This window comes from Pseudochaenichthys georgianus, chromosome 13 (genome assembly GCF_902827115.2).
Source record: "Pseudochaenichthys georgianus chromosome 13, fPseGeo1.2, whole genome shotgun sequence".
In the NCBI taxonomy this organism is placed as follows: domain Eukaryota; kingdom Metazoa; phylum Chordata; class Actinopteri; order Perciformes; family Channichthyidae; genus Pseudochaenichthys; species Pseudochaenichthys georgianus.
In genome coordinates, this window is record NC_047515.1 from 30484042 (window position 1) to 30555158 (window position 71117).

General features: G+C 39.9%; 5 protein-coding genes across 10 annotated transcripts in view; 3 read left to right on the forward strand and 2 right to left on the reverse strand.

Moving 5' to 3' along the window:
• Positions 1-1439: 1439 nt before the first annotated feature.
• fam168a (family with sequence similarity 168 member A) lies at positions 1440-30291 on the reverse strand. 5 transcript variants are annotated; one of them, XM_034097636.2, is made up of 8 exons: positions 30105-30291; positions 15146-15253; positions 14423-14583; positions 10483-10563; positions 6848-6990; positions 5969-6182; positions 5329-5455; positions 1440-5125 (listed from the first exon to the last, which is right to left on the reverse strand). In XM_034097636.2, the coding sequence occupies exons 2-7, from the start codon at positions 15205-15207 to the stop codon at positions 5343-5345; spliced, it is 774 nt and encodes a 257-aa protein (XP_033953527.1). In that variant the 5' UTR covers positions 15208-15253; positions 30105-30291; the 3' UTR covers positions 1440-5125; positions 5329-5342. The 5 variants fall into 5 exon arrangements, with proteins under 5 accessions (XP_033953527.1, XP_033953529.1, XP_033953528.1 ...); XM_034097638.2 differs by having other exon boundaries at positions 14423-14514; positions 30105-30290; XM_034097637.2 differs by having other exon boundaries at positions 5996-6182; positions 30105-30290.
• A 1466-nt stretch (positions 30292-31757) lies between these two features.
• Positions 31758-36780, forward strand: kbtbd3 (kelch repeat and BTB (POZ) domain containing 3). Of its 2 annotated transcripts, none has more exons than XM_034096834.2 (10): positions 31758-31966; positions 32289-32580; positions 32791-32956; positions 33346-33528; positions 33659-33832; positions 33928-34218; positions 34491-34733; positions 34850-35140; positions 35276-35425; positions 36066-36780. In XM_034096834.2, the coding sequence occupies exons 2-10, from the start codon at positions 32300-32302 to the stop codon at positions 36198-36200; spliced, it is 1914 nt and encodes a 637-aa protein (XP_033952725.1). In that variant the 5' UTR covers positions 31758-31966; positions 32289-32299; the 3' UTR covers positions 36201-36780. The 2 variants fall into 2 exon arrangements, with proteins under 2 accessions (XP_033952725.1, XP_033952726.1); XM_034096835.2 differs by having other exon boundaries at positions 32347-32580.
• An 86-nt stretch (positions 36781-36866) lies between these two features.
• LOC117456962 (sarcolipin) lies at positions 36867-38239 on the reverse strand. The gene is made up of 2 exons (XM_034096837.2): positions 37994-38239; positions 36867-37638 (listed from the first exon to the last, which is right to left on the reverse strand). The coding sequence occupies exon 2, from the start codon at positions 37539-37541 to the stop codon at positions 37446-37448; it is 96 nt and encodes a 31-aa protein (XP_033952728.1). The 5' UTR covers positions 37542-37638; positions 37994-38239; the 3' UTR covers positions 36867-37445.
• Positions 38240-43271: 5032 nt separating this feature from the next.
• alkbh8 (alkB homolog 8, tRNA methyltransferase) lies at positions 43272-56119 on the forward strand. Its single transcript, XM_034098197.1, has 12 exons — positions 43272-43471; positions 44045-44178; positions 44280-44380; positions 44908-45039; positions 45277-45372; positions 45805-45909; positions 49355-49425; positions 51745-51851; positions 52143-52303; positions 52468-52742; positions 54704-54853; positions 55269-56119. The coding sequence occupies exons 1-12, from the start codon at positions 43334-43336 to the stop codon at positions 56013-56015; spliced, it is 2217 nt and encodes a 738-aa protein (XP_033954088.1). The 5' UTR covers positions 43272-43333; the 3' UTR covers positions 56016-56119.
• Positions 56120-62301: 6182 nt separating this feature from the next.
• cwf19l2 (CWF19 like cell cycle control factor 2) overlaps positions 62302-71117 on the forward strand; it is a 29166-nt gene continuing 20350 nt past the window's right edge. Inside the window, exons 1-8 of the mRNA XM_034098186.2 lie at positions 62302-62399; positions 64271-64381; positions 65086-65208; positions 66388-66504; positions 66747-66866; positions 67214-67301; positions 68736-68854; positions 70075-70783. Of these exons, the coding sequence (XP_033954077.1) occupies positions 62307-62399; positions 64271-64381; positions 65086-65208; positions 66388-66504; positions 66747-66866; positions 67214-67301; positions 68736-68854; positions 70075-70783 (1480 nt within the window). The 5' untranslated portion in view covers positions 62302-62306. The remainder of the gene's footprint in view (positions 62400-64270; positions 64382-65085; positions 65209-66387; positions 66505-66746; positions 66867-67213; positions 67302-68735; positions 68855-70074; positions 70784-71117) is intronic.

Consider the following 71117-nt stretch of genomic DNA (forward strand, 5'->3'; position numbering starts at 1 on the left):
TTGGTTTGTGACTCATGCAGATTTTCATTATGCCAGACTAGCAACAAGTCACGCCCGTTAACCAAGTTTGTATTTATTTTTTATAAAAGGGGAGATTGATTTAACCATTTTCATTTAAGGAAATGTGTTGCTTATGGGAAAAAAGTGTACAATCACTGTCATAAGGAAAGGTCGCCTTTAGAAAATGGAGACATTTGTTTCTGATTCGCTCAGTTTAATGTCATGTGATGAATCCACAACTGTTTTATTATGCAAGATTCAACCTGCAATCCGTCGTGAATAAAGAAGGACACAAAACAATCTTCCTTTTATAGGAAATTTTAATAGTTATTCAATGTTCTACATTTTACAGTAAATATACAATTACAAACTTGGCTTAGTTATAGTACTCGATCACTAACTGATCTTAAAAAAAACCCCTCAACAACAAAAGAAAAATAAACATAAAAAAACAAAAATTAAAAACAGATTTACACTTCATATCACAAGCCTGACGCTGGTCCTTCACTCTGGACCAAATAGCTAACATACAGTTCACTTCTCTCAACGCTGAACACACGTTGGGCTTCAGTTTCAAACACAACCTTACGGTAACAGATATACCATAGCATGTGCAAACTGGGTACCAAACTTAAACTTCCAAAGATGGGATTGTTCCAAATACTCGATCCAGGGAGAGGGGGATACAAGTATGCTTTTTTTTGGAAGACAAGGAATTTCCACTTTTTGCATCACATTTAGTGTGAAATTAAACGGAGATATCTCGGACAAATTAAAATTAAAAAAGCTGCAGCAGAACATCGAAGACATTTAAGAGCCTACTACTTACTTTGATAGTAGTGTTTTAATTTAAAAACTAAGACTTAGCAACGGCAAGGCAAACAAAGGAAGAGAGAGAGGGGGGAGGGAAGGAGACGAGAAGTGGTGTGAATGGTTCTGGGTGCATTTTCACTGTCAAAGTGAACAAGCATTTTTGAAATGTACTGGAGAAAAAAAAAAAAGTGTAATCCTCAGTAAAATGAACGACTTTCAACATTTGGAAATGTCAGAGGATAGAATGATACAGGAAAAAAGAAAAGATGATGGAAGAGCCATCATTATGACAACTTTGCCTTTCTCCCACTTAACACATTAAAGTGTTTAACTGTCCATTTTCACTTAAGTGCAAATTGAAATGAATGAAGAGGCGGGGAATGGAGTGAATGAGGAGCAGTTTCTACATCCTGAAAACCAGACCTGCTCCGTTGTGTCTGCCTAACCCTAACCCCCACATAAAAAAGGTTTTTAAGAGGATTGGTCCGCAGCCCAGAAAGAAAAGCACTCTCTTAATAACGCTCAACTTAAAAAGATCAACCCCTCCTATAAAAACATGTCTAAAATGGCATTTGAGAAAAAATATCTGGGGGGGGAAAAAAGGACGTTACATTTGGAGAAGACCGCCCCCCCCAAAAATGTGTCAGTGTTAAAAAATATGACATCCAATTTTGATTGAAAAATGTAAAGGACACCGATAAATCATTATTTCGGCTCAAAGCCTAGACCCATGGTGATTCGAGACTCCATCACTGGCGACATCTAGTGTTAAAAAAGGCTCAGTGGAGGTTTAACAAAGACCAAAAATTACAAAGGGTATCACCAATTGAATGACTATCATATAGTTCAATATGACTGCTACTCAGACGGGGCGGTGGAGATTGCAAAGGTTGGAGAGAAGGAACAAAAACATGTCGCTGAGAGCAGACGGTTTAAGAAGAAAGGTAGACGTGGACATGAGAGGGAGCAGAACTAGTGATCAGGCATCATTGTGCATCCCTGAAATGTGAATAACTGAGTGTTTGAATGGTTGGTGGGATGCAAAATGGCCTCTGGAGTGAAAGTAGGACAAACATGGAGGATACTGTAAGAAAGGTGAAAGTGAGACAGGCAATATGCATCAACAAAGTGAAGATTCAGCATTAAGGAAACACGGATTCACAAGAAGCTAGACAGAACAAGAAGTTCACCAGATATGAAAGTAATCTTTACCGTTTGAAATATGGCACAGAACAAAAAGGGCATTGAGGCTGAGGGTTTCCATTCATCATTAAATACATCTTTGCACCCACAAGACAGCAAAGATGGTCTCCTAAAGCATCATGGTAGCCTTTCCACAGTCAAACAAATGTTGGATTTGGTGTCAAGAATCTCTACAATTTGTTGACAGACATTATCTAAACGTCTCCCCCTCCTCGGTGACAGATATGTAGAGGACAGAGATGTGGAAAAGGTAAAACAAATAAAATATTAAAAGCACAAACAGTAGCTGCCACACTGATGCAACCATGCTTAGCTAGAAATACATTACTGTACCACTTGCTGTATAAATATACTGCATTTTTTTTTACCTAAAGATCCAATGCTATAGTGAGTTACACCTGAATATTATGCATACCCATATGCTCAATTTACCAGAGGGAAAGAAAAAACTATTTAATTGAGAAATACTGATAGTAGTGGTTGGTTAAATAAATCCTAATGACGAGTAACATTAATGCTGTCGCAAGAAACCCTACTTCCTGTATTCTTTTCAGGTTGAATAAAAACACAGATGTTGGACACTTTAAGACCCGATAACATCCACTTTATATCTTCAGAAATACAAGCGTTTTTTCACCCGACAGCGGCATAATGCAATATCTTCTTGAGAATTAACCTACAAGTGTACAAACATCTGGACTAACAATAGCTCAAACACTCAATCTTATCGTTTTATTTTTTAAATTACAATATAAATTGCTCCTCCCTCCTTCACTACAAAGCCTAGGTACCTGTTACTTAGCATTAAATGATGGTCATCAAGTTTGTTTTTTTCTCATGTTGTGCAACATTTCCTCACAAAGTTATTCAAAACCCAAATGTTTGATATGTTCTACCTCTCTTCTTAGCATTAAATGTACTTAGTATTGAATAGAGACTGCATACAGAGCCTGTTATCCACATTAGAGATTACAAGAAGCATTTAAAAAAAAAAAATCAATTCCAAACGCTGATAAAATATTAACTGTATGTGAACAGTTGGAGGCATTCCCTCTTATTTTATTGCAATATCAAACCACTTCATCTACATACCAGCGCAGTAAATGCTTTTGTTGAACAAATCTGTACGCTCCAGATTATGAAGCGGTGATTTCGGTCCCTTTTTCTGTGGGAATCCTGAAAAATGCCACACGCCTCACCTAAATATTGAACCCTACCGTCACTACTGTAGGTTTGTAGTGTTATTAAGATGGGTCACCATACTGCTTTTGCCCATACACGCTTTCACATGAATAAGCATAAAAAAGGCAACAGAAAAAGGCTGTATATGGTCCTTTTTTCATTGGCTCAAATGTTATCCTCATCTGAACACTAATTAAGATTATGCTGGATTACAAATGGTGGATTATGTTTAAATGCCAGTAAAAGCAGATAAAGTGTACATTCCAAAACGTTTGCAATAAGGATATTATAGACTACTAAAAAGTCTGAAATCGACCTGGAATAAACCGGTTTAAAACTAAGAGGCTGAGACACTTCGTCACCCAGGCTCTGCACCTTGTGTTCATGTCTCAGACTGCTGTAACCACCAACACTGAAACCAGCGCTCCTGAATCACATGGCACTAGTCTCAAAATTCAAATCTGGACTCGGAGAATAACAAATTGTCCCTATGGCATGGACTCGGTGTCTACACATTACAGCCTTCTGATTGGACATTTTCAGCACTGGACTATGAATTGAATCGTATCCATCTATCAGCACATATTTATTAGACTGGGCCATTAATTTATGAATATGTAAGATTCAAGGTTTTCTACTTTGAGTGTTTGGTTACAAAATCGTCACCTAGAAGAAAAAAGGGAGGAGGAGACGAAGTAATCACAGTGAGGAGTCAATGTACAAAACATGTAGTGCAAAAATAGCATATTGTGTGGTCTCTTGCAAGTAAGAAACACAAACTCAAATGTCTTGTACCTTGAAATAAACACACCTGACTGAGTATGTCATCTCCTCCTCCCTCCTTTTGGTCTCCTCTCCACATCTTGTCTCCTGTCTTTGCGCCAATACAATCCCTTTAAGCTCCTCCTCTGCTGTCTGACATGCACACTCAGAAATCCATGTCATGTGTGTCTGCTTTTGTGTGTTGATCAGTAACAGCAGAACTGAACATATTGTACAGTAAGTGCAACTAAATGATCATGTGGTGTCCAACACATCACAGGAGCCCCTGTGTGTGTGTATGCGTGTGTGTGAGAAACTGTGCACGACCACCCACGACGGTGACGCGGTTAATCAAATATTCGTACAATTTGAAATACATTGACTTACACTTAAGGTTACGATTTTGAAAGTGTCCCGTCATACTAGCCTGCAGAGTATGTAGCATGAAGTAGGTGATGTTTACTTGGTGTGTATCATGCTAAAGTGGACGAAGTGGGACACACAGCTGGATGGGTCAGTAAGCGCTCTGCTCGTAGCACTCGTACGGAGATAAACGACGGGGGGATGGACTGACTACTGCCAGACAGACAGCTATGCGCTGGAAGACGAAAAAAGAGGAAGAAAGTAACAAAGGCAAGAAAGAATATCAAGAAGTCAAATAACCTGAAACCTAAAATGCTTAGTTTGTTAAAACCCTGTGCTGACATCTAGTTCTTAGAAGTTTGGCAGCATAAGTCAATAAGTGTTTGTAGTGACTGACGGAGAAGATAATGAGGAATAAGTGCCTGATATTTTCCAGCCAACTGAGCAGCAGGAAGGACCACACACACCAGCACAACACAAAACAGGAGCAACTGACACCCGTGATTGGTCAAGAGTCCTTCTGGAGTTCCAATGACAAACACATCAAAAAAAATAAAGAGGACATCAAATAAAAAAGCCATTCAAAATAAGGTAATGACTGGTTGGCAAATGAACAGAGAGAAAAAAATAAAAGCAGCTTTTGTAAAAACGTTAGAGAATGTCGCGTACTAACAATAACAATAATAGTAAAGTGGCTGTTGCACTTTAGTTTTGTTCTTGCAGACAGGTGCCGAGTTCCCATGGTTACCAGTGGGAGCCCGGGTAAGATTTGAGCAGTTGCATACGATGGTGGACTCCAGATCTGGTGGGAGAGAAGAGAAAAGGAACACCTTAGTGATTTATTACAAAATGACACTCACCTCTACGGAACAGAGAGGAGAACAAATGAAAGGCAGCGCAGTTTGTTCAAGTCAGGGAGACAACAACAAAATAAAAAGGATGGGAGGAGGGAGTGTAATAAATGGAGGAGAGAACAAAGTAAACAGCAGGGGGGCAGACACTCACATGATGGGTGGGCTCTACCAGTGGGGCGGGACGTAGCTGTACCCAGGTGTCCCTTGGGGCCTGTAGGTTGGCACAGTTACCGGGTGTCCTCCAATCTGGGCGTGCTGAGGCGTGGTCAGCAGGGTCCCTACAGGAAGTTAACAACACCATTAATGAGATCAGTTATTTATGTATCACTCTGCAGAACAGCTATGAAGGTTTCAGTTATTGCAGTACAGTATGAATTGCCCTTTTATATTTGTTTTTAAGAGGAAATCAAGCATTTGGGTTTATTTGCCCCAATTCTAAGCTTGTGTTTTCGCTAAACACATGCTGATGTAAGTTAAGGTCTCGAGGTTAGCCCCGAAATAAGTGGCTAAAATTGAATTGATGATCAAAATAGTTGCCATTACATTTTCTACATCGACTAATAACTGAATTGCTTAACTTTTAGATGTGTTGGTACAGTCAGGTCTGCACACTGCTGTTTTAGGATATGCAGACCTGACTGTACCAACACATCTAATCCATCAAGAATTTCAGCAAAATCACAAGAGAAGTCTTAAAAACAACACATTTAGTGAGCAACAGTCAAGAGAACAGAGGTAAACAAAGACGTCAATGCAAGCAAGTTATCTCGGAAAGTAGAAATAAACTTAACATGTTGGAGCCAGGAGTCTGGCCGTACCTGCACTCATGGCCATGGTTGTCCCAGCGACCATCCCCATGGCAGCCATGCCTTGGTTGCGAGGAGCCTGTACGGGGACGGGGGCGGGGTAGAGGGCCGCGGAGGGGATGCTGTTGGGCTGCACCACGGTGGTGTGATGGATCACATGAGGCTGAGCCGCATACACCGGCTGGGTGTAGTACGCTCCCTGAGAGGGTGGAGGAGGAAAGTGAGGCGTTAGTGTAAGGTTTATAACGCTTAATGTTTTACCACTGCATACAAAAAGTATACAGAAAACTCATTGGCATTTTTTATTCTTATCTTTCCTCCTGCCTCTGTATTTTTAAACATCCATTCAACCATTAAAACAACCAAGTTACAAAAGAACAAAATGAGACCCATGTTGTTGGCTTGTCGTGTAATTGCATCTCAAACACTGTGTTTCAGGCTTGTTTCAGTATCATTTGCTCACCAGGTGTTTCCTGTGAAATTGCAAACTAAATGGACTTTGTGTTTGGGAGGTTTGGTTCTTGGAGCTCACTGTGAAAGTTAACCAAATGGGTTCTTTGTTCAAAATAAATTGTTAACATGCCCATAAACAAAACAACCACCCATAGCTCAAATTCAAAAGACTTTGTTAATGGCATTTGTAATCTATTTATTTATTTGTTTAACACTGCATTTCATAGCTGTGATGTCAAATTGCTTAACCTTATTGTTCCAATTCACTATAAAATGTGTGCACTAAAGAGAAGGAGTGAAATGGCCCTGGCAGCTGAGCAGGCGCAACACGACAGATCTGATCAACATTCTTCAGAGTAGAGTGTGTCTCTAAGGAAATGCTGTCAGGTGTTATTCACTAAGGTTCCTTACCTGTGCGTATAGGTTCTGCTGAGGGTAGGCACTGCGGATGGGGTACATGGCTGTTTGGTACGGGGTGGGGCTCGGGGTGTAGGGGGGGGGTGCTCCATTTGACTGAGTGGGGGGCACTTTGTATTGGGTGCCTGCTGAATATCCTATAATAGTCAAAAGAAATAAAGAGGGGGGAAAGAAAGGAGGATTTAGAAATATAGAATCCAGGGATAGTGGATTTCAAAGTATTTTTTCCAAATGTATTCGATTCATATGTACAATATCATATATACATTTTCAAATTGGAGAACTTGCTCCTATCCATGTCTATTTCTTTGTCGGATGTGTATATATAGAGTATAAATATCCCTTTTGCATTTCCTACAAACGCCATCAGATGGGGGACTGGTACCATCTTTTAATGGGGATTGAGGATCAAACACCACAGCAAAGTGCTTTCTGCCGTGTTGCTTACTGCTAAAGACAGTAGTTCTATAGTTAGTGTATGTGGAGTATAACCACCTTCTGATTGTCAAAAAACCTCCTAACCTTATTTGTGCAAACATGATTTAAATGTAGGCACTATATTTAACCGACACTACGATTTAAAAAGGTCTGAAAGGCTTGAGGTCTACTGTAGGGCGGTAAAGGCATCTGGTTCAGACCGCAGCATTAGTGTGTGCTGTAATGTGTGCTCTGCTTTGTGGGGTGCAGTACCCCTGATCCGCCACCGGGAGGAGCCTGAAGGTCAAACATGCTACTAGCTAGTCGCTGCTGCAGAGCTTATGAAAGCGCTTCCCTCACACAAGGACGAGGGAACAAAGAGATGCTGGGGCTGCTACTCGTGTCTAAAAGTGTGTGTCTGTGCAAATTCACACACATGCACGCAGGGCATTAAAGGACAATGGTGTGTGACAATTACACAAAAGCCTGATAGAAAAGTGTTTGTCTATGCGATGGTCTTGAGAAATAATGACATTGACCAAGATGTGTTCCTAATGAGCTGGCGGTCTGGAGGTTGTCTGTGGCACACAAGACGTACATTTGCCCATACAGAATGCATAGGAAAAAGATGTGCAGTCAAACATTACCACTGCCGATTTTAACGACAGCTACAATAATGAGTCTCCTTTGTTTGAACAAGCTGTTTGTGCCTTGCTTAAGCACACCCGATTTTTTTTTGTTAGACTTCCTTAAGATAAAACCAAACTGGGGGAGGGGACGGGATGAGAGGGGCTTCAAAGCACCACAGATGAAATCTACAAAACCACCCTGTCTTGGTACGATACTTGAAATTCAGGAGAATTGGAACGAATTAAGCAGCCGTTTCCTTTCCTAATTGTGTTCGTCTTTTATCGATTGATAGTAATTCTACTTTAATACAAATATGTTTTTGTTTAAGTGATTTTTTTCATTCTTTAAATGAAGAATTGTTATCTTAATCGAACAGATTATATTAGTTCTTTTAATTACTCTTTTTGTTACCCATCGCTCTGTCTGGTACCATCCAAGTAATAACTTTATGTTTAAAGTCGCCAACTTCACCCGATCCACAAGATCTATCATTTATCTTTGAACAATACGCTTGCTTGTTCTCCCTATTTTCAGTTCATTGATTGGGTATTTCAAATTGTCTATCTGAAATTGGTGATAAAGGTGTTGTGATTTTGAGTTTAACATTGTCACTCTTTGCAAATAAATATTTTTTGATGAATTCACGTGATGAAGTTTGCTAATAAAACTCACCTCACTGGGACTGGAAATGTGAGACTATTAGAAATGATCAACCTTCTAGACATGAATTTGTTGTTTTGGAGCTTTCAAATCTTAGATGACGTTACTTGCTTCAGGCAAATTCATATCAAACAAGGAAAAGAAGCCTCAAATACTTTTAGGAGATGGGTGGCTTCTTAGTATTACACGCAGTTGAACAAGTTTTAACATGTGACACCTTATGTAATATTCATCAGGGTATATGCAGGAATCCTGAAGTCAAATTTAAGACCTTTTTTAAGACCTCATCGCCACTTCGAGTTCTAACCGGTTACATTGGCGACACTTTTACCTCACTTGTCCTTCCTCCTTATCTTCCAATCATTTGGACGCAAACTTGCATTTCCCCATAACGATGTTGTTTAGCAACCGGCGTAAACGGACCTTCACGCGCTATCAAGCAGTGAGCGTGCGATGTCCGGTTCAGATGACGTCAAATCCAACAGGATGCCATAAATAAAGTACACAGAATCACACTACACACCTACGCAATGATTACATTCAGGCAGACTGTAGAATACAACCTCTTTGGACAATTTATATACTTATTGAAAACAAGCTACAAAATGTAATACCTTGGAAAATGCCATTTAATAGCCTTAATTTTCTCTAAATTGATTCATCAACTTTTAATACTTTTTAAGACCCCCGCGGGGAACAGGGTGTCCGCACACCCTGTTCATACTGAGATAGCGTTACAACCACCAATTATTGATTGCTCAATAAAATCACGACTATAAGCCATTTTAGACACATTCTATTCTAAAAACAAGCTTGACATTTGAAAGCTCCAGTGAGATGGTATTGACCCGGTCTGGGTTTCCAGGCTGAAAGGTTCCGGATCCCGACATATTCAACTTTCTGTCTCTGCAGACACACCATATCTGGGTTGCACAGCGACAACTGTTATTCCCATCTGCTGTGGGGCCAGACAGGGAGCCCCAGCAGAGTGTGCTGCTGAGGGCCACCGGCAGCTGCTACCGGCCGGCCTCCCACTCCTCCACCATCAACGCTCTTTAGGCTGACATCACCACTTAACCCATACTGCCTTCACTTTACTGTGGAGCTCTCAACTACCACGGTTGCTTTAAATATAATGCTTTGAAACACAATTCAAAGCAGAGGTTATTGTGATATTACATACATATTAAGTATTTAATTACCCCAAATAACTCATATTTGCTTTTGGTCGAGTATGCATAATCAACATATATATTCAATGAAGCCCTCTCGAACGGCATCAGGGTAGATCATGTGACTTCAAATTCAAATCCAGCAGAGTCTAGTTTATTTTTGCTTTCACAGCATAACCTAAGAATGCACTTTCATTTATTCCCCCCCCCCCCCACACGTCACTAAACTGTCCATCAAAATGTGAATGAAATTATTACAATAATGACTTGGCAGCAACATTAACACATTTCTGAAGGTTATTATAGATGAATTGGTGGCTTATTAGTTTAGTTGTTCACGGCCGTTTAGTTTATAAGTAGTATAGCTTCGAAGTCTTGGAATCTAAACATCCATCTTTTTTTATTTTGTTTACATTTTCCCAGGGTTAATACTAAACTGAGGAGAAATCCCTCATTGCTAACATGTTTTCAGATATGATGTCTACGTTGTTGTCGTTTATGCATTGTATTTGACCATATTACATGTCATGTTTAATTCTCAGTGACACGATAACGCTCTTGACTTTCTTCTTCAAAAAGAGAAACATCCCACTAATTAACTTCAGAGGAATTGGGTTCAACTGAAAGATATTTCACCCCAGATATTACCCATTGTGTAATATAAACAAAGTCATCAAATGGTGTGTGTGTGTGTGTGTGTGTGTGTGTGTGTGTGTGTGTGTGTGTGTGTGTGTGTGTTTCAGGGCTCACCTGGTGGATACCCGGGACTCCCTGTTTGATAAAGGTTGGGTGTATAGGTGGGAGCCGTGGCGGGATACCCTCCTGGATAGCCTGTTAGACATCACAGACAAAAGAGAATAAATCAGAAACCATGGCTTAACAGCAAGAGGGCCACTGATGCACACACACAGGTAGGCAGTATTTGGTTTGGAGCAGGGTGTGCACAGATGGCGCTCATAAAAAAAAGAATTCGGCACCAATAACACAGTCGGTTGGATGCGTCTTACATACAGACCTGCCAATATAGTGTGGGAGGAGAAAGAAAAAACACACACACACACACACGTGTTAATTTCTTTGACGAAATATTATCAAAGATAACGTTACATTTCTGATAGTCAGTTTTTCTCCTTGCAGTTCCACTTCCGGTGCTGCGTCAGGGCAGCAGCTGTGTGTCTGTGGGGCGCGCGGCGGTAGATTTGAATTACACCAGGCAGCGGCACAATATGAACTGTCAGGAAGACTCGGGTCTAACTCATGGTCTAACTCAGTGGTTCCCAAACGGTGTGCCGTGAGGCAAGTCCGGGTGTGCCGTGAGATTTTGTGACAACCATACGTTATTATTGCAATATACAACTACACACATATAATTATTTTTTAATTTACTATATCAGTACTTTGTAGGTTTATATGTACGTAATCTGCGCGACTTGCGCGTCCACATCTCCACATGCAGTGCTGCATAAACATGGCTGAGTCAGCAATAACTCTCGAGGGGTGGAGGTATGCCCATTATTTTGAGTTCATCCGAAGAATAGACAGGAATGTGACGGTGAGGTGCAAACTGTGTCCAGGCCAGAAGCTGTTATCCACTGCTGTAAACACCACGTCAAACCTCAACAAGCACCTGCAAAGAACACATGCTAAGGTGGAGCTACCGCACACGCTATTTGTTGTTTGTTTACATCACAGTCTGTTCTTCTTCTCTGTTTTCCGGTTGTTGCCTGTTTTGAATGACGAATACACACTACCGCCGCCTGCTGGTAAGGAGAGTTATTGCCACTCACGCATGCGCAGTTCGTACGTGCTCGGCTGAAGTCTTTGCTGAAGTCTTTGCGGTGTCTGGTTCCAGTGCAACACATGGCCAACACGCAGGAGAACACGCCGACGCAACAGAGTGAGCAGAGATAGACTGCGCAAAATATACAGATACCAGGAGACAGAGAACAGCCATGGTCAGATAGGAAAACATTCAGGATCTGGATCAGTCTTATGCGACAATGGAAACTGAACTAAAGAGAACATTTGAAACGTTAGCAGTCTGCGTGATCTGCTTGCAGGGAGGGGCGGGCCGGCCCTGCGAGTAAAGTAACGAGTAAAGTAACGAGTTACTTTATGTAGAGTAACGAAGTAGTGTAATATATATATATATTTTTTTTTTAAAAAGTAATATGTAATATATTACTTTTTTTTTAGTAACGACCCCATCTCTGCTGAAATGTTACATTTATAATTTGTAGTTCAGGACCATGGACAATGCAGCTTCCTTGCATTGACAGTTCTCTGTGCTGAATTTCCTTTGTCTCATTTTTAATGTTGTGACCTGTCTGCTTTAAATGAGTGTGTTGCTGCTTTGATGAAGCCTAATTTGATAACGTTTCAAATTAATTTCTGAAATATTTCGTTAATAAATATTTCATGAGTAATATAGTTGTCTTTAGTAAATAATTATGCACATTTACAGATATTTTACATGATATGAGTGATAACACGTGTTATAAGGGCTATTTTGCACAATAGGTGTGCCTTGAGATTTTTACTTGTCCTTTGGTGTGCCTTGGGCACAAAAAGTTTGGGAACCACTGGTCTAACTAACCTTATTTAACAGAAAATAAAATGGCAACAACAGGGCTTAGGAGCAGTGGTCGCACTCGCGTTAACCGAATACCCCCCCGTCAGCGCGAGTGAGTGATAAACTGTGCACTCGACGGATAATAATGGATTATGACGGAAATGTTACGATCCTGTCCGTCAAAATGACTGACAACGAAAAAGTCTAAAGCCACCACTGCTTGGGAGAAAGAAACGATGTGATATTTGGGCCCATTTTCGCTACAATGAGTCGGAGAAAAAAAGCGAATGCATTGTTTTATCAGAAGGGAAGCAATGTGGCCATAACACAGCTGGTAAAAACACCACAAACCTGACCAGATACTCTCTGCAAAGCTTCTTAATCATTCAACCTGTGTTTTTCATCAAATAAGGACAAGATATAATCTTATTTATATATACTAAAATGACAAATTATTGGTTTTGGCTAGACTAGTTTGACTGAAATGTTCTATATAATCTGATGACTAAAAAAGACTCAACAGTTTTCATTGACAAAAAGTAGACTAAAATAATTAGTTTTCTTTGACTAAAATAAGACTAAAATGCTCAGACTTTTAGTCGACTAAAACTTGACTAAATAAAAACAGGATGAAGGTGACTAAATATGACTAAAACGAAAATGTAACACAGGACTAAGACTAAAACTAAATTAAAAAATAGCTGATGAAATTAACACTAACACACACGATTTTGACCCGAGAAAAAAAGCTTTTGTAGATAAAAAGGTGCAACTTAGACAGACTGAGACAACAACGTGAAGGAGGAGACAAGCAGGAGAGGTAAGAGATGCTTTGTTCGTGAACAATGTTATTTTTGTTTACTTCAAACTTTAAATGACCAGTCCATTACTCAGTTCCCTTAACATTACCATTACTGTGTTCATTTGGATTAGCTAAAGATGTATATACGTATGGTAATAGGTGTAAACATCTGTATAATTTCACATAGAAAGTGTTATCCATATTTTGCATTAAAGTTATTGATTAAAATCAAAATGTACACGATTAGGCTAGACTATTTATGACCTAGCATAAAACATGGTATTTTGTGATAAATATGGTTAACAAGAGATGACATGAATGAACTAGCCCCATGAGCTAGAGCAGTGCTGCTCATTACTTATTATTGGCGGAATATATTCCGTGGCCTTGAGCCTTTGCTTTATCTAGCTTTGGCTGCTGTATGATAAGAAACTGTCAGATTTAACAGGTTAGGGGTAAGTGTAGCATTTAACTACACTTTTAACAACTAAAATAGTCAGGTCATGGGAGCCTATTTTATATACCATCCCCCGTGTAATGTACATTTGTATATGCCACTGGCTCATTGCAATTCTAGAAACATTTCAGATTCCTCTCTTCAAACATACCCCATTACCTTTACATTCTGATAAAATTACTAAACCAATTGTATTATATTGGTCCCATAATAGTATTCAGTCTACAGCTCATATCCAAATGCTTCAAGGTTCTCCAATTAAAACTGTTGAATGACTAACACTCACTTTAAAAGACCCAACTGAACCACTTCTAAAGCAAAAAAGGTTTTAAAATGTTACTTTTATATAGAAACTAATTGTGGTTTCCTGCTGCACAAAGGACTCTGGAATGAAGTCTCTGCGAGGAAATGATCCCTGAAAACATTGCTTTCCCTCAGACCATGTCCACTGGGTCTTCTATGTTAACACACACCTTTGAGTAGTGAAAGCACTATAAGTTACACTGGTATCCTTATTTGACTTGATCGTCTTAGTTTTTTTATTTGTGGAACTTGGTAAAAACACAATCTAAAACATGGGTTATTCCTGCAGGCATCTTGACCTGCAGTTTAAACTTTCACCGTGTTTTGGAAAATAAAAAAGGGTGGCAAATGATCCCAGCGTCACGCTTCTGCACCAGGTTCCAACGTTGTCACAAGAGAGTAAACAAATCACGTAGCAATTCCCAGGACTATCTTTTAGGACACTCATTCACTGACTCAAATCTCAGTGGCAGTGTTTGTTGTCACTTGAAGCCACCCTTTAAAACATGCTTATTATAGTATGGAGGAGGATGATGAATGCGTGACGTAGTTTTACCTGCAAAGGCCATGTTCTTAGGGTTTCCGTATGGAGTGCCAGGCTGAACGGGGCTGTAGACGGGATTCATAGCTGAAGCTAACCTGTTCTTACTGAGAAAGGGAGAAAAAGACAGAGCGGTAGAGGGGGCAGGGGGAATATGGAAGGGAGAGAGATGTAAGCTGTGTAAATTGGAAAGAAGAACGGTTATGATTATCAAGCACAGGCACGCACTCATCACGCACATAAATCCCAAACTCAGATTCTTCAGGCGACATCCAGCTGAGGGATTTTGCCAGCATGCAACAAAAACCAGATCACCCTCGAGCAGGCTCAACGCAAATATGGATTAAAAAAACAACGGACTTTTGGAATAAATGAGGCACAAGCACTGACAAAAAGTACGCATGGAACTAATTGTTTGGTTTTCTGTGAGGCAGTAAATAAATCAAATGTAGCTGCCTTTTTACTACTGCACCAAACAAGGCAGGGCCATATCGAACAGCCTGGTTACGAGTACAGGACTGAACGGAGGAATGGCCGCTAAACATTAAAGGTTCTGGAAATGTTTTGGTTGAGATGACCTATAACAAGAGCCATTTATATAACCATAAGGCTGCTCTCTCCACCAGTCTCACTATGTAGAGGAAATGACCTCCAGTCCTCCCAACTTACCTCGTCATATGGGCATGGGAAATTGTGTTTACATGTGTGTGTGAGTGTGTGTGCATGCGTGCCCCGTACCTCTTGTGCGTGTCTGGTTGATACATGAAACTGAATTTGTCTGTGGGATGCCCGCTCGCCATTCTTGCTGTATGCAAATGAGGAAGGAGTGGAAGTGGATATGCAAATCTGAAATTAAAACAGCGAGAGTTCATGATTACAACGAACACAGGAAAAGAGACCAAAAGAAAAAAGAAAAGAGCAAAAGAAGCAAGCACCGGTGCAACAGCAAATGGTTAGTGACCGCAGCAGGGAGACAGTGATTTAGACAGTGTGAGTGAGCGTGTGTGGTAACTGCCGTGTCCTTGAATGCATCATGGTGTGAAATAGAGAGGAATTCCTGGAAATAGTGAGATGGAATGTTTTTGCATTTATTTTTAAAGCTGTGCGTATAAAACAATCAGTTTCTACTGGCTGACAAAACAGCCTAAAGGTTAGGTTTCTCTTTCCTGTTTATATGGAGGCCTAAGTGCATGTGAGTGAAAGTAAGATATGAGCATGACTGTATTTATGTGATGTGCTGTACACGACATCCAATACAAGCAGCAAAGAAAACGTTCAGAAGCACGACACACCCAGTGAGGGGGAAAGTGACAGAGAACAAAATAAAGTACAAATCAGCTGGGTCCTGCACAGCGTCATGAATAAGCATGATCAAGTGAGCATGAGCCAGAACCACAAAAGCACAAGGCATCGCACAAACACAGAGCGGAACAGCCGAGGAATAAATAAAGAGGAGGAAAGGTGTGTGTGTGTGTGTGTGTGCTCATGTGGATTGTGTGTTGATTTGTTCTTCCTTTTCTGAAAGAGATGGGAGTCTGTATATGACGATCAGGCCGGTTCTGTCTGGTTTTAACTGCGGCTCTGTCGTGTGTTGTATAAGACTGCGTGAAATGTGTTGTGGCAAGCTCTTTGCACACTGCACATCACCCATTCACCATGTTTAGACTATGAAAATGCATGTGTCTAATTCAGCTTCCTGTAGATTTGTGAAATGCACTGTCTCAAAAGACAGACTTAAATCTGACCGATCCATCCTGGGCTTGTGCTTCATGGCCGGTGAACAAATCCTTCAGGTGATTATAGTTCTACTGTCACCATTTCTGGGCACGCACGTTACCGCTGCCTGTAATGCCAAACGGCACCAAGTGACAGTTCAAATTAAGCAAGAAAGCATTTCAGCGCACCATCCAGCAACACTGACGTCAAAACGCCCAGAGACAGCCGCCAGCTGAATGCGAGTACAAACACTCTTTTCAGTCTTTTTGTGCTTATTCCGTAAAAACACACACGCATTCCTCAGAAAGCAACCTGTGTATGTGTATCAACAATTATTACATTCCTCCAACTTAATCTGTCTCTCCTGCGAAGATTTCATTGTACCATGATATAAGCAAAATATATATATATATATATATATATATATATATATATTCCAACCTCCAGAAGAAAAAAAAACACAGCTGAGCTTAAAAAATACAACCCTTCATATTCCTTAAATCTCTTAAAAGTTCACTTTACCAGTTTTAAAATTAAAAAAATGTATTCCATGTTGATCCGCAATGATCTGTGTAATAAAATAAAAAATATTCACAGTCACGCTTGCAAATCTGTCAGGCACGAAACACCAAGTATATCTGAAGCCATTTGGACCAAATGGGTGGGCTGACAGGCCAGTTGCCATCCCTAAAGCCAATGCGGTGATCATACTGTAGCTTTTTGATTTGATTTGAAATGTAGGTGAAGACAACATATGCAAACAAAAAAGCTGAATTTTCTGTTGCTTTAAAAACTCAACATTTGTCGATTTTCATTATCTTAACAGAACATTATTGTACAAAATCATCAAATAAAAATAGAGCAAACCTTGTGTTGCGAGAGCGTTAATCTAAAATATTATCCTAATCTGTAGGATGTTCACTTGAGCTAAATTGTGATGCCTATGTGAATGTGTTGAAGGGGAGAACAATACCCACTAACACAGGGACAGGTGGCTAAGCTAGACCCTCCAGAAAAACGCGAATTTACCGCATAATCAGCAAAATGGCGCAGATTTTTTAAAAGGCCGCATATTTATCAAAAGGCCGCATAATCCCCGCATTTTTCCACACAAAGTTGAGAGAAAAAAAGTTAAATCGTCTTGACGTGAAGTGATGATGACGACGCGACGTCATCATCTCGCGCATCACAGAAGGTAAACAACACCGTAGAGTGAACGTGTGGAGCTCACACGAGAGAAAAAACACCAACATGAAAAAATCGAATCCATCTAATTTACTGCCGAACATTTCTGCTAAAGACCGGGCAAAGCAGTACCCCGTTGTATTGCACGAAAGTGGGGGGGAAACTATTCTGCACCCCGTTGGAGCATAACGGCCCGTCCACACAGCGGCGTGCGTTGACGCTTCCCCATTCACTTTGAATGGGGTGACGTCACTTTTAGCCGAAATGCATCGTGGGAAGCGACGTGGAGCGTAGCTGGCGTGGCTCGCTGCAAAAGTTGAGCAATGTTCAACTTTTGACGCCTCGGTGAGGCGTCAGCCAATCGAATCATATGCCAGTACAAGCTCTAGCCAATCAAACCGCTGCTTGTGTGTCAGGGGCAGGAGATTCATGTGATTGGTTGTTGGTCGAGTTTCAGACACGCCCGCCGGCAAGCGACAGCGCATGCCGCTGTGTGGACGGGCCGTAAGAGAAAATCGACGGTGACGACCCACTTTGATTCATTCAAACATTCGAAAAAGCTTTCTGCTGCTGAGGACAAGAAAGCCAAACAACTCACGTTCACCGAGGCATCAACCTCCAAAACCCTTTCGAGGGCTACAAGAAACGAGGTGAGAAGCCTACAAGATTGAAGCTGGTCAGATAACGAACAAGTAAATGAAAACAGAATGAGGCGGAGATGTGTGTGTGTGTGTGTGTGTGAGAGTGAGATTAAAATAGCCCAATTTCTTTTACAATAAATAAACATTGAATGTGTTTAATTGAATAGTAAAGGGGTTTAACGTTAGTGGCAGGTTGTGTGTGAGAGAGAATAAATAAATAAGACAGCCCAATATTTATTTTTTTCGCATATTTCGCAACTTCCCGCAATTTCACCGCATAAAACCCTGCATGTTTGATCGCATAATCAAGGATTTTAGCCCGCATAATCAAGGATTTTTGCCCGCGTTTTTCTGGAGGGTCTACTAAGCTAACTATGTGGTCTAGTGTCGTAATCACAACATTACCAACTATCAGTGTGCCTGAATAGAGTAGGGTGTGTTAATCTGTTTCAGCCTGAGAAACAGAGGGTCTACTGTGTGTGTGTGTGTGTGTGTGTGTGTGTGTGTGTGTGTGTGTGTGTGTGTGTGTGTGTGTGTGTGTGTGTGTGTGTGTGTGTGTGTGTGTGTGTGTGTGTGTGTGTGTGTGTGTGTGTGCAAAAGTGATGAAAGTGAATGGCGTGAACAATAGAGGGCACCACAATGCGTCTAATGAAGGTGTGTGAGGACCAGAGAATGGCAGAAACCCATGTGATGAGTGGGAGTGTCTGACAACTCCCTTTTGTTTTCAGGGGGAGGGGATGATGAGGAGCTTCATGCTCTTCATTCTAAACAAAAAGCCTCTTTCTATCCAGAAGACCTTCTGTTTGACAGATTGTAAAGTCTATCCTCGTGAGGATAGACCATCAAAAGATTAAATACATTTATGTGTAGTAGTGCAAAGGGGCAGAGACGTCATAAAGACAATAACAAAAAAACATTGAGTCATCTGCTGAATCATTTATCCATTAGTCTATAAAGATTTGAGAGAAAAGCAGATACTCCAAATGTTTCACAATACCAATTTCCCAGAACCAGTTCAATGTTTTGTCCAAACAACATTCCAAAACCTAAAACATTATCAATTTACTTTTAAGACAAAGAAAAAAGCAGCAACTCCAAGCGATAGAGAAGCTAGACCTATTTGCCAAACTGAAGCCAGGTCATTTAAGAAGCAGAAAGCATTTACTGTGAAGGAGCTGCAGGTACAAATGCTGCCATGCCAGTGAGGGGAAACAAACCAAACACACATCAGAATCCAGATTTTAACTGAATAAATTACTCTTTTGGAAACCATGCACCGCATTTTCAAAAAGTTGAAGGCTGCTTTCTGTAAAGTCTTATCTTTTCACTCCTCTTTCTTCTTCCAAACGCACCAGACTTCAGAGCAAGCCGAGCTAGCTGCAGACGCTCTGTCGGTGTAAAGGCTTCCAGCGGACTCGGGCACTGATGATCTGACATTAAGTGTTTTCACTCATCTGCCGACAGCTTTTGGCCTTAGGACTATCAAACAGTGACCATGTTAACCATGTGACCTCTAACAGCCAATGATTATCAACATGAAATTGGATTTTTGGTTTGGTTTGCACTGAGAACTGACACTAGCAAAATATGCTTTTTTGCTGTGAAGTGGATGTTGTTTTCAAATCTTATTTGAACACTTTGCAAATACTAAATGACACATTCCATTCAAGGTTCTCCTCACAAAGAACGGGAATCATCCAGTTTTTTACGAGATGTCTCAATACATCACATGGAAGTAAAAAATGATATTTTGATGATATTATGTCACACTTTTTTCAAATTCCTTGTTTTATCCCACCAAAGACTAATTGAAGTAATTAAATGATTAACAGTATAGACCGTATTCTCCTGTCCACAGTCTAATCCTTTCAGCTAATAATCGCTACCTTCATGCTGACATTAAAGTGTATTGGGAGCTTGCGATCCGTCTAGCACACACACGCTGACATTACAAAGGAGACCTTACAGCTCCATGTCTCCTCCAGAGTTATTTTACAGGACTTTGTTAAGCTTAAACTCTATTAGCGGGACTTCATTTGGGCTGAACTCAAAAGGTACAGCCTCAAGGCCTAGGTACAAAATCCCAGCAGCCTCACGGACAGAGCTGGGTGTGTTTGTGTCTATATTTAAATGCTTTGTGTGAGCTCAGTAATGTGGCAGTCAGCTTTTTCCTCGTTTCAGATCTTCAAAGATTATGCCGACATCAAATTAGTGAGGTGCATGTAATTATAAAAACGTGCATGTTGCAAAACAATAATGCCGGTTCCACTCCATAAAGGGGGATTCCTGCAGCCTAGGGGAGCAGTAGAGGTAATAATGAGGGAGGATGATTGTGAAAGAATAAAGCTCTCACTCACTCTCTCACTCAAACGCACACACAAAGAGCTACCATTCCTAGAGAACATGTACAATGCAACACAACCCCCACACTGACTATCCTCCCACATAATACCTCACCAGGCATCTACTCTTTAAAGCAACAAATCAAAACTGGTGGGCGTCATCACACTTCAGCGCAGGACAGAATAGCTGAAAAGCCTTTTTTTTTTATATATATATATATATATATATATATATATATATATATACAGAAGAAAGAAGCATTTCACTTTGGTTATATGAAAAAGGAAGCAGAGAAACAAAAAACGTTGGATATTAGAAGATACATTGCTGACGGTACTGTGATGGCTCAAAAATCTATTTGTTTCCTTTTTGACAAACATCCAGAAATGCATTCGGAGATCATGAGACAGATGTAGGATACTTTCAGTATGCTACATCTGCCAAGATGTGGATTTTATAACGGCATATTGTTTTATAGTTCAATGTTTTGGCTTCCAATATATTAAGACGAAACAAACCACAAACATTTTTATTTTTGGGTTCTGGGGAAACGTTATGGCCACATTTAATTATTTTCGTCATATTTATTGACGAAATGATTCCTCTATCGATATGCAACGATTAAGCAGCATTATAGCCCCTTAAAACCGTGTTGCAAACTTGAAGCAGTTCACATTGATAGATTGTTCTTATGTTCAAGGCCAGCAGCCTTTCCAACAACAGCATATGATATCTATCAAAACACAGGCCCAGAGGACAGACCAACTAAAGGGCCAAGTGTGTGACCAAATCCATCCTACTACAGTGCTCGAAGACAGTGCGATGGAATCAGCCCCTGTCCGTCCGGCCCTGCAGCAACCCTCTCCACACAGCCCTGGGCTATTTTAGATCTAGGACAGCTCTATACATTTTGGGACAGCATCTCCCCTTTTCTCTGTGCTGGCTTCCTCCTCCTCTATTCTTCTTTTCAAAGTCATCTCATCAGTCACACACCTCATGGGCCTGCATCTCTGGATTATTTGCAAATATTGTCACAGCCCACTTTAAATGGAAATGTTACCATGAAATACATACCATTCAACATTATCCATTTATTGAGATTTCTACTCTGTGGTGCTTGGTTTCTAACAAACATTTGATGTATAAGGACTACAGAAAAGGTGAAAGGTTTTGACACAGAGGTCAATATTTTGTCTCTGATACAGACAGTAAAAATGTGCATGAATTCATGATGAAGAATGAAATATAAAATGTACAGTTTATGCTCTACAAAGTTAATAGCGTCACCTTCAGTGAGAAAAATTAACAAAAAGGGTGGTGACAAAGTTGTCAACAACAAGTGTATAAATAATAATTAAAAAAAATTGTAAGGGGCTTCTGTCCAATGTTATTGATTAGGGCACATTAAGTTAGTTGATTTCCAATGACTTCCATAGCAGCTAGGGAATTAGAACATCGATAGTAGGCATGAAAGATACTACAAGCCAGGAAATCTATGGCCAGACCAGATAACCAGATGAGGGATTGAGAGGAATATTTAATGAGAGATGTGTAAATAATCAAAGGACACAGCCAGAAAATTGTAATTACCTCTGATGGATCATTAGTTAATGTCATTGCCAAACATGTAGACTTTGAAAGGCCCTCAAAGGGACAGTGTAAAGCAGTATGTGTTGCTGTTATAACGCTTACTTTTTGCCCCTTGCAATTGTACCTTTGTATTAAACAAGTTCAATAACACATGATTATTAATGGGATTTTACCGACTAATGTTTAGTTGCATATAGAAACGCAACAGAACACACATTTCCAGTATTTAGCAGTTAGTGAATGTACCCATGCCTTCATGATAGGCAGGCAGAAAAGCGCTGCAGGCAAAAAAAAGCTACAGAAAAAGCTGACCGTGGCATGCCTGTACACGGTATAGCTTAGTCGATCCTTGTGTAATCAATTATGTCATAACAATATAAAGTCTCTGGTGCATCCTTGGCCTGGAGTAGTGTCTTTCTTTATCTTGACGACAAGCCACACTTACAGAATGCATTACACTCAAGAGTAGGGTTGGGTACCGAGAACCGGTTCCGAAACGGAACCGGTTCCGAAACGGAACCGGTTCCAACATTTCGATTCCAACAGCATCATTTAGAAATGTGAATTTCGGTTCCGCTTTTCGATGCCTGAGGAAATGTTTCTCGCCGCTCTCCGTAGCCTACTGTATGACTGCGGCGGGGCGGGAAATGTAGTGTTGTACCTACACTTCCTACAGCGTAACCTGGGACCAGGGCCGGCCCGTCGCACTGGCGTTATAGATGTTCGCCTAGGGCGACAGATCTGTGGAGGCGCTGCGCTGACGGCTCTGGGAGAAGAAAAAAAAGTTTTGACCATTGGTGCTCATCCTAATTTTCGGCCTTGATGTAACACCATTCATAATTAAGTAAATGTAACACCCTTTTCATCCCGGTTACACTTTTCATTTGCCCTGTACGATGGGCGCTGTAAGTGATGAAAATGGGGGATGTTGGCTTATCTGGCACCCGCAGCTCACAGCCAAAGTGTGAGCGAGCGTGGGAACGAGCGAGGGAGAAAGGGAGGGTGCACCGGTACGCGCTGTTGTTATTAAAATCTGGTGCTAGCTGCTCTAACGGATATTAGAAGAACATGTTTCTACAATAATGTGGAGGGAGAGTCCTCTCCAGTCAGACTGAGAGGCTGATAACTACAGCTCAGTGAGGTAGAATTACTAACAAATAACTGCTAACAGAGCACTTGTATACTAATAAAGGACTGGCTTATCTATAGCCAGTTGAGTAGCACTTGAAATACTTGGCTCTATGAAACCTGATGTACTTATATGATTCTGTTTTCTTCAAGGTTGTGTCTTCCTGGTCGAATGTACTTATTGTAAGTCGCTTTGGATAAAAGCGTCAGCTAAATGCAATGTAATGTAAAGGACTCTTGAGTGTTTAAATTGTTCACTTTAGTCTAAGTCAGGGATGGGCAAATGGCGGCCCGCGGGCCGCATGCGGCCCCCACCCCCTCTTTTTGCGGCCCTCAGATTAATTTATAAACAACATAATTAAAAAAAAAAATGTTTAAAAAAAATATATATATTTTTTTTGAACTTGTAGTAGGCTACAGATACCGCCCACTAGACTCCTAGTTACGTCACGAGCTGCGTAGAAGAATTTCAAATACCGCGAAAATAATCTGTGACGCATTTGTGTGTATTGTGTTTATTTCCCGGGGAAACCCTCACAAGAAACACCGGCTGTTGTTATGCCTGCTGTGACGTTAAGTTGCCTCTTGTAATTATGCCTTTACAAGCTTAAAAGTTGTTTTTATCATCTGAATTTGGCGAAACAAGTTTAATATTCTTAAAACCAAGACTTTGTTTATTTGAAATCAGATGAAAACAAACTGTCACGGACCCTGCCGTGTTATCTATGATTACTACGCTTTTCATTCATAATTTCAGCGGGAGGGAGGGGGAGTGGTGCTGAGGAACAGCAGAGTGCGGGCTGACAGGTGTCTGTGCGGACATTCCCCTTATTGTGGAATAAGGGGAATGCAGAGACAGGCTACAAGTGTTTTAGGTTCAAGTTAGACAACTAATGTCTGGGTTAGTGTTCATGACTTCATGTGTATGTCATCTAATGGTTAATCTCAATACACACACATTTTCCGTGCTTTCCAATAGTTTAAAATAGTTTTATTCCACTGTTTAATAACCTGTTCAATACAAACATGCCACTTGTAAAAATGAAATAAAATGGCTGTGAACTGATATTTGTTTAGTGAGCTTATTAGAGGATGTTCCCATTTTTTGGGGATGTTCCCTTTGATTGTAAAATGTCAATGAAGATGTCAGACTTAGTATATTTGTTAATACTTACATACAACACATGGAATTTGTGTGTGTGTGTGTTCCAAGTGAATCTGCGGCCCCCTGGTGGCCAGTAAATCAATGATGTGGCCCCACCATCAAAGTTGCCCATCCCTGGTCTAAGTTATCTCAGTGAGTCTCAAACGTTTTGATCACAATGTATGTAAACACATATTTCCAAGGCACTCCTTTATAATTATTGGGATAAAAACAGGTTTGAAATCATTCCAATGTATACTATAGGACAGTAAACCAAACATATCGTTTTAAACTGGAGATAAAAAAATATGCATAAATAAAATAGTAAGATATGAATGAACAACAAAAATAAAATACGTTACATGTATTTGTTATTGGCTATGGTAGGTTATTGGTTATGTTCACATACTTGTTTAATTATTCAAATGTAAACCGACCTTTTTCATATGGGTGTTTAGAGTTGTACCCCCTAGATCTAGTCTCTAGTAATTCTGCTTAAAGTGCACCAGATTGAAGCATTTTACTTCAAAATGTTCAAACATTTCTTTCCGGTATGCCCGAGAAGGCAGATATGCTTGTTTTTCTCAACAAGAACTGGGGGGGGGGGGGGGTTTCCTTTAAAAGTTGGACTTATGCACTGTTGTAGCTTCAGTGGTTCTCAGGTTACAGTTACATAGCAGTGAATATAAACAGACTGATTAATGTGAATATTACTGTAAACTAACCTGTGTAAAAGTTTCTCGAATAATTGTAAACATTTTTGCATGTATAGTTTTTTTTACCCTGCCACTCAAAGAATCGGAATTGAGAACCGTTAAGAACCGGAATCGAAAAGTAGAATCGTGGAAATTCAAATGATACCCAACCCTACTCAAGAGTAGGGCTGCACCATTCATATAAAAAAAAAAAAAAAAATCTAATTGTGATTTTTCTGACAAATATTGCGATATTTGTTTTTAAACGACCCAACGGAAGTTTATTGTAAAATGCGGCCATAACTCGAAGGTCGTATCAACGTACTCCCGTCTCTAGTACCCCGAGCTACGAGTGAAAGAACTAAACTTACATGAAACTTCCGTTGGGTTGCTTTAAAGTCAAGCTTCAGTTTAAGATTCACCCTGTAATATATGTAAAACATGTGATGGAGCATTACTAACCTGACTCAGATGGTTTGTTTCACCGAACCATCTAGGAAAGCTCCATTGGAAGCCATTTGGAAAGGGCAGGCACTTTCAAAAATACTTGGCAGGTGATTGGATCAATCTGTCTATCACCTTCTATCATGGGCAACTTCTGATTGATTAACAATGGCTGGTACATGTGGAGCACAGCACTTCTGATTGGTGTGGATGACTGACACAAAGAAAAATAAAAAAAGGCTTTGCGATTTCGATTTAAGATCGATGAATGAACCAGGTACATCGCACCTTATTGATGACTTTACACAACATGATTAAGATTGGGGAGCAAATAATGAGCTGCTAGCAAGACTTAAGTTCTTATTTGGCCATGAATTTGATGTTCAATTTAATTAAAAAAACGTTTAAACATCTTACATTCTACTTTGGAAAGACAATGTTGATTGAGTTTTACTATGGAAGGTGGTCATCATGACCCTGCAGAAAACTAATATAATAAATAACAATGGACGTAAACGCTAAATAAAGCTTGAGGTTTCAAAAAAGATATATAATTTGCGAATGAGCCTGCTGAAGAATGTGTTCCTAGGTAGAGCGAAAACAACATTCATGCACAGTAGGGCTGTAAAGGTATCCGTATTCGTCCCGTACCGTCACGGTTTGGCACATGCAGTCACACGGCGAATACGCCTTTTTTTACGACTGGGAAAAAAGTCTGCCACTCAGGGCAGTATTACACTATATATAATCCAGGGGGCGGTATTGCGCCTAAAAGCCAGCCGCTGGTAAATAACAAATGAAGAACAAGAACAAAACGAACACAATACATGAAGATGAAAAGTTAGTAGCTATGGCGAGTTCACACAACACACAGGAGCTAGAAGACACACCTGCTTCTTTTAAATCAGGTGTGTGGGAACATTTTGGGTTCCCTGTGGACTACAACAATGATGGGGTGCGAGTTGTGGATCGGACAAGGACGGTGTGTCGGCGTTGTTCGACAGCGGTGCGGTATGCTAGTGGTAACATGTCAAACATGCTCAATCACATCCGAGTCAGTCTCAGTCCCCAGCAAGAGGGTTTTCTCGACGGCAGGTGACATAGTTACCACCAACAGATCTGCCCTCACTACTGACAATGTAGACAAACTCATCTTTTTGAAGAAAAACTTGAAAATAGAGTAAAGCTTGAGTACCTTTATTTAGGCATAATGGCCTCACACACTCACAAGTTAATTACACATGTTAGACATTGCTCCTAAAGGTACAGATTTGTTTTTGTTTTATATGCATCATTGTATTTATTTTATATTTTGACATCAGGTGATGTAATACAGTTCTGTATTGCCTTTTATTGATCCTGATTGAAACACTTTCTTATTATTTATTTAAATATTTTCAAGACATTCTTTTTAGTTGACATCAGCCATTATAAATATGGCCATCTGAGTGTGTGTGTGTGTTACTGTTTGTAGTTTGTTTTTAACTGTGTAATACAATTAATGATTCAAAATGTAATGCAATATGGCCTGCTGTTGAGGTGACACTTGACAAACAGGCTATGATGTAACATCATGGCCTGTTTTATAATAATCATTATTCAAATAAAATAGAAATATTACTGGGTTCTTTGTTAACAAAAACATTTCAATTTTTCTTTTGTCACAAGATCATCATTAATGATGAGCTTACAATTTGCTGATCAGTTCCAGGCAGTCATTGAAAAGTATTTTGAGATTTCCAAAGACAGGGCCAACTAGGTCTTGTATCTATAAACACACCCATACAAATAGTGTCCCAAATGTAGGCAAACTTTTGATTACATGACTATATCCAGCTGAGTCTTTCTGGGTGTGTCAAAACACAAACTGTGTCCCACTTTTCAAAAACACTACAAGATACGTTTTTGGTCAGTACATGTTACACGTTATTGTGTTAATATTCAGGGTAGAATTAAATATAGTTGTATGTGTTATGAATACAAATATGAATCAGGCAATAAGCATAATAAGTTTACTGTAAGGCCACTATGTTGAATCAAACTCAGAATAAAGGAATTCTGTTCGTGTTAAATGTTTTACTGGCAAACTTGCGAAAACCAGCTAAATGTATATTTCTTTGTTCTCTCGGCTCTTACTTCACTCTACACATTTCATTTGTTTTGGTCTAGCTTTATTCCAGCCGCTTGTATTGAAGAATACTTTCAAACATGTCAGACAGTATCAATTATTTATAATTAGATATATGTTCACCTTTAACACTGCTACAGCATGAAAACATTATGTTGAACATGACAGTAGGTATCAGTAATAAACAGCCCACAGTGCAGACATGTGTTTATTTGCATGTGTACTGTGTGTGTTCACACAGTTGCAAACCCCAGAGATGACTTGACAGCTAAATGCACCACAACTTTGCCCCCAGGGATCATCTCAAACTGCCACTGTATACATTCAAATACACTTCTTAAATAACAGCTTTTGTAAACTAATAATTTGGGGTTTTGGACTGGCTTTGTGAAATCAACAATTTTATAGACTAAACGAAGTTATGGACATTTATGTACAAATCTAAACAATAGTTGATGAAACACTATCTTTGGTAAATAACCACAATCATTAAATTATCTCATCAATGTCCTTGTTGTCAAACATCACTGACCTTACAGCTAGTATAACCATGCAAATGATTGTATCTGATATTTTTCTAATAAAAAAAATACTGGTCAACAAGTCAAGGGGATTGTCAGCTGGACAACAAAGGAGGGGGAATTTAAAGCCACCGTCTGTAAGCATCTTGTTCCCTGGTCTCTGATGAGCAGCTCATTAAGTGGTTCAGACCACACGGGATTGAAGCGCTAGAAAGATAACAGTCTGTTATAGAAACACTGACTCGTGTACCATTAAGTGACTCCAGCTTTATAGTCTGACAGTTTTACGGCTGCATTGTACTGCCCACCCTTAATACATACAAGACTGTTCCTAACGCTTGCCAAAACCCATTCCCCCCTCCTTTCCTCTAGCATGGCAGACAGGGGTCACCTTAGACTGCCTTCATCAAGGGGATGTAACTCTGCCACATGCTTCTTGATCACACTAGAGTCTTAAAAAGGTTGTGAAAAGCCTTCATGATTTTTGTTGGGCAGAAACAAAATAACTCGAATGTTCCGGTTTTGCAGATGCCATTTGAACTGTACACAGATCATTTTAAACTGTGTTTTTCTGGCAAGGGCCAAGAAATCCCTTTAGAACGATAAGGCTTCTTGAATTAAATGGGATTAGAAGTCAATGTTCAAAGCAGGTAATCCCCCCAAAAGAAGAGATGAACGCAAAGAGGATTCATTTCACTGATAACACTAGTCATAAGAGAGAAGATGAGAAATGTGCCTTTAGCATTTTGTGTAATCCTGTCTCTTTTGAACTATGTGAAGCTCAGCTTAGTTTTTGTATTCTGTGCCACCAGAGTAAGGTGATACCATGTTAGACTGTTGTATCTCTACTAGAGCTGAATGGTTAGGAACAATTTAAACCGAAAGGTTCATAATTAATTCATTGTTTAAGTTGTTCGTGAAGCAAAAATGCCTAACACTGTGTCAAGGCTGATTTAATCTGCCTGATGTGCTAGTAAAATCAAAATGTTTGGATTTGTTCAGAGAGTTGATCAAACAAAGCATGCGATAAGGATTAAGGATGTCATTGAGGTCATCTGTCATTGTGTAGACGGAACAATAATTGTACAATCAAAAACTAGTCAGCAAATATAAAGCACAGAAAATAGTTGTTAGTTGCTACCCAGATAAATCTGTATTATACTTTGTCCAATAGCAGCTGATGTCTTTATGTAATTAAACATTTAGAGGAACCACATGTTTATGTTGAACCGTACGTGGTGTAGAAAGACTTTGCTAAGGTGAACCATTTAAATCTAGTGCACAACTATTTTCATATGCAGAAAAGACGCTACACTTAAAAACATTGTTCAAACACACCAGAGATGCAGCAGAAAACTCCGTCAATACCCCATTAGTTCCACTTCAAAATACGATTGTTTTGTTCATAATGGAGGCTGTAGCCTGGGGGACACAGTCTAGCATGCACGCGTTTGTATATACCACCACCTTACTGGTTAATATGTAGTTATATATCCATCAGAGTATTGCATGTACTGGCATTACACTGCATTCCTGGGATAGCAAGCAACGCCAAAACAGCCATGGTTGGACAAAAATGGTCACAGTCAAACAAGCTTAAGACACCATTTTGAAAATCCACCGATTTCTAGATAACAACTCCGAGATGCCATCTTGCCAATTATCACCAGATTAGCTACCGTTAGCATGGCTATTCAACCATTCCGAAACACCCCTATGGAGGAATATGTGCTGCTCACATAATAGTAACGTTAGCTTGTATGCTAGCCTGAAAAAAGCATCGCTAACCCGTAGCATCCTCGCATCCCTCGGCACACGCTGCTAAAAAATTGCTAATTAGCGGGCTAGCTTGGTAAAGAATAGCAAACGACAATACAAAAAAACACTCACATTGGATCAGATATGGCTGCACCGGAACAACAGCAGCTACTGTTACCGCCTGGACGCAAACAACTAAGGAAATACAAAACCTTGCGATACGGCAGTTAATGTCGGTTTGTTTGCGTTATTTAAACTAGCCCCTTTAGCTTAGCGCGCTAGTTCCACCACGGAGGACAATTGAAAGGATACTGAGGAGGAAAAAAACCCTGAAAAAACGAACCACTACCAAGTCGACACATGGACATTGCTGTCCTCCATGATAAACATCGGACGAGACTTACCTAAACCACTCGGTCGAACAGCAAAAAGATTCCCGTGTGCGTACGTGCTTTCTCCTGTGTCTGCTCTGGGTCGGTGCGGACTGGCTCAGCTACAGCAGCGTTTTGTCGGACCAGTGGCGCAGAGAAGACAGCTTTCACCCGAAGAGACGGCCACCGTGTGGGGGATGGGGATGCACTGCCGGGAGGGAGGGAGAGAGTATGGGAGGGATGCAGGGATGTAAGGAGAGAGGAGGGGGGGTCCCACCGATAACATATATAGAGAGGCTTTGATAAAAACCAAATAGTAATAGAATAAAGGTCTATATTGTTATAACCAAAAGCAAAAACAGCAGATGAGACACAATACCGTTAGTTACTGTTGTTCCGTTTGACTGATACTGTTCGTACTCTCAATTATTAAATAATAGAACATTTGATTTTAATAGTTAATGCGAATATTAAAGGCTAGTCCACTAATGCATGCATAATACATACTAGATGAAAAATATGAAGGAAGATGGTCTATTGATAGCCTGTTGTATAATAACACTGTTACTTCTTTGTTCTTTTTTGTGTGTGTTCACTTTCTGAATTGTGTCCGTGTTTTTGCATTGATAAGAAATTACCAATATCAGCATGTCGTTGCATTATAATATTATTATCATGCGTATGGCACTGTGGTAATATAAGTGTATGTTTACAAAAATCTGCCGTTATGCATCTATGAGATCAACATTTTCAGGCAGGAAAGTGTTATTTGGTCAGCAGCACTGTGGTGGTGAAACGGTATTACAGCACGGCTGCACGTTCACAAATTCATAGGTTTTCGCTTCGTGCATAAACCTGGCATAAACCCAACCACAAATGTTGCTTCACAGCAAGGCAACGCCGCCCAGTGGTTATGAGTTGCTTTGCATCACAATGACTGAGTTATTCTAAATCTACACAGTCTGTGAACATAGGACTACCTGAAACCCACATTAAATTGTATCTTGATGCCAAATCGTGCATTTATTATGCTATCTATTTTATTTAAATGTAAAAATGTTTTAAAAATAATTTTACAGTTGTATTGCATTATCATTAAAACACATGATCTGCCACTTTCAATATAAATCCTACTTACTGTTCATAGTCTAAACACTATTTTTGGACACCAATACGTATTGTAGGATACATTCATCAGAAGTCCATGTATTTTCCTTCAGTATTTATTTATTTGCAATTTGAATCACACAAATAACCCTTGATTTGTATGCTTGTTGGCTTAGGCCTATTGGGGGTTTGGAATTGTTATATATATTTATATAATATATGTACAACTTGTTTTTCACATACTTTTGAAGTCCTGTATTACATGAATAAATACGAATTCAGGGAAATTACTGACACATACAGCTCCAGCGACAAAGGATTTGCTTTTAGGCAAAACGCATAATTCCAGATGGTATTTGTGAACCCCTCGATAATATCGATATGGAATTGAAAACTGGTGAAGTGTCTACACTGGACCAAACTATTTTCGTAGTCTATGATTGGAGACTCCCACGGAGTTATAAGGCTTAGCCTACGGGTTTAACCCATAGGTTTAACCCGTACTGTTACGACCAATTCCAGAGAACTACAGGTCCCAGCTGCCCTTGCGCACCACTACCACCACAAACAAAGAAGAGCCGCATACACACAACTCGCGGGGATTTGAAAAAACATTGAAACATCTAAATATAATTAACAAAACGGCGCACTTTTAACAAGGATGATGTTACGTACAACTGTAACGGCAAGGAAATCAAAGACTCTCCGAGACATCGCGTGATTTCACGCTTCCGGAAGTTAAATAGCATGACAGAGAGAGAGAGAGAACTGTCCGAGGTGCTGACACTGTGAGTAGTGCTGGTGCATGTCCTGATTCAGTCTACATACCTGTATTTTCTTATGCATGTTTTACCATCAACTTTACCTACTCTGTAGTTTCCATACCTGTGTTTTGAACTGAATATTGTGTTCACCATAATAAATGGGCAAATCACAACATCTCTTCTTGAACTGTTCTCAGTTATGTTATGTTTGATATCTACTCACCTCACTCACACACAGACACATATTCTTGTATTACATCATAAGACACACTATTACACTACTCTTTGAATATGCATCATGATCTTTGATTGTTTCCCTCCCATTTATGTATAAATACATTGTCAGAATTTGGGAAGATGGATGAATCACAAGTGTCCTGTATCCTCAATGCCGAAAACTGCAGCAGCAGCAGCAGCAGCAGTGCCCTCAGCAGTAAAACTGGCAACACTCCACAATGCAACGGTGCTTCAGAGTGCAGGACCCTGCTCCATCTCCCTGAGTCACACGGTCTCCAGCTACTGAGTGTGCTCAGATCATTCAGGGAGCAAGGCCTGCTGTTTGACTTCACCATTAAGGTCCAGGAACAAAGTTTTCCCTGCCATCGATGTGTCCTTGCAGCATGCAGCGATTTTTTCAGGTATCTATCTATCTATCTATCTATCTATCTATCTATCTATCTATCTATCTATCTATCTATCTATCTATCTATCTATCTATCTATATTTCTATCTATCCATCTATCTATCTTTCTATCTATCCATCTATCTATCTTTCTATCTATCCATCTATCTATCTTTCTATCTATCGATCTATCTATCTAGTTTGTTGATAACTTCTCTGTGTTTAGGGCCATGTTTGAGGTGGATATGCGAGAGCGTGGTGATGGTTCAGTGACTCTGGGTAACCAGTGTCCAGTGGCAGTGCGTTTATTCCTGGACTTTGCCTATTCAGGAGAGATGCTCATCACTGATAGCAATGTAGACATGCTGTTTCAGCTTGCTTCTTTTCTGCAGGTAGAAATACATTATAATTTCTTCTTTCTATTTATATAAACATAAAGTACCTTGGGACAAGTCAACCAAGTGTGTGCCTTTTACCAGCGCCTTCCCACGTAGCTCAGAGTGTAGTATACAAAAACCTGAATTTGTATTGAAATGTCACAGGTTTAAAAAATAAAATTACCAAAGGCTATATTCATTAGCTACGGTACACCCTTACAGATGTTTTCAACCTTCTTGACTAATTACACCTCCTCTCATGGCTGTGTGGTAATGTGAAAACACCTGAGTGGGTGTATAGAGTTAAATAATTTGAAGAATAACATCGATTAATCATCAAGTTGCTTAGTAAGATACATATCTCTCAGTGACAGTTTTTGAATATGTATTGTATGTGTCCTCAGGTCTCAGTCTTGTCCGAAGCGTGCAGCAACTTCGTGATAAGAGCCATGGATCTCAGTAACTGCCTGTCCCTATTCTCCCTTGCTGAGGCCTACGGCTCTGCATCCCTCCTCCAAAGTGCCAATGAGTTTGTGGTTCAGAACTTCGCTGAGCTTTCCAAAACCCATGACTTCCTGGATATGCAGGTACAACTGACAAGATAATGAAGATAGTATATCCTAGAAGCTGATTTTGATGTAGCGGCATATGAAGATTATAATTCAATAAAGCCATATGAAGACACTCAGTATTAATCATTTCATCTGCTTCTCATAGGTGAATGTGTTGGAAGCATGCCTGAGGTCAGATGCTCTAAATGTGCCCAGTGAGGAGGCTGTGGTGATGTCTCTTCTTAGATGGATACGCCATGATCTCTCGGAAAGACAAAAGCTGTTGCCGGGTTTGTTATCTCTAACCAGATTCCACCACCTACCTGCACCTGTACTAAAGGTAAGAGCATGCTGCATGTACAATATGTTTGTATTTTACATGTGGTCGTATTATAGTCTCACCCTTCCTTTGTGACACCTTACAATGCCTCTTAGACTCTGCGTGATGCAGATGATCTCCTCTGCAATAGTGAGTCCTGCCTCGCCCTGCTCTCTGAAGCTCAGAGCAGGCAGGATCAGTACAGCGGCCTGCTCTCTGACGCCAGGCCAGCCACCACACAGAGCTACATCTTCATCCACAAAACAGAGGAGAATGGCGAGATCCGCCACAGCTTCTGCTACCATCTGGAGACAGACCAGTGGAAAGAGCTGGGAACAGGGCACGGAGAGGGGACGGCCATGATGCCAGACCCACCGGGTTCCTACCTTACCAGCTTTGCTGAGAAGGTACGTTTGAGATTGAACGTTGCTGCTATTAAGCGCAGAGTCTCCTAACCTTCTTCTCTTTGAAATTGTCAACTTATGCACCCCTTACTGCAAGTAAAAGCTTTGGTGTTGGCCCAGGTTATACGTTTTATTTTCCAGATTGTTTTCTTTGAAATGTTCTAAGAGACCCCCAGAGGTTAAAGTATCCACTATGTTATAAGTAATAAAACAATAATTATTAAAAGTCAGAACAATAAACCATCATTTTCTTATCTTTCCACTGTATCACTAAGATATTTGTGACAGGTGGATGCCGGGGGAACTGTTGCCGGGCAATACGTCTCCATGTGGCCGAGCCGTTCCATGACGCCACAGATGAGGTTTGGTGCTTCTGTCCTGTGACCCTCACCTGCACGCCGGCTCCAGCCATGCTGAAGCCCAGAACCACACACACAGCTGTAACCTGCCTGGACCGTATCTACGTCATTGGAGGACGGACAAGGGGATCCAGAGGGGGGGCTCCCAGTCTGCTGGAGGTAACAGTGTACCCTTTATGGACGATTATGACCAGATTCTTGGTTAAGATGTCCTTTCATTATTACATTTGTATTGTGCCAGTACAAATATTGTTCTTTTCTAAAATATTTTCCAGGTGGAGTATTTTAATCCTCTGACCCAGACCTGGAGCTCAGTCAGCCCACTGCCCACCGCCATCTACTACCCTGAGGCCAGTGCTTGTGGCAGTGTTATCTATACACTGGGGTCAGAAGTGGAGATAACAGATTCCTTTAACCCTTCACTGGACTGCTTCTTCAGCTATGACGCACAGCAGGACCAGTGGAGCCGCCTGGTGGCAGAGTTTGGACAATTCTTCCATGCTACCCTGGTCAAGGCAGTGTCAATAGATAACACACTGCACATCTGTGACCTGTCCACTTACAAGGTGAGCCCTCAGCTGGGCATGAATGAATGAATGAGTTGTCATTATTGTATCTCAATGTGTTTATAGTTTAAGCTTTCCTAGGACTGTTTAAATAATGAAACACAGAGTTTCAAAAGTGTGACTTTTCCCATCCAGGTCTACAGTTTTTGTCCAGAGACCTGCGTGTGGAAGGGTCAAGGGTCCTTTGAGTGTGCTGGTTTCAACGCAGGAGCAGTGGGTATGAAAGACAAAATCTACATCCTGGGTGGAGACTATTCACCTGATGAGATCACTGATGAAGTTCAGGTAGGAGAAGCTTTTATCTATAGTAGCTGACCTACTGAGACGTTTTAAGTCATATTTCTTAACTAAAGGCACAGGCCACCAAATCTGTCAACATGGATCTTAATGGTAAATTGTCTCTGCTTTGAGGAAGCCTGGAAGAAGTGACCAGTAATGATCAACTAGATAACTATTGACATATTCATAAATATAGTCAACATTGAACAAATAAGGCTTGCTATTTTTGTCAGTTTATTGTTTTAAAGTGTTAGTTTCAAGCAATATGTATCGAGTAATTTTGCCATGATATCTCTATATTCACACTGCATATGAAGAGTACGTTATTTATTATTACTCTCACTTAGATTTTATTTATCACAATTACAGTAAATAATTCAAGAGGAAAGCTTATTTATGATATTAGAATGATAGTTATTGATTTACTAGCAAGGACACACCAAAGACCAACAATATGTGATTAAAGTGTAAATGAGTAACAACAACGAGAATGGATGGAAATAAGAGAGGAGATGGTTTGGATAATACCTGGAGATGGTAGAGAAATTAAGGTTTTTAATAGGAATAAAAGAGGAAAATTGAGTTAAAGGTATAACCTGACGTCTGCTGATATTTCTCTTTCTGTGTTTCCTTGTGGCCTGTACAGGTGTACCACAGTGGGAGAAGTCAATGGGAGGAAGTGGCTCCCATGCCCAGAGCGCTCACTGAGTTCCACTGTCAGCTCATCAGCTTCAACAGATACAAAGACCCATGGGGGGACACAGCAGATACACACTCTTGAATAGTTGATTTGCATGTGTGTTACATGTCTCTGATGGATGCTGGACAGCTGACAGAGGGAAAGACAACCTTCCACCAACACCACATCTTTCTCACATCATTATAACAAGACTGCACCTGAGCCAGATTATTTACTACTTTTTAATTTAAACATTTGCTTTAATATGTTCACTTTGCACGAGTGAGTTGTCTGCTGTCATAGGATCTTCGTTGTATTTAAATCGAAATGTGGTCCCTCCCATGGAGGAACCTTATTGAGCCAAAGACTACAGTATATTGGAAAGCCTATTTTAATAACTGACATATTTTGTTCTGATGATTTAGCTGATGGAAACCTGCTCATAGTATATTACTTTATTTAAAACTCAACACAAATCCTCTTGACAAAATTGTGTAAATAATCTTGTTGGATTTTCACTTTAATCTACTTGCCTTTATCCCGTTTAGCCTGTCATGTATCCATGCGTGCCCTTTTTCTCCTCTCATGAAATAACATTCTACATGTGATCAATACACAGATCTCCTGACAACTGAACCTATAGAGATGAACACTGTACCTTGGAAGAACATAATACGTTTGAGAAACCAGGAGGAGAAAAATATGGGCTTCATGGTGTAAACCACAAATGCGTTGTACGGTTGTGTTAAGAAACCTACAAAAATAATACAACAAATACCATAATGTTTTATTGGCAAGGAGTGAATATAAACATAATGCTTTATTAATTGAGTTGATGTGGTTTTTTTGAGTAGATACAGTGTCTGCATGTGATACATTCATCATCACGAGTAAAACAGAACAATAGCATGGTTTTATGTTTCAAAGGGCACATCAATGGCACAGTGACATGCATTGACACCACTGTTAGAAGGATTACATCTCTTTAAAAATAGAGCAGCAAGCCCCTGTTCTTTTATTTGTAATCACAAACATGTTTTCTGTAACTCCTCCTCTGGCCTTGTTCAGAAATTCAAAGTCACATTCAAAAACGTTTGAGAATAAATACACTGATCAGTTGACTTTGACATTTTCATTAATAATCTGCCCCATCTGTAACAAGCACATGGTTATAGGACACTAATGAAAGCTGAAGCTCTGGACCTGACCAGATTAAAAGAATGATAAGATGTAAACACTGTCTGAACATGAATCACTTAGCAGCAAAGTCCTACAGTAACAATGCTGGTTTTCCTCATATCGCTCCGACTCCTCACTCGGTCATCTCCTCTCTTCTTGTTCCATGATTTAGCCTTGGTAAGTTTTCACCAGCAGCCACATCAGCAGCACAGTGATTAAGACGATCGTGAAGTTGATAAACAGCTCCTGGACTGAGCGATCCATGGTGGTATGACACCCGAGGATAGGAGGAAAGAAGGAGACAAGAAGGAAGGATGCAGATGTGTTGGATGCTTTTACAAAGGTTTGGCTGGTCCTGGACCTGAGAGGTGCAAACAGCAGAAAACAATACATGATATATGTGTGTGTGTTTGTGTGTACATGTTTTGCCACCCTTTTGTTATTATAAATTCGAAGTCTAAGCCACTTCTCAGGCGGACATAATGTGCCCTTATATGTACACAAGGGATATAACGCATACTTCCACAAAGCATATAAATAAAAAACACATCATTATCACATAAACAAATAAATACCATTCCAAAATCCTTTTACACTTTTTCATTTCTTATTGTTAGTTGCATCATTTTGAATGGTTTTCTTTGAATTATTGGCCATATTTTTTTGTTACTAACAACAACAAATGACAACACAAAATAGAATCAGTGAGCTGTTACCTTTCCGCTTGGCACTGTAAGAAGAAGGAGGAGAAATCAGATATTCTTCTCTTTTCCAGCAGTACTTGACTTCAGAAAGCTTGTCTTCTCACTGGAAGCTTCTCTTGTGTGGCTCCTCTTCTCTGCAGCATCTACCAGCAGCTGTTCTTCTTGCCGTTGTCCCGTTCTCTGGACAGTGGAAGGGGCCTCTCCTAAAGTAGCCATCCTCAGCGGACCGCCCATGTTTCACATGCACACAGACTGATGTCACACACCTTTTTCACAATCTCATCCACTGGTGTACCACACAACAGAGGAGGGAGTCAGGGCTATTTATAAAACATTATTGCAGATAAAGGTGGATTACAGTGGTTGCAAATACAATACTCACAACTTCAGATGGATAAAGGAAACTGTAACAGTATCTGAGTATCTCTGTATGAGCCATATGCACAATGGGGAAACAAGTACAACAAAGCGTTTGAATCTAGCTGATGCCATTGTTCATCAATCTGTCACAGAGCATCTTTGCAAAAAAAAGGAAAGGTCAATTCCTCCCAGTTATCTCAATTTGAAATCTGAAAGTTATTAAAATACAATAAGGAGATGTGTTTGTCATTGGATAGGGTTGCCTTTAGAGCCTGGCACCTTTTCTAAATTGATTTCTATTAACTGATGGATGCACATAGCCTGGGCTTAACCAGATTCTGCTCCCCTCAGGGAAGTGCACCAATATACTGTATTAGCTCCGCTGGGATAAGTAGGTTTTATATAGCTCTATAGTGTAATAATGATCCCTGACCAAATTGTATATCAAACGTTTATCAATCAATCAATCAATCAATCAATCAATCAATCAATCAATCAATCAATCAATAAATCAATCAACCAATCAATCAGGTAAACTTTGTTTCAACTATATAAGTACTATGCATTGTAAGAAGATGAAAACACTCATGACTGTATGAGTAATATGGAGTTAAAGCTAGCAGCTAGTTAGCTAAGCTTAGCAAAATGTGTGGAAACACAGGAACAGAGAGCAAAGTCCACCGACCAGCAACTCTTTTTTCAGAGCTTTTATGTTGTACCTATCTAAAGATCCTATTCACTCCTGCTTCCAGCCTTTGAGCTAAGCTAAGCTAGGAGATGATAAACAGCTGCTGGCTAAAGTTCCATGTTTACGATGCAGTAATTGTTGTTGAATTTATTCCATCCAACTCTCCGCCAAGCAAACAAGTGCATTTGCCAAAATTATTACTTTATTATTAACAATTTTTTCTTTTTCTTGTGGTCGTGTCCACCCATTGTATTTTTGCATTGTTCTATGTTATGCTGGCGCTAAGAAAGGGATTTTTGACAATTGACCACAGCAAATCTCACACTTGGCAGCTGCTTAAAACGGTGTTATCTCTGAACTAATGTTAAACCCCCTTGACACAGACACCTTCTACTGTACACACAGAGGGGTTACAGCAGGACGGGCGTATGAGCTCGGGTAGCCTTGAACCTTTCCATTACAGGATTCCAAGGTCATTCACAGAGGATTAACAGATCAAAAAGACTGCCATTTTAGCACCATGCTGCCCTGCCAGCATCGGCCCAACAGCTATTTGACCCAGGGATTCCCATTGTCAGGGATATCTAGCGCTTGGGTGCTTGATTAAAGCAGGGTGAGTTGTCCAGGCATCTCTGTGTGGGGTGGACCATGGCCCACTCTGACAGCTGTGTGTTTGTGTATAAGCGCTGGCAGGGTTACCCTCCAAATCAGTGGAGATAGAGGGGTGTCAACAAGGCCTTAGAGTGAGACACCATTCCACACATTCTGGGACATTGAGTGTGTATGGTATGTTTGTGTGCGTGTGCGTGTGTGTGTGTGTGTGTGTGTGTGTGTGTGTGTGTGTGTGTGTGTGTGTGTGTGTGTGTGTGTGTGTGTGTGTGTGTGTGCATGTGTGTGTGTGTGTGTGTGTGTGTGTGTGTGTGTGTGTGTGTGTGTGTGTGTGTGTGTGTGTGTGTGTGCGTGTGTGTGCGTGTGTGTGTGTGTGTGTGTGTGTGTGTGTGTGTGTGTGTGTGTGTGTGTGTGTGTGTGTGTGTGTGTGTGTGTGTGTGTGTACATGCATACTGTATGTGCATGCATCAAGCCTTATTGGCTGAATTTGTTTAGTTATAGCAGAATTAACAAAATAGTGGACAAATCAACTTGATTAAGAATTCCTCTGCAGCTATGTATGCCATGAGACAATGAGCTATAAAATAAAGATGCTAAGCAGCTCATAATTAACATGTTCACGGTAGTTCAACATTCATGATTTACTGGAATACAATCAATAATGCTTAAATATATACAGATTTTACTATTATTTAAATTCTGCTCTACTTTAAAAAGTATATAGATATAGATAATATATTCTTACATCTGACAGCCAATTTAAAATTGAAAAAGGTAAGTCAAACAGGATTTGATGCAGAAAATGTGCTATGAAGAAAAGCATTTCCCTAATGCTCTTGTTGAATAAACACAAAAACGCCATGTGGTTTAGTCTGAACATTGGTGTACAAATAGCTGGCACTGAAAAAATTATTTAGCCCACAGCTTTGCCTTTTCGAGTGTTTAAATATGTTCCAGCAGCTTTGATTGAAGGGGAGATAGGAATTAATCTAAGCTGACAGAGAGATCATACGTTCAGCACTGTTCAGTCAAAGTCAATATTATTATCAATTTCTCTCTGTATGTGATACAAAATAACCTGTTCCATCACCCTTCATTGTTTTGGAGTATCTTTCTCCACAAGACAGATGTCTATTTCCACAGAGTACCAAGAGATCAGAATCACTATTTTAAAAAGAAGGATCCGGTTTCTTTATCCTTCCATCTCTCGCATGCAGTCCTGAGCTAATGAGACTAAGATGCCAGCAACTTCTTTGCCAGCCTCAAATCAAAGGGTAAAGGCATGCCTCAGGGTAAACAAATGGTCCCACGTTCTCACCATTATACTGCTCTTTCCGAGCGTGGCTGATGTGTGAGGTGAAGCTGCCCTTGAGCACTAGCAAGGGAAATATCTTCCTAATCTCCTGAGAGCGATATTTCCATTTGGCAGAACCTTGACACTCTTTGTTCACAAGTTCATAAATATCTAGCCAACTTGGCAACATTTTGTTAAAATTAGACTTATAAGATAAAGTTCAAAGTTTGTCTAACAAAAAAAAAGTAACGAAACAAAATTTCACTTCAAGCTTGAGGTTTTTATCATGTTACATGTTTATTTTTTATTTTGAATAGAACTTTGTTAGCTACTTCTCAACTGCTGTTTCCGAGATCACAAATGTACTTTGAACCTCAGCTTTTGCAGCTTGCATGGGAAGTCCTCTTAAAAAAGAAAAAGTGAAGTACAAAAAACTGCTCAATGTTCGCAGGAAGATTGTGTCACATTAGAAAGTTCCAGAGCAGCTACTAAGCAGAGCCAAAGGTTTAATCGTTTTCTCAACTTCTTACAATAAGATTAGGAAGTCAAATTGACTGATTGCAACACACTTGTCCATCAGAATTTTTTTAAAGAATTTAAAATTGATTCCTGCCCTTTGAATCAAACCATCTTTCCCCTCTTTAAAAAACGATTCTGTGCATGGGATAAACAAATAAATTCAAACAAAGAAGTGATCTTATTTATGTTATTTCAACAGTTTATTGTTGCAAACATTACATATTTGTAAATTATTTCCAAATCCTCGTGCTAGCCCTGATTAACTGCCCTACAAATGTACCTGATGCTCATAAAGAGTAGATTCTTTGTATTTTTAATAATTACACCGTTTTGAAAACAAGATGGAGCAGATTGTTGTTATGATGTTGGAAAGGGCAGCCTCCTGTGTCCTGTCTGACCAGCTGTTGTTTTGTCCAACCAACTGAGCATGCTGTTAAGATGAGGAAGGAACTTCCCACTGGCCAGCAGCTCAGCCTGGCACTGTAATTACTGAGATGGCTGAGGACAGGTGAGGGCCTCATTACACAACAAACCCGTGTATAATCGCACACACAGACGCACAAATGTTTCACTCTCATAAACACATACAAAAACGTCAACGTGCATGCAGGAACATATGCTTTAGAGGAATTCAGGGAGGGAGGGAAGAAGCAGAGAATGCAGCAAACCGGCAGAAAAAAACTATAGAATAGGCAAAGGTCATTTAAATTTAGCAACATGCCTGAATTTGAATGCTTGTATTTGAATAGCATCTGCCCTGATGTGTAGGATATTGAGTTTGTTAATGCATACCTGGCTCAGCCTGTGATAATACTCTTTCAATTGTAGGTAATATTAGAGTATCCTCAGTTGCCAGCATCTGAGTGCAGTCTGATGATGGATGAACGAATTGGATGGAAGTGGAATGGCAAACAGTCTCCCAAGGATAGTCATCCTACATACTTACACTTTTATCCCTTAGTATCAAGTTATCAAGGCCTATAGAATTATCCCTGGAGCATATTTGTCTGTCTTTTGTTGGGAGATTAGAAAGGCATGCAGCATGGATTTGCCACCAGGGTTTAGGTGCTATATAATGAAGCTACAGGGCAAACACTGGATGTCAGTAAGGCTTGAATACCAAGTGACAGATGATTAGCTCAGAAGAGAAAAGAGAAGGACTACTTACATAAAAAGGGCAAGAGTAATACGAGCTTGACATATATACACCACAATAGAACATTATGTCCCTGCATGGATAACCACTTGAAAATAAAATTTCAACCATGTACATTTCAAACACCTGTCTATTAGAAGGTCACTAGAGACACACATTGTTAGACATTGATTTGTAACCCGTTTACTGTACCTCTACTGTAGTGGGGTTTAAAGTACAATATATGTACATTAGGAGTACCTTAGAGTATAACTGTTTTAGCCTACTGTATTTTTGGTATAAATAATGATTATGTAACTGTGTTCTATAACACAGTAGGCCTACTGTTTATTCGTTTTGAATTGTTACACTGTAATGTTGTTATTACGAAATATTATTATTAAGGTTTACTGTATTCAATATAATAATAAGTATATCTTGTTGCCAGCAATTTAAAAGTAGAAGTAAAAGGGAGAAGCATGCAGGACTCTTACTTGTATTTGTACACACTATGGTTGTTGTAACTGAGAAATTCTTCCACCATAGAATTGTATATGTTCCTCTTGTGCTTTTTATGCTCTGACACGTTCAAAATATCTGCTCTGAAAAGGGTGGTCAGGGAGGACAGCAATGCTGTGTGGTGTCAGTGTGTAGTCAGTAAAAGTTTGCAGGTGCTGCTCTCGAGAATCGCCGGGAACGTTCGGTGTTCGGTGCTTGTTGCACCCGGACAATAAAACATGACGCACCATGGATGCTACTGTGGAAAACAACGTGAAGCCCGTCAGGAGGAGTAAAGAAGACAAGAAAGTTATTCGTAAACAGTTAAAAGCGAGTCACACTTTGCTGAAACATGAAGGCATTAGTACAGCACCGCAGCCTACAAAGGTATTTTAAAATTAAAATAAAGAGTAGAGTGAGCGAAGAAATCTAGCTAACATGTAGCTTTTTCCAATCAACGTCTTAGTTACATCTTTTAAGATATTACAGCTACAGCAATAACAAATAATTTAAGTCTGACTCAGTTCGGCTAAGTCATGGTTGTTGTCAATGATCTGTTGCATCCTAGGACAAGTCTATAATGACAACGGGAAGTGAGTGTCATGACAATGTAGCAAATTAAGTAATCTCAACAGAATGAAACATTCATTTACTGTAAAGTTAGAAGTCGTTAAAATCATGTATTCTCTATTTTTAATTACCATGGCTCTAACTTATATGGCCTGTGTTTAAAGTATTTCTTTACAGCAAAGATTATACTTTCTAAGCAGACTTGGGGGTAATTGGGTGTATCAGATGATGTTCTTATTTTTACTAGGCTGTATTACAGGACAAAGTGAGTTCAGGGGTGTATGTATTATAAGACAATCACACACACAATTAAAGTCTTTCTTGCTTTTCTTGTAGTTTTTGTTGTTAAACTGCATAAAATCAACCAGTCTGCCTCTGTCTCCTCTGCAGAGTTTGGTGGTGGCCAATGGGGGTCTGGGGAATGGCGTCAGTCGAGAGGAGTTGTCTGCAGCGCTGAAACAGATGGGAGAGGTGGACAAACTGATCATGCACCCTAACAAGCCCTACGCTTTTGTCACATACAGGTACAGTTGCTGCATTGACAATACCAGGAAGTTATTTTAAACCTTTAAAACATGGTACATTTGAGTTCAAAACGTACACTTGTGTTATTGTTATTTTCCAGATCTGAGGAGAGTGCTCGGAAAGCCCACATAAACCTTAACGGGGAAAAGCTTCAATGTGGCGAGAACAGCGTCACACTCTACCTCAGTTATGTAGACTCAGGTACTTGGCTTTTACATTGGCACCAACAGTTGCAAGCATACGTAAGATCTGCAATAATTGTTTAAAATCATTGTTTGTGTATATTTGAACAGTAAGTTGGATAACTAAAGACAGCCATTAGATGTGTTCATGTGCTCTATCCTCTGAGATGTCAGAAATTAAAAATATTTTGGTAACCAGTAGTAGTGTGCACTTTAATGTAAATTAAATATAAAGAAACCCTTAAATCATGCAGCACCTTGTTTTAACACAGGTTGTGTTGTGCTTTACATCAACTTCAGTACAAATAAAAGGCTAACCCTAGCCCTAAAAGAAAAAAACAAATACAGAGCGAATAAGAGAAAGCAATTAAATAATGCATACTTGCCACACAACATATGGCAATCAGTCAGAACCCAGATCAGCACCTTGTCATTATAGACAAAGTAATCCTAGGAAATGGGTTTTTAGATGTATTTGAAATTGCAGCTTGTGGCAAATCATCTATTTAACAAATCCAACTATGCTTTGTTTATGTGTGTATGCAGTAACCTGTGAAGAGGAGGCGTCTGTTCCTCTACCAGAGGGATTGGTCTTGGTGGAGGACTTTGTGTGTTCAGAGGAAGAGGCACTGCTGCTCGCTGCCATTGACTGGTCGTCTACTAATACTGATGTCACTGGTGAGGGTCTGCATAATGGGTTTTGTCAAATGTTTTTTTAGTTAACTTCTGACTTAAGTTGCTATGTTGAACTTCTCGTCATCACCCAGGAACTTGATCATAAAGGAGAGACTCTCTTTATGGATCTTTAATAATTAATACTTTTAATGTCTATTATTAAGCTAAAAAATAGAGGAAATAAAGCTTGTTCCTTATTTTGCTAACATGATTTGCTAAATTCATTCTTATGTCTTTCAGCTCAAAAGGCTCTGAAGCATAGGAGAGTCAAACATTATGGATTTGAATTCCGCTACGACAACAACAACGTGGATAAGGACAAGCCATTACCTGCAGGTAAACTTGCTTTTTTTGTCTAAATATTTTTCTTGTTTTTTTGTTTCATACTTGATAGGTTTGGCCAACACTACTTTCATTCATGAACACGTTTTATTCACCGCAAAGCACCGCTGTGTATTTCGAGAAGCTATCAGTTAAAGTTGCAAAATATCAGAAAACACAAGTTCCAAACTTATTCTCAAGCAGAAAATTACCACCTATTAATATATTTTGGAGCTCAGCTTGGGAATTTGAGTATTGTATTTTTGAAAATGTCAAGTACAGTATGATACCTCTTTATTTAAATGTTTAACTCCATGTATTGGACATATGACGTTATATAGTACTGCTTCTAATTGTAATGGTGTCGAAAATTACAATTAGAAAATGATTAAGGACAGAAATGATCTATAGTAGCTCATAAATGTGTTTGTGTCCCTGTATATCCAGGTATTCCTCAGGAGTGTCTCCCTGTTCTGGAGCGGTGTGTAAAGAACCAACACATCGACATCATGCCAGATCAGCTCACTGTCAACCAGTATGAGTCTGGACAGGGTGAGTTACTCCAGTCTGTGTCTCTCATGACTGTATTTGGTTCTGACTAAGATAAGTTTCACAGGATTTAACAAGGCTATGTCAACATGACTGACCATGTGTATGAGAATGCTGGTCAAAACACAAATGATATGTACGGTGGCCCTGAAGTGCAAGACACCACACCATTTCAGAAAACACTACAGCATTTCACAAAACACTACAGCATTTCACAAAACACCACAGCATTTCAGAAAACACCACAGCATTTCAGAAAACACCACAGCATTTCACAAAACACCACAGCATTTCAGAAAACACCACAGCATTTCACAAAACACTTGGACGGAAAGGGTATTCCTTTAGGGAGAACACTTCTTGTTTGTGATTGGACAGAGCCAGCCAGAGAAGCACTGCTGTGATTGGTTGTTTTTGCTGCCAGTCAAGAAATGACGCTTCTTGATTGGCCCAACACATCAGCTGTTAGCTGTTAGCACACACTCAGATCTCACAGCTCCTCATATCTGTTCAGAAACTGGACAAAAGTTAAACATGTACAAACCACAGACTGTCTATGTCATGGTGAATACAGTCGCTGCTTTATTTATGTCTGTATGACGTTGTTGTGAGTGTGGACGAGGCAGCTACAGGTTAGTTTAGCCTGATGGATCCGATTCCGATTCCGCCCCCTCTCCAGCGTCTTGTTTGAATGACAGGAGTAAACACAGAATTAATGCTTTATTAACTCATGGTTTTTAAGGGGCTTATCTCCATGTAAATACTATGGTAGACCACCCAATATTCGCATCGCTCTAATCGCTCGAGTTTCACCGCTGTCAGCTGTGTTTGCTCCTGTCAATGCTGTCATTCAAACAAGAGGCGCTGGAGAGGGGACGGGGCGTATCTCCATGTAAATCCTACAACAAAATGAACATATTTGACCGTGATTTAATTGTAATACACGTTTCAAAGTGGTGCCGAAGTAACTACATACTGATAACAGTTAGTAAAAACCATGAATTAACGCTTTGACAAGTCTGCAGACAAGACGGCAGGCGAAAAGCTTTTAAAATGCGTGTTTTCTGAATCGGATTCATCAGGCTAAACTAACCTGTAGCTGCTCCGTCCACACTCACAATAACATCATACAGACATAAATAAAGCAGCTGTTTAACTTTTGTCCAGTTTCTGAACAGATATGAGGAGCTGTGAGATCTGAGTGTGTGCTAACGGCTGATGTGTTGGGACCATACGTTGTGGGACCATGGTTGGGACATATTTCGCTGTTGGGTGTTGACCAATCACGAAGCGTCATTTCTTGACTGGCAGCAAAAACAACCAATCACAGCAGTGCTTCTCTGACTGGCTCTGTCCAATCACAAACAAGAAGTGTTCTCCCTAAAGGAATACCCTTTCCGTCCAATGTGAAATGCTGCGGCGTTTTCTGAAATGCTGCGGTGTTTTGTGAAATGCTGTAGTGTTTTGTGAAATGCTGTGGTGTTTTCTGAAATGCTGTAGTGTTTTGTGAAATGCTGTGGCGTTTTCTGAAATGCTGTGGTGTTTTCTGAAATGCTGTGGTGTTTTGTGAAATGCTGTGATGTCTTGCACTTCAGGGCCACCGTAGATATGCAATATATAAGATGTATGTCTTTTTACCTTGGAGCAGTACATTAAATCAATATTTAGTGGATTAACTGATTTATGGGGACCCTTGCAGAGTTCTTTGCTAACCATAACTGCAGCTTAAACAATGTGGAGATACTCAATTAAAAGATTGTGAAACTTAAAGATGACTTATTGCATTTTCAGACGCTCTAGTTAAAAACACTCATTGGATGTTCTCACAAAATACAGACACACATTTAGATTTGAATTACTCATACCAACAGGTGGCAGCAAACCTTTCCAGCATTATATTATAAGGGATAATAAAAGTCATTGGTCCCCTTTAGTTGCTTGTCAACTAGTGTTAATTTCGTCAGCTATTTTCTAATTTAGTTTTAGTCTTAGTCCTGTGTTAAATTTCCTTTTTAGTTTTAGTCATATTTAGTCACCTTCATCCTGTTTTTATTTAGTCAAGTTTTAGTCGACTAAAAGTCTGAGCATTTTAGTCTTATTTTAGTCGACTAAAACAGTAACTATTTTAGTCAAGATTTAGTCGACTAAAAGTCTGAGCATTTTAGTCTTATTTTAGTCGACTAAAACAGTAACTATTTTAGTCAAGTTTTAGTCGACTAAAAGTCTGAGCATTTTAGTCTTATTTTAGTCAAAGAAAACTAATTATTTTAGTCTACTTTTTGTCAATGAAAACTGTTGAGTCTTTTTTAGTCATCAGATTATATAGAACATTTCAGTCAAACTAGTCTAGCCAAAACCAATAATTTATCATTTTAGCATATATAAATAAATAAGATTATATCTTGTCCTTATTTGATTAAAAACACAGGTTGAATGATTAAGAAGCTTTGCAGAGAGTATCTGGTCAGGTTTGTGGTGTTTTTAGCTGTGTTTTGGCCACATTGCTTCCCTTCTGATGAAACCATGCATTCGCTTTTTTTCTCCACCTCATTGTAGCGAAAATGGGCCCAAATATCACATTGTTTCTTTCTCCCAAGCAGTGGTGGCTTTAGACTTTTTTGTTGTCAGTCATTTTGACGGACAGGATCGTAACATTTCCGTCATAATCCATTATTACCCGTCGAGTGCACAATGTATCACTCACTCGCGCGTACGGGGGGGTATTTGGTTAACGCGAGTGCGTCCACTGCTCCTAAGCCCTGTTGTTGCCATTTTATTTTATGTTGAATAAAGTTAGTTAGACCATGAGTTAGACCATGAGTTAGACCCGAGTCTTCCTGACAGTTCATATTGTGCCGCTGCCCGGTGTAATTCAAATCTACCGCACACACAGCTCTGCCGCAGCACCGGAAATGGAACTGCTGGGAGAAAAACGGACTATCAGAGATGTAACGTTACCTTTGATAATATTTGGTCTTCTCATTTTTCCTCAACGAAAGTAAAGAGAGATTTTGGCATAGTTTTTATTTAGTAAACTACATTTTCGTCTCGTCACTTTTCGTCAACGATATTGCATGACGATTTCGTTGCAGTTATTGATTACTGCCGTCGGTGCCGTCTCGTCATCGTCTCGTTTTCGTCATGGAAAAAAACGTCGTTGACGAACATATTTCGTCATTGTTTTAGTCAACGAAATTAACACTATTGTCAACAGATTTGCAGTGCTGGCAAAACTTTGAGGGCTGAAATAAGGATTTTATTTAAAGATTTGTTTCAAGCACATCAATTCAAATGTATTGTTACATTCCAGTATGATTTGAGTGTCCCACATCACCAAAGGTGCAATGGTGTCCATCAGACATCCAACAAAACAAGTTGGATCTAAACACTTATTTATTTGAAAGAACCTTGATGCATCTCCTACATGTATATTTTATAATATTTTCAGGCATTCCCCCTCATGTGGACACTCACTCCGCCTTTGAGGACACCATTATGTCACTGAGCCTGGGGGCAAAGGTAAGAAAGTCAGTCCGTCATTTTGTAATATTAAACATTCAAACAAAATATAATTGACATGCTGTTCAGGGAACAATTCCCAACAGCCCTGTGTGTTGGTAATTGACCCAACCATACAATTCATCAATCAGTGTGTGTAGCCAATATCGACCGACGCAATCATCCATCATTTAAAAGAAAGTTACCCATTCAAAGATCAGGGATGCAGAGCTAAAAGGCAGGTGTAACTGGAAATATACTAAGTGCCATCAGACGTATGTTTTTATGATTGTATGCCTTTCTTGTTTCCTTCACTTCACTTGACTGATTAATCCGTCTCAGGTTAGTGTGATGTTGTCTGTTTGCGATTTTACTGACATGTAGTCCCCTGCTTTGCACCATCTTTGACACACTTCTATTTTGTCAAATTCTCATGCTCACAGTGGCCTTCAGTGGATTCAGTATGCAGTAAATGACTCTTTATGAGGCGTCCCCTTGGTTGTGGACAGAACAGATTAACCTTTCTAAACCGTGGGATTTGCTTTGTCCTTGACTACTCACCTGGTGCTGGGATGTTGATTTAGTCTCTGCAGGGAGGCTGCTGCAGACGAACACCCATCTGTCCCTGCTTGTCTGAAAGAGCAGGGGCTCTATTAGCAATCAGCTGTCATCTGTCACAGCATCTGTCACACACAGACTGACCGACAGCATGTGTGTGTAGTGCAGTGCCTGTGTCCCTGATCTTCAGTAGAGATTAAGGGCTTCAAAACGTGGAAACAATATCAAAAAAGAAAGGCTTTTGCAAACAAAACAAAAAATGATTTATTAAGCACTAGTAGGACATTTGACAAATACCTATGTAGAGTTCACCTGATTAATTTCCAAGGCTGAGCTCTTCCATCAATACTTCAACATTTACAGATTCACAACACAACACTCAAAGATGTCAATTACACAAGGTTTAATAATTGCATGACATTAACTATTTCAAACCCTAAAAGCAAGGTTTTATAAATATGTTGACGTGATTATAAAGAATATGAATAGCATTTATTTGGAAAAACGATACAAGGGATGAATGTTTTCAACACAAAGGAAGGACTCACATAATATAATAATACAATATTCAACAAAAAGAAAACATGAAGAAAAATCAAAACAACTGCTGGTACCCATGACTAACCCGATGTACTGCAGATTCCTATTCCCTGGGGCTTTATTAGTATTGTATGGGTAACTGTTGTTGTCGAAAGTTGATCCTATTGCGATCCAATTCTTCAAATAAAGTAAAGCTCACTTTCAGTCGATCACCTGAGGAAGTAATTGCTTCTAAAATATATCAAGTTAATAAACTGAATTAAAAACGTATAGACTTGTCTGCAGTTAAATGAATGAGTCTTTTATTTAATAGCTTTACAGGTTTAATAACCCTGTTTGTGTTTGCAGGAGGAGTGTGCGATTTAGTCACATTCCACTGGTTTCATTGATTGGCCAATAGTCCTCTGATGGGAACAGCTGTGTGTGTGTGTGTGTGTGTGTGTGTGTGTGTGTGTGTGTGTGTGTGTGTGTGTGTGTGTGTGTGTGTGTGTGTGTGTGTGTGTGTGTGTGTGTGTGTGTGTGTGTGTGTGTGTGTGTGTGTGTGTGTGTGTGTGTGTGTGTGTGGTGGTTTTAGGCAAAAATCTGATCATTTGCTGGTGATGCATGTATATTGCTCTCTCACAATCATACACAAACACTTATCAGTCCTTTACTTACTCACAAACACACACTTCTGCTTCACAAAATGCAATTTTCCTGCTGTCAGAAGTTGGAGAGATGCAGTTTGAAATTGTGTAGATGTAATTTCCCAGCAGGGCTCATGCTGTTATGCGCTGTAAGAAAACATCAGGATCAAACACCAGCGCTGGGGTGGAGATGGCTAGTTGTTAGTGAGAGAGATAGCAGGGTGTGTGTGTTTGTTTGTATCCTCTCTGTGATGTCATGCATTGTTTTCATAATTTAATATTTATTGATTCTGCAGTTTTGTGGTTTTGAAATAATAATTACGTTTTAGGAAAAAACATGTACTGCTCTACAGACTATAACTCACTCAGCACATTAATATTGCATGAACAATTTTTATAAATACATAAATTAGACGCATAACTACTGATTATTCAAAGGTCTAGTAAACACGTCCATACATCAAACAGCCTTATTAAAATACACAATAAAATGATAAAAACTAAGCCAATTGAAATTTTGCAAAGAAACATTTATAGTTGTATCCTCCTTTTGCTGTGTGTGAGTGAGTGACTTCCTCAGTATTCCTTCATAAGCATGTTTGTATTTTAAATGCAGACGGTGATGGAGTTCCGTCACCCCGATGGTCGCCTCGTTGCCGTGGTTTTACCAGAACGGAGCCTCCTGGTGATGAAGGGAGAGAGCAGATTCTTCTGGACCCATGGGTGAGCCGGCTTGGGTCAGATGGATCCGTCAGTCAGTTTATCCTAACATGAGCCTTAGGTTGATTCACACATTAGTGACAGGTTTTTTCTACCTCTTTTCCATTAAAGGGGGAAAGTAATTTCTTGATGTAAATCTGGGCTTTATTGCAGTATTTGTCACATTGAATCCCTTCCAACATGAAGATAAACCAATGACAGGCTCAGGATTTGGTCACATGTTCTGGTATTCACAATAAAGTGCAGATTTAAGCCTGTCGAACACTACACTAACTGTCTGTTATCTTCTCTCAGGATAACTCCTCGTAAGTTTGACATGGTGCCAGCGTGCGACCCACAATCCTTTGGTGATACTACCCCTGAACTCCGGACTAGCAGCAATCTCACTTTGAGCAAGAGGGGCACCCGCACTTCTCTTACTTTCCGCAAGATCAGAAATGAACCCTGCCGCTGTGGTGAGAATCTTGAATGTGAACAATAAAACACATCATTTACTACCGGCATTTGACAACCAAAGGCACATTTTGTAAATAAAATAAAAATGTACCATCTGTAAAGTACATATGACACATGCTGATGATACACACCTTTATCTCCCCATTTAACCCCTTCTCTCCAGCCTTCCCCTCTGCCTGTGACAGTCAGGGAGCCCCCCCAGCACCCTCTCCACCGCCCCCTCCCTCACTTCCCTGTTGCCATGCCGACGCAGCCCTTCTGGAGGAGCAGTATGTGCACCGGGTGTACGATGCCATCGCCTCACACTTCAGCAGCACCCGCCACTCCCCCTGGCCTCGTGTCTGTCACTTCCTGTGCTCGCTCCCACCTGGCAGCGTGCTGGCTGATGTGGGCTGTGGGAACGGGAAATACCTGGGAGTCAACCTCGAGCTGAGTGCAGTGAGTGTCCTCATGTATCACAGTGATTATGTGATTCTTCAGTGATCCCCGTGGGGAAATGTCCTTCTCTATTCAGCTTCTTTTGCTACTTCTTCCTCGATAGTCCCCACTGTAGAATGCCTCACAACTTCATAAGTCATGAACAGATCATGCCATAACGTCAGGCTCTGTTTCACAAACGGTCCGCAAATAATTTGCAGCGGAAATAGCAAAATAATGAGTTTTTTTATGTTATTTTCAGAATTGAATTTCAGTGTTGGCTTTGTAGCATTGATTCCAACTTGTGTGTTCCAAAGATTTACAATTTATCCATATTATTAGGTTCCAATATCAAAAGTTCTTATAAAAAGGTTGTTGTAAACATTTAAAAAATTCACTTTTTTTTTTTTTTTCATATATCCTTCTTCAATCAATATGTGTTGCCCTTCTCCCTAACCCTAACATTTTCACTGAGGTCAATCAATCCCCTGTGTTACAGTTCAACAGCACATTGGATTAGCCTCCTGCCGACATGTATTCATGAGATATAACTAAAGTAATCAGATGAATCACTTTATTCAAATTGAGGATTTAGTTTGAGGACTTAATAGGGTTATGGCATCATAAAATATGACGACTGACACTCAAAGCGTCATTTGAACATCTTAATACAAGCTTTAAATACAAAATAAAAGCAGACATACAGGCCTACTAACCAGGGCTAAACTTGTTCCAACAAGTGTTTTCCTTACTGTAACTCATATTAAATGTGATCCTCCCACTCTCAGAAAGGAGGCATATACTGTAAACTTAGCTCCAAAAATAATTAACTGTTATGATATGTTTCTATTCCAAGAGAAAATGATTTCAAAATATATTTGTTCAAAGGTGTGTATCTTTGCACTTTCCGTTGGTAAGTAGCTGCTGTTTTTACTTATTTACCTCCTTATGTAAAGTCATGTGCTTAATGATTTTGTTCTAAATCTAAAACATGTCAAAATGTTAACATACAAGTAAAAAGCTTTATTAATTGGCAGTGATCAGAAAGTATCTTGGTTGTTAAGTGTAAACATTAGGTCTTGTGTTAAATGAGCTAAAACAAAAACAAATACTGATATGCTCTGTGCTGATGCCTGTGTGGCTCTCACTGGGATTTGTGCTGGTTGTCATTGTTTTAAGCTCAGTTTCCATGGCAATATCCTACATTTACTGTTTACGTATGCACACTGGGATATTCATGTTTGGGATTTGGAGGTGCGTGTAAGCAGCTTATCCTGACTCAGACCGTGATAAATCATTACTGAGAACACTCTAATCATGCAGGTCACACACCAACTTTCTGAGTTTCTGTTTTTCTCTCCTACATTTATTTCATTCCCTCTGCGCGTTCTTTTTGTTTCATCTCTATATTCCCCCCTCTCCCTCTTCCCTTCTCACAACCTCTCCCATTGCAGAATAACACTGTTAACCTTCCCATTTTCACTTTAAATGAAGAGGCTAGACCTTTGTGTGTGTGTGCATGTCAGTAACAGATTGAGAGTCGAGTGGTATTTCTCACCATCTCTTATTACCTCTGTCTCTTTGGGGAGGAAGCAATAAGATGCGTGATTGAATTGCTCCCTGGGACCAAATGTGTTACTGAATTGTTTATTTTCTTTCACTTATCTAATGATGTCTTCTATGTTTTAAATTGACGTCTATGTCTTTTGCTCAAACTCCTTGTTTAATATTTTCCCATTCTGTCTCTGGACTTTCTCGTGTCTCATTGGCTAAAGGAAGAATAAGAGCTTGTTTGACTCTGCGCTGTTTGATTTTATATTATATAAATTGGGTAAAATTCTAAATAAAGAATGTCCTTACATTAGCATGAAAAAAATACTGATTCTCGTCTTGTTTTACATGTTTAGACCTCTCTGTTCCACTGTTCCTGGTTTTCTGTTTGTGAATAATTTCTTGTTTGCCCATTTTTGTTGTCTTTCCAGGTTGGTTGTGACCGCAGCAGTGCTCTGGTACAGATCTGTGCAGAGAGAGGTTTCCAGGCGTTTGTATCCGATGCGCTCAGTGTCCCTCTGCGAGCAGCCTCCTGTGATGCCTGCATCTCTATAGCTGTCATACACCACTTCTCCACACAGGTACACACACTGAGATTAACCCTCACAAAAAACAACAATGTTCTTATATTACTATGTGTATGTACTATATTTTGGGCCCTATGAAACCTTAGGAACTTTTCTACAGTTTCAACCACAGGCTACAAGCTTGAAACTTTGGGTAAACATACAGTATATCCAAATTTGGGACAATTCCCTCTCAAATGTGTATCCTCAAAGGGATCAGGAACTGTTGGGTTTGGTGGCACTGATTGGTATTTGGCAACACTGAAATTGACAATGTTGTATTATTCTTAAAATAAGAAGTTATTCATGTGAATAAACTGTTATTTCATACATACATTGATCATTTATAATATTGTTTTTAATGATTGGCATATCCATTAAATGCCTTGGCTTCTGCTTCCTGACTAAGTTGTTTGTGTGTGTGTTGTAGGAGCGTCGACTGGCAGCAGTGCAGGAGCTGGTGAGACTTTTGAAGCCTGGAGGTCGAGCGCTAATCTACGTTTGGGCTTTTGAACAAGAGTACAACAAGCAGAGGTCCAAGTACCTCAAAGACCACAACAAAGAGCTTCCTGAGAACCACAACCTAGCCGAAAACTCACCAGAAGAGAGCCAGGAACCTCAAGGGAAATCGAGTGTCCATAGCAGCAGTCATTCAGAAGACAACTACAGGACAGTAGACAACAATCAACATGTGACTGATGGCAAACTCAGTGTGCACACCAACCGCACAGCCTTCGAAACCAAGGACCTTTTGGTTCCCTGGCATCTGAAAGACGGGAAAAAACGAGTCGAGGGAGATTCAGGAGAGGGTGGGAAGAAGGATCAACAGAAAGAGAAATCTAAAAAGACCTCAAGGTCTAAAGCCGCATTGGACTGTAACCCTGCCACCAGTCCGGGCTTTGACTCCAACATGTTTTCTGATTCAAGTCTTGACACTATTGCTGCCACTCACAGCTCTAAACCCATTCCAGGTTGCGACACATCACAGACCTGCAGTTCTGCTCTAAAGTCGGAGTCGGAGATCATCCCAGCTCCAGTTTTTCATCGCTATTACCATGTGTTCCAGCAGGGGGAGCTGGAGCAGCTGTGTGCTCAGAAGGCAGGAGTCACGGTGCAGAGCAGCTACCACGACCAGGGAAACTGGTGTGTTATACTAGAGAAGGCCTTAAACAGATGAAGTGACACACTTAAAATTGAGCTACACATATATGTTGAAGCAAAAGAGTTAATGCAATGTAAACAAAGACTAAATTAAATAAATCAATGTAATGACTTTACAAATGCCTGCCTTTGTTGTGCTTTTACTTCTAGCATTATTCCTACTAAGGTTGGAAAGTAACACGGTCTCAGGTTTATATCCGAGTAGGTATACCCATACAACAAATTGGCATTGCTGTAAAATGGTATAAAACACAGTTATAGAAAGTTAGAAGATATGAAAACTACTGTAAAACCATTATTACATTTTTTTTTGAAGAAATATACAATTACAAAAAAAGGAACTAGAAAAAGAACACTACACATATTACTATGAAAAGAAATATCTGCAGTATATCAGAATTTAGACAGTCTTACACTGCACTTTTGCTTTAAATAAATGCAGCTTGCTGAAACGTGAAGGTTGTAGGATGTTGTAAACATAATCTCGGACGGTGCTGTGTAAACTTTGACATTCTCCAGAGTGCTTACACTGTATTGAAATTTCAACAATATTAGTTACCTCACTACTTTGCTTCCTCAGTCTTTGACCTCGGTGTATAATATGAACTCACTAAGCTGTAAATGGCGTGTGCCCGACCTTTTCAAGTTAGGAGTACATGTGTAACACATGGCATTTCAGGCTGTTAAGCTATTTATTCATTCAAGAAGCAGGACTTTTTCTCTCTTTTTAAAAAAATTTGTCTGCAAGAGGAAGCGCCTGATCGTAGTAGATCATTCTCCAAACCGTGCATTTAGTAAGAGTAAAGTTCATGTGCAGTACTTCATCATAGGTTGTGTGAGTTAAAGATTTAAAAATGAAAAACCTTCTTGATGACTTTTTTTTATTTGCCAGCCTTGAACCTATAAATACAACATCAATCAATTAATCAATCAATGTTTATTTATATAGCCCAATATCACAATTGTTACATTTGTGTCAGTGGTCTTCACAGTGTGTACAGAATATCAGTATGACAATACGACACCCTCTGTCCTTAGACCCTCACATCGTAAAAGGAAAAACTTCCGGAGAAAACCCACAGTTTAAAGGGGAAAATGGGAGAAACCTCAGGGAGAGCAACAGAGGAGGGATCCCTCTCCCAGGACGGACAGACGTGCAATAGATTCCGTGTGTAAATTGAAAAGATAATACATTTGCAACATAGGTAGTCCAAATGTTTGGAAATGCATGTGTGTGTAATAGGAAGATGAATCCACAAGGATATCCATCCAGGACCTATGATCCAGGACCACAGCCACGACTCAAGATCCAGGGCTCGCGATCCAGGACACAGGACCACAGGATCATCCATGACTCCGGATCCCGGCGTATATAGACACCAAAAAGAAAGACATTTGGGGAAGCTGGGTTAATCGGAACATGAGAGTACACAGGTATAGACAGAGAGAAGGAAGAAGTAAGATGTCCCCCAACAAACTAAGCCTATATCAGCAAAACTAGGGGCTGAATCTAATCAGCCCTAACTATAAGCTTTATCAAAAAGGAAGGTCTTAAGCGCACTCTTAAAAACGGATAGGGTGTCTGCCGCCCGAACACAAACTGGAAGCTGGAAGCATTCCACAAATGTGGAGCTTGATAAGAAAAGGCTCTGGCTCCCATTGTACTTTTAGAGACTCTAGGAACAACCAACAACCCTGCATTCTTGGAACGCAATGCCCTAGTAGGACAGTAGGGTATAATGAGTTCTTTAAGGTAAGATGGCGCCTGCCCATTAAGGGCTTTGTAGGCGAGAAGAAGAATTTTAAATGATATCCTGTGTTCTATAGGGAGCCAGTGTAAGGCAGCCAGAACAGGAGTAATGTGGTCCCTTTTCCTAACTCTGGTTAGTACACGAGCTGCAGCATTTTGAATCAGCTGAAGCGACTTGACTGACTTCATTTCATTTCAAACCTTTATTTAACCAGATTGGTCCCATTGAGATCATAGATCTCTTTTTCAAGGGAGACCTGCAGACCGGTGTACCTGCGACTTCTTGGTACACCCTGATAATAAGGAGTTACAATAATCCAGCCTTGAAGTAACAAATGCATGGACTAGTTTCTCTGCATCGTTTTGAGGCAAGATATGCCTGATTTTTGCAATGTTACGTATATGGAAGTAGGCGGTCCTTGAAATTGATTTTATGTGGGCGTTAAAGGATAAATCCTGATCAAATATAACACCAAGATTCCTTACAGTCTCACTAGAGGCCACATTAATGCCATCCATAGTTAGTATATCTTTAGATAATTTGTTTCGTAGATTCTTCGGGCCAAGTATAATAACTTTGTTACAGTTTTGGTCGTGTTTAACATCAAAAAGTTTAAGGTCATCCACATGTTTAAGTCCTTAAGGCAGTCTTGAATTTTATTTAGATGATTAATTGATTGATTGATAAATATAGTTGAGTATCATCCGCATAGCAATGAAAGTTTACAGAATGATTCCTTATAATATTGCCTAACGGAAGCATATATAATGTGAACAAAATAGGTCCGAGCACTGATCCCTGTGGCACTCCATGGCTAACTTTGGTTTGCGTGGAAGATTCATCGTTAACACGTACAAACTGAGAGCGTTCAGATAGATAGGACCTAAACCAGCCTAAAGCAGTTCCCTGTATGCCAACTAAGTGCTCTAGTTTTTGCAATAGGATATCATGGTCGATAGTATCAAATGCAGCACTGAGATCGAGCAAAACAAGAATAGAGACAAGTCCCTTGTCTGAGGCTATTAGAATGTCATTTGTGACTTTAACCAGAGCTGTCTTTGTGCTATGATGTGTTCTAAAGCCAGACTGAAAATCTTCAGATAAATCATTGTTTTTTAAGTAATCACACAGCTGTTTTTGCAACCGCTTTCTCAAGAATTTTTGAGAAGAACGGAAGATTAGAAATAGGTCTATAGTTTGCTAAAACCTCTGGATCGAGGTTGTGCTTTTTAAGAAGCGGTTTTATCACTGCTACTTTGAATGATTGTGGAACATGCCTGATAATAAAGACATATTCATAATATTTAATAAAGAAGTGCTAATTAATGGAAAAACTTCCTTCAACAGCTTAGTTGGAATTAGGTCTAACATGCACGTTGATGGTTTAGAAGAGAGAATCATTGAATTTAATTGTTCAAGGTTAATGGCTGAAAAGCATTCTAGTTTACTATCTAGTGTAATATTAGAACTTACGTTTCCGGGAGCTGTTGATAACACTATACTGGTCAAAGGCAAGAGGTCATTAATTTTGTTTCTAAGAGTAACAATTTTATCGTTAAAAAAGCACATCAAATTATTACTACTGAGTGCTATGGGAATATAAGGCTCAATCGAGCTGTGGCTCTCTGTCAGCCTGGCTACAGTGCTGAAAAGAAATCTTGCATTATTCTTATTCTCATCTATTAATGAAGAGTAGTAGGCTGCTCTCGCTTTACGCAGTGCTTTCTTATATTCATTGAGAGTAATATGCCAAATTAAACGAGATTCTTCAAGTTTAGTGGAACGCCATATCCTTTCAAGTTGTCTCGACTTTTGCTTTATTTTTGCGGATTTTGGCATTATGCCATGGAGCTAATCTATGTTGTTTTATTTTCTTCTTTTTCAAAGGAGCAACAGAGTCTAATTTTATTCGCAGCGGATCTATAGCACTATCAACAACATGATCAATTTGGGGTGGTGTATATTTTGTATAAGTTTCCTCCCTTACATGCAGACATGCTATCGAGTTAAGTATTGGTGGAATCTCTTCCTTAAATTTGGCTATAGCACTAACAGATAGGTTTCTGCTGCAAGAGATTTTGACTAATGCTTTGTAGTCTCGTAACAGTACTTCAAAAGTTACCAAAAAATGGTCGGATAAAGCAGGATTATGCGGATCGACTAATAGTTGCTCAATTTCAATACCATAATTGCATAAATCAGAACAAGGTCGAGAGTGTGATTATAGCAGTGGGTTGGTTTATTTACACTCTGACAGAAACCAACATAATCTAATATAGAGTTAAATGCAACAGTAAGGCTATTTTTATCATCGTCAACATGAATATTAAAGTCACCTACCTACGATAATTACTTTATCTGTTTTAAGTACCAAAGTTGATAAAAACTCAGAGAATTCTGATAAGAATTCTGAATAAGGACCTGGTGCACGATACACTGTAACAAATAAGATTGGCTGCAAAGTTTTCCAGGTCGGATGCGTAAGACTAAAAACGAGGCTTTCAAATTAGGTATAATTTAATTTTGGTTTAGTATTGATAAGTAAACTTGAGTCAAAGCAACTCCACCTCCTCGGCCCGTGCCTCGAGCAATATGAGTGTTGATATGGCTGGGTGGAGTGGCCTCATTTATGCTGACATATTCTTCATGTCTCAACCAAGTTTCAGTGAGACAGCATATATCAATATTATAATCTGATATTAAATCATTTACCAATATTGCTAGAGATGCTACAGATCTTATATTTAAGAGACCACATTTAATCTTCCTGTTTTGTTGCACTGTAGTAGGCCTAGTTGTTACATTTACTTTTATTAGGTTATTATGTATGATGACATCTCTATTAGGTTTTACCTTAAATTGTCCTTGGGCAGACACACACACCGTTAATATTGGGTATTGTATTGTGTTCGGGATGGATGACTGCCTAGGAGAGAGCGCAGAGAAGCGTATACAACTGCGACTCCGCCTCCTGGTCTCAACTCCAGTCATGGATTAAGTCCACAAAGCCTTGAAATGTTTGCCGAAATGAGATCTGCACCATCCAAAGTAGGATGAATGCCGTCTCTCTTAATCAGACCAGGTTTTCCCCAGAAGGCTGTCCAATTATTTACGACGCCCACATTGTTTGCTGGGCACCACCAAGACAACCAGCCCTGAAATGATGACATGCGGCTATACATGTCAGTCATCATTGATCAGATTGGGGAGGGGACCAGAGAAGATTACGGTGTCCGACATTTTTAGCATAACTACACACCGACTCCACATTAAGTTTGGTGCATTCTCATTGGCGTAAACGAACATCATTACCACCGACGTGAATAACAATCCTACTGTATTTACGTTTATTTTTAGCCAGCAGTTTAAGATGCGCTTCAACGTCGCCCGCTCTGGCCCCCGGAATGCATGTGACTGTGGAGGCTTCGGTCTCTAAATTCACGTGTCTCATAATAGAGCTACCAATAACCAGAGTTGGCTTCTCAGCGGGTGTCTCGTTGAGTGGGGAATATCTGTTAGATACGTGAACGGGTTGGTGGGGACCTGCGGGTTTCGCGTTATGCCCCTTCTGAACAGTCACCCAGTCTCCCTGCTGCTCGGGAGTTTCCGGGGGACGGCTAACATCTTTCGTTATTTGTTGTGGCCCTTCTGTGGCAGGTGGGTAATTGGTCAGCAGCTCTGACTAAACTACCCAGCTGCTCCTAAATCCTCTGGGACCCAAACAAACACTGTGGTGCTGAGCAGGAGATGGTTTAGTGGCATTTATTGACGGTGGTTTATTGATTAAGGTGTAGCAAGCAGCCTACTCTGTAAATGTGTGTGTGTGTGTGTGTGTGTGTGTGTGTGTGTGTGTGTGTGTGTGTGTGTGTGTGTGTGTGTGTGTGTGTGTGTGTGTGTGTGTGTGTGTCCGTATCATGGGCGTTACTTTGTTAAAAAAGTGGTGGGGACAATTTCTCCAGATTTAACATCAGCATAGCAGAAGACAAAAGATGTCCCTCCCCTGGATGTTGAACCTTGTGCTCCATCATGAAAAGCCAATGCATGGACCACCAATACGTTTTTAAAGCCATGAACGCCCAACTATGTGACTTGCTGTGATGTGATTTGGAGTGAATTTGTACCTTTACCATGAGTCAATGAACATTTATACTGAAATGAAATGAAATGAAATATCTCCTTCCCTGCATGGTGGGATATGATCGTTCAGTGCTGAAAAAGGAATACTTCAATGTTCTGTTTCACCATGACGATACCGATGTGCACAAAACAATTATGGACAATTTGGATCTACCAAAAGAAGTCCCCTATTTGTATTAATTTTTTAGATTGACTCTGTCTTTATTTTTTTTATCCAACACATCAATTTTTATTAATGGGAGGGAAGGTACAGTCAAATATATTACATATGTTTTTTAAAGGACTTAGTAAAGGCTTGAGAACAGCTTTAAAATAAATGTCTAAAACACGGTGCAGTATTGTACTACAAGTACCACAATTCAACTGTTGACGTAAACGGCAGCGCTTTACGACACTCGTGAAAACATTCGGAGAGTGTCATGGCGGCGCATGTAGTCAGTTTTGAGAGTAAGGGCAGCATAGAGGAAAGGAAGCATAGTAAACGAGAGGCACGGCAAGAAGTGATAGACAAGGTAACAACTGTGTAATTTGCAGTAAGCAACCCTATAAGTAATGTGTGGTTAGCTTTGCTTGTTAACAGTTAAGTCCGTATTGAAAGCTAACAAGCTAAGTTGGCTAACAGCTAGTTAACGTTAGGTATGAATGAGCTCCACGGCTAAAAAGTGACATAGATTGCTATCGTTGCGTTTCTCTCCATCTCTCATTATGTGTTCCTTCACATTAACCTTATGATTACCTGTGTCTGGACAGCAGAATACTGTCAAACGGCATCAAATTACAGGACTAACACTGCTGTTGAAGATAGGAGAGCAGCGGCTTTGTTTTGTGCAGGTTTTTATGTTATGGTCACAGATATACACTCCCCACTTTAACGTACAAATCAGTTGTAAACACGTATGTACACAGGAATCTAATTTCGTGTTATCTGGATTGTGTGCAGCTGTGTTTACATGGTACACAAAGCAGATGATGCAGACACATGACATGATGCTTCCTGTGGATGTGCACTGAAGGGGATCTGTTTGTAGAGCATGTCATATATTTAGAATTGTGGCTATTTAATGGTTCACATAAGAGACTAGAACTTTGAAAATGCATGTCTTGAAACTGTTTACATTTTGCTTCTTTATTGTATATATAATCATGTAATTAAAATATGTCAGTCATGGTCAGGCAGCATGTATCAACACCTCAAGTTAGCAATGATAAGGCACTAATGTGTGACTTTCACTAGAATCTCTAAATAAATAACTATACATTCTTGATTCTGTGTAGTGATAGATTTCTTGAACTCAAACATATCAGTCATTGTCAGGAAATATCCCCCCCCCCCAACAAACCCAAATCAAAGAATAAAGACATCACACATACAGAATGGGGGCAAGACATGGCCCGTGCAATGGTCCACTCAAATGGAGGAATTGGACAAAGTGTAGAAATTCAGGGAAAGTGACTTGCTCCTTAATAAAGAATGTTCTATTAACTCTCTGATATTCTTATTTATCCACTTGGGGTCTTGGTTTCTTAAAAGAGTAGCATGGAATATGCTGGATTTGCTATCTTTGATCCTGCTTCCTTACAAACAATAAAGCTTAATTCAATATATTTGTCTAAAAGGAGAAAAGTGAACATACAGGCCGTTTCTCAATCGCAAGTAAAACTGCTGCAGAGCAACTATTTCAAGTATACTACGTCATCGAGTGGCGCCGAAGGACTGTTTAAATGCATGTTAAATGCCCAGCATTCTGCGCCACGTGTATACTTGAAATAGTTGCTCTGCAGCATGTGTACTCGCGATTGAGAAACGGCCACAGTTTCCGGTTGATGCATAAATCATAGATGTCAGATTGTAGTGTTTGCTAATTTGAGCACAGAGATACAAGTGCTTATCCACAGCCTGTGTTTGTATGATACACAGAGCAGATGATGCTGACAAATGATGCTTCCCGTAGATGAACACTAAATGTTGTAAATCACATTATCTGCCTCGCTCACCTGTGTTTGCACTGGCCAAAGCAAAGAGTGGAGCCGAGTCTGGTTTGTTGTTCACTGTATTTGAAGAGGAATAGGCTCATTATGACTTCAAACTCATCAGTGGCAGCGCCAAGATATATTTGTGCTGCTTGAAAGTCGTTAGAGGTTCCAATATTTGCAAATCATAACTCTTGTCAGCCCTACCATGTTGTGAGTATAATGTGAAGACTGTGTCGTTCCTTAAGTAATGCCAAACATGTATTCCTCTACTGACTTTATTCATCATTAACCTTGATATTTCCATCACAAAAAAGGAGACTAAATATGAAAAAAGTAATTTGGGTGTGCACTAACTTTGAAATTGTTTTTCTTTTGAATAATCCCTCTTATTTACAATTGTTGTATTCAGGCCAAGGAGCATTATGACAAGGCAGAAAGAAGGAAGGAGCTCAAACGGCAGAGAGGGGAGGACACCTGGATGCTTCCTGAGATCAACCAAAGGCTGCAGGAGATGGAGGAAGTAAGATACAAAGAGATTGTTAGATTGTTAACTCTTTGTAAAGTCACAAGTGTACTGTTCCTCAAACATTCATCACTATGTTGCCGTTATGTCATTGTATCCAACATTTATGAACCCTCTTACGCAGCGTCCACACGGCGGCGTGCGTTGAAGCTTGCAGGTCTGAAACTCGACCAACAACCAATTACATGAATATCCCGCCCCGGACACAAGGGCACGCGGTTTGATTTGCTAGAGCTTGCTGGCATATGATTTGATTGGCTGACGCTTCCGTCGAAGCTTCAAAAGTTGAACATTACTCAACTTTTGAAGCGAGCAACGCGTAGCGACACTCCCACAATGCAGTTCGGCGAAGCGTGACGTCACCCCATTCAAAGTGAATGGGCAGAAGCGTTGAAGCTTCAACACACGCCGCCGTGTGGACGGGCCGTTACTCCCATTATTTTGATTCATATCGAAGCCATTATGCAGATAAAAGACAGGTAGGCCTTGATGATATTGATGGTGGTTTCCAGAAATAAAATGGTGTAGTTCATCATACTTTATCATACACCCTTGGATAGAGACACATGGAGTAAACAAGAGGAGCCACATGGTTATCATTGCATACCTTACGTGATTGAGAGCTGGCTCTAGGAATAGATTGCATCTTGATAATAAAGAAAAACAAGAACAAATAACTACATCATGTATTGATATTACAGGAGGGATCTGTAAACAGCAAAAAGAAGAAAGAGAAGAAATCTAAAAAGAAAAAGGAGAAAAAGAAGGGCAAGAAGGAGAAGAAGACAGCAGGAGCAGACGATGGCTCTAAAGACAGCTCAGATGTAAGTTATTCATTTATTTTCAAATGTTGGATTAATTTTAAATTGTTTTATGCTGTATTTATTTATTAATTTCAGAGTGAAAAGTACATTTGCAGTATTTTAAAGTAGGAACATCATTTTAAGTACAGGTTTAAGGAAAAAAATATTAAAGGGGACCTATCATGCAAAACTTTTGTACGTATTTTATACATGAATATGTGTCCCCGGTGTGTCAGGGAACTCACCAAGTGTCAGAAAACCCAACCCTCTCTCTTTTCCTCCGTACCCAAATCTCTAAAAACGGGGCTGCAACGGAGCTGATACAGATTTGAATTTCTCTGACGTCAGAAAGAAGGAGCTCTGGCAACTCTCCACCTATCAGGGGGATGAGAGACCGCTCGAAAGCGCTGGAGACGCTGTAGTACATATGCCAGGCCTGTAAGTGGCGATGTAGTCTGCCGCAAAAGCAGCAAAGAAGACTTCTCGCAGAATCAGCCCCCTGCAAAAACAGGGCTGGAAAAGAGCAAATAGAGCGAAATAAGGCATGGCTAAAATGCATGATCTGTTTGCTATTTTGAAAAAAAAAATTCACAGACATGTTTTATATAGGTATGGCCCTACAATATATGTTTCAAATATAGCATGATAGGTCCACTTTAAAAAAATGTTCTAGGTTTTATAGGTGAAATGATTATGTTCCCATGAGCAAAGATCAGTGTCATACCGTGATTCATTGCAAGTTAAGTTGGAATATAAACAAGAGGGAAATGTTTTATAACAAGATTAATTAGTAATTGATTTATAACCTCTTTTTTTATCTGCACTTGTAACAGTTACAATCCCTGACCTTGATCTCATCAGAAACGTCATCTAGTTGACTGAAAAAGCTATTTTTGTTTGCATTTCTATTAGTTTTTATATTGAAAGATCAATACTAGTGCCATGCATGATAGTATGCCCCATTCTATATCCATTTTCCTCTTATTCCCCAGTGTGCAATTCATTACATGCAAACACCTTACAAAGCTGTGATAAAGCAAAGTCTTTCTTATACAGACATGGCGGTTTAAAACAATTCTGCTTTGGGACTTGTACTTCATTTATTAATATTCCACGCTTTTGTTTTGATAGGATAATCCCTGGTGTTGTTTTCCTTCTTCATCATCACTTTCCCCTCTCTGTTTCTCTCTCATGTCTCAGGACTCAGAGGGGGAGTGGGTGGAGGCTCCGGCGCAGACACGAGCTACTAAAGCCTGGAAACTTCCTGATGAGTCCAAACCCTCAGAGAGCAGCGTCAGCACAGCACAGAGCGTCGAGGTAACATTTCATTGAAGAGGTTTTGTCTCTTAATACAACACATGGTGAAATCAACACTATAATAAAGTCCCTTTCCACACAGGAGATGTGTGTATAATTGTCTGAAGGGAAAACCGTATCTAGAGGTTTTTACATCTATACAGTACATGCCTTGTTCCCTTCTTCTGCTTTATTACAAAACATATGTACTGTATGTTGGTATCATCCACTTACGTTATATAGATATTTTGTCTGTGTTGTAGAGAGACGAATGGATGACGTTTGACTTCCTGGCAATGAAAACCACGTCCACAACAGAGAAGAGGGCTGAGAAAGATCGACTGAAAGAAGAGGAGAAGGCGAAGGCTCAGGCCATCGAACAGGTGTGTTTTATTTCTGAATGTTTCTCGTCCGTTTAGAGTAGACAACCATATGGTTCCTCTAACTCATACGGTGTCCTCTGTCAAATGATTCACATGTATCCGTGCTCAACTTGACCTAAATGTCTCTGTGAGAGAGAGATAAAGGGCGATGTTCGTGTATGCATGAAATGAAAACACAGTGGCAGTCACTTTCCTCCTTTTACCAACTGTGCAGTTACCAAGGTAACAACGGGTGTCCCCTCATGGGCAGAAAGTGTGTGTGTGTGTGTGTGTGTGTGTGTTTAATTGTTGTCCGAATTTTTTTTTGAAAGTGAAATTATTCAAGTGTTTTTGTGTTTCCCCTTTAGGCTGGTTTGCACAAATTGGAGCTAAACCCGTTCTGGAAAGATGGAGGAACTGGTCTGCCCCCAGCTGAGAAGACTGCAACAAAGAAAGGTAAAACTACTACACTAAAATATAGTATTGTTGTGTTTGCCTCATTGAGTTATAAGGGTCTCAGACCAGAGTTACTTCACTTATCCGTTATAGTGAAAAACAGTCGATTCTGAAGTCCTCCTCCCAGGGTTAGCTGAGGAGATGAGGCATTGGCCGTAACACTTTCATACACTATTCTCCTTACCTGATTTTTTCCTCATCCGTAATTTTCTCCCGTTGACTGTCCTTTCCCCTGCTACCGATACACCAGCTTAAACGACGCTGCTCAAATAACTGAGCCACTTGACAAGTGCATAGATAGAAGCTGGAGAGTGCAGGAGAAAGGAACATTCGTTTTTTTTATTCAGAGATAACTTGAATACAATTATACAAGAACAAAACATTTTCTTTTCAGAGATGAGTGATACAACAGATATGGCAAGTAGTCTGAGCCAAGAATTTGGGGGAAAAGTGACACACACACACACACAGACAGACAGACAGACAGACACACACACACACACACACACACACACACACAGACAGACAGACAGACAGACAGACAGACAGACAGACAGACAGACAGACAGACAGACAGTACACACACAGGTATGTTGCAGGAGCTACAGACATGTGTTTGTTTATAGGTATTTGTGTGTTTTTAACATTGGTTACACTTTGTTTTGCTTTTAACAGACATGTGCTGGTTAATGATCAGGTGACATGTGGTTGGATTAGTTTTAAAAAAGGGACAATGTGCAGCTTGAAGTTGTGAAACAAGAGCCAAACTATTCAAAAGCCACGTTTCTGTTTAATGACAGAGAGGCAGAAGCCCATTTATCACAAGTTGTTACTGCTCTCCTGTCCTCCTGGCAGATGGAAAAGGTTTTATTTGTGTATAGTATCTTGACATTATAAAGCTTGATTGGTTGTTTGTTGATTTCTTTAACAGTTTATCGTAGGAAGTGCAGATGATTAAGCTTTGATAACTCTCTAAAGCCAATACTCAGCTCTGACCTTGAGCTGAGGCTATGGGCAAAACATTTGTCCTGTTTTATCTCTGGGAAGGTATACAGAGTGCTGTAGGACATTTCTTTCCATGGATTCAAATAATCTATTTCTCTTTTCTTTTCTTTTTTAAACCCTCCTTTCTCCTGACCTTCCTTTTTCCTCACTTACTCATTTCTGGTTCTTATTCATCAGCACACAATGACATTCTTTAGGGATTCTTCTTCTCTATATTATTTTCCAGCTTCTCACAACAAGCAACACTAACATATGTTATTCTAACTTTTTAATTAAAAGGTTTAAACATACCACTTTGTTCATTTGATTTCAATGTTTCTATTGTTTGAAATTATAACTGACTTGTTGGAGGCTCAGAATAAGTTAATTGCCTCAAGTTGTATATTTAGTTTGTTCATGTTTGTGACAGTTCTCTCGTCTCGTTCTTAGGAAACACAGTTGTGAATGATGCCGGTCTGGGCTGGCTGAGGAAGAGCTTCCAAAGGATGAAGGAGCAGGCAGAGAGGCAGCAGCGCAGCCTCAATGAAATTGTGGCCGAGAGATACGGAGTAAGAGCTGATCAATATTCACTTTGCAATCAGAAACTGAGTAAATATGCTTGTCATTGACCTTTGTTTCCATCACTAAGATGAGGTGCCAGCAACGTCACTAAACACTTACTGTGATGTGATGATCTCAACATGCAATTTCAATGACAAAGAAGACGTGACTAAATGTTCTAAATGTTTGTAGATACCTTGTTTCATTATTAATCTCTTTGCTGTCTGACTTAATGGGGCACACACTGTCCTTTGTTAAATTACATTTAGCTGTGTCAGCATTTTTTCTCCATTTGACAGCATAGCAACTGTCACAGTCAGAACACTGCATGTGCGTGCGTGCGTGTGTACAATTTATTTTTCTTTTGTCAGAGCTAAGCCAGCCACAGCAGTGCACCCCATTGAGTTTTTCCCAGCAAGGCAGAGACATCTTATAGTCTGTCATAAAATGGTTCTTTAAACTTTTATAATTAACATTACATTACATGTCATTTGTTAGACGCTTTTATCCAAAGCGACTTACACACATTCAGTACTGTGGACAATCCCCACAGGAGCAATTTGAGGTGAAGTGTCTTGCCCAGGGACACAACGACATACTGAATGCAGTGGGACTCGAACTTGCTATTCCCCTGATTCGAAGTCCAGCACACTACTCACTGAGCCACAGCCTCCCTCATTAACATTTGTCTACCCATGCAGATGCTTTATTGGTATTTGTGAAGCACTTGGTTGTCTTGAAGGTGTTGTTTTGAATCGACATGTTAATTCTGGCAGTTCTTGTGGAAATAACAAATGAAAAACTGAGTAGATTTGAGTAGAATACCTGACACTAATCCCCTTTTGTGTTTGATTTATGTGCATCAGATGTAAATATTAACAACTTACCAATAGTATAGTATGTGAATTTAAACGTGTGGTTTTTGTTTGCTTGTAGGGAAGCCAGCATACCCATAAAGCAGCTGTTTGCTTGGCTTTCAGTAACTTAGTAGACTCCACACTACATTGCATGGAAGAAAATAAATGTGTTATTATATGTCATGGTAACCTGCTGAGAATGATTAAACAAGTCTACCTTAAGTCCACGGTCTGCTGCTGTCAGTTAGATATATTATTAGCTTTGTAACATTCTCTACTTGGCATTCAACAACGTGGCTCCGATGGGCATTTGTTAAGCTCTGAACTGCAACACCTAGTATTTTAATATGTCTTTTATCTGTCCTTTACAGTCAATGGAAGAGTTTCAGCAAAAACTTGCAGATGCTGAGATAGCTGTGTACGGACACTGCCGTGGAGGAGATGGAAACAGAGGAGCGAGAGGCGGGTGGAGGAGAGGAGGAAACGAGTCCAGAGAGAGATGGAGAAGAAAAGATGGAGAGGGGGAAGAGAGAGAACGCTGGAGAAGGAACGAAGGGGAAAGAGATTCATCACCAACAGATGGAGAGAGAAACAATGCTGGGAGACGAGAGGAAAGGGAGAGGGGGGGATATCGCGGCAGAGAAGAAGACCGTAGTCGAGACGGAGACAGGTCCAGAGACAGAGAGAGGGATACAGAGAGGGATAGAGACAGCGAGAGAGATAGAGGAAAAGAAAGGGTAAAGGGTAGGGATGGAAGAAGAGAAAGAGATAATGAAAGAGACGGAGACAGAAATCAGGATAGAGATTGGGATAGGGATGGAGGAAGAGAAAGAGATACTGATGGAGACAGAGACAGACATCAGGATAGTGATAGGGATAGAGGAAGAGAAAGATATACTGACGGAGACAGAGACATACATCAGGATAGAGATAGGGATAGTGAAAGAAATAGAGAAAGAGACAGTAGCAGTGTTTCTTCATCATCATCATCTGGCCAAAACCTGAGTCAACCTTCTTCCTCTCTCGGGTCACTCAAAGGTCGCTTCCTCAAACCCTCAGAAGATGATGACAGTGCTGACGGTGGGTTGATATCAAGGCCTTTTCTAAAAAATGTCTGGGTCACATTTAGCTGAAATGAGCACAGGTGTTATTGGGGTGGCTACACTGTACAGTCACAGGTTCAAATCATGCTAACCCTAACCCATTTTTGAAAAAAGAGCAACAACATAAGTCACATAATAACTCATGTTCCATCACGAATGAAATGGTAACTTGGGTATCTTTTAACCTGGATTCCTGTTTTCCCATGTTCTTGTGTTTAAGTGACTCTTCTCTCCAACTCTCACACCATTTACTTACTGCAGTCACATGACACATAAACAGATGCAAAGGGTAGTAAATGTTTTATTTCTCT

What these genes read in the sequence shown, in the direction of transcription:
- LOC117456962 (XM_034096837.2), bottom strand. Translation starts at nt 37,541, where the DNA reads ATGGATCGCTCAGTCCAGGAGCTGTTTATCAACTTCACGATCGTCTTA.
- kbtbd3 (XM_034096834.2), top strand. Translation starts at nt 32,300, where the DNA reads ATGGATGAATCACAAGTGTCCTGTATCCTCAATGCCGAAAACTGCAGC. An exon ending in GCATGCAGCGATTTTTTCAG is followed by an intron (nt 32,581 to 32,790) that starts GTATCTATCTAT and finishes CTCTGTGTTTAG; the next exon opens with GGCCATGTTTGAGGTGGATA. An exon ending in TTACCAGCTTTGCTGAGAAG is followed by an intron (nt 34,219 to 34,490) that starts GTACGTTTGAGA and finishes TGTATCACTAAG; the next exon opens with ATATTTGTGACAGGTGGATG.
- fam168a (XM_034097636.2), bottom strand. Translation starts at nt 15,207, where the DNA reads ATGGCGAGCGGGCATCCCACAGACAAATTCAGTTTCATGTATCAACCA. An exon ending in GAGTCCCGGGTATCCACCAG is followed by an intron (nt 6,991 to 10,482) that starts GTGAGCCCTGAA and finishes TGACTATTATAG; the next exon opens with GATATTCAGCAGGCACCCAA. An exon ending in AGCAGAACCTATACGCACAG is followed by an intron (nt 6,183 to 6,847) that starts GTAAGGAACCTT and finishes CCACCCTCTCAG; the next exon opens with GGAGCGTACTACACCCAGCC.
- alkbh8 (XM_034098197.1), top strand. Translation starts at nt 43,334, where the DNA reads ATGGATGCTACTGTGGAAAACAACGTGAAGCCCGTCAGGAGGAGTAAA. An exon ending in GGACAAGCCATTACCTGCAG is followed by an intron (nt 45,373 to 45,804) that starts GTAAACTTGCTT and finishes CTGTATATCCAG; the next exon opens with GTATTCCTCAGGAGTGTCTC. An exon ending in TCAACCTCGAGCTGAGTGCA is followed by an intron (nt 52,743 to 54,703) that starts GTGAGTGTCCTC and finishes TTGTCTTTCCAG; the next exon opens with GTTGGTTGTGACCGCAGCAG.